Source organism: Quercus lobata, chromosome 2 (genome assembly GCF_001633185.2).
Source record: "Quercus lobata isolate SW786 chromosome 2, ValleyOak3.0 Primary Assembly, whole genome shotgun sequence".
NCBI classification, from domain to species: Eukaryota; Viridiplantae; Streptophyta; class Magnoliopsida; order Fagales; family Fagaceae; genus Quercus; species Quercus lobata.
In genome coordinates this window covers 41,710,226-41,782,314 of record NC_044905.1, presented here as the reverse complement: position 1 = coordinate 41,782,314, position 72,089 = coordinate 41,710,226, and the positions used below count along the sequence as shown (strand labels likewise).

Below are 72,089 nucleotides of genomic sequence, written 5' to 3'. Positions count from 1 at the left end.
CTAGGCCATTGCAAAAACTAGGCGGTGACTCCAAAACCCATTGTGTCCACAATAAGCTATCGGGGTGGAAGGAAAAATTACTTTCTCATGCTGGGAAAGAAATATTAATCAAGACTATGGCTCAGGCAGTACCTACCTATACTATGAGCATGTTCAAGTTCCCAAACGCGTTGTCTGATGAAATGACATCAATGGTTCAAAATTTATGGTGGGGACGAACGCATGAAAGAACTAAAATGGCTTGGCTAAGTTAGGACAAAATGTGTCTTCCAAAAGACGAAGGAGGGTTGGGTTTTCGGGATTTAAAGGCTTTCAATCTTGCACTACTGGCCAAACAGGGTTGGAGATTACATAATTGCACTAATACTTTAGTTCACAGAGTATTTAAAGCTCAGTACTTTCCAAATGGATACTTTCTTTACGCTGAATTAGGCCATCATCCTTCCTATGCTTGGAGAAGCATTATGTCTACCCAATCAATTGTGCAAAAGGATTGGAGAAGATAGGTGGGGAATGGAGAATCTAATGCTTGGAGAAGCATTATGTCTACCCAATCAATTGTGCAAAAGGATTGGAGAAGATAGGTGGGGAATGGAGAATCTATTAGGCTGTGGTTTAATAGGTGGTTGCCAACACCATCCAGATTCAGATTGACCTCACCACTGATTGGATTACCTATTGATGCCAAGGTCAATTCAATCATCAACCCCTCATCTAATACTTGGCAAGCGGATGTGGTCAAACAAGCTTTCTCCCTTGATGATGCTAATACAATTTTAGGCATTCCCTTGAGTTCTAAACGTCCCATGGATCGCTTAATCCGGGCATACACATCTAAGGGTCACTTCACAGTGAGCAGTGCCTATAAGGTGGCTCTTTCATCCATATCCAATCCTAGTCTTGAAGGTTCGAATAGGCAGAATTGTAGAAATTGGAAATCTTTGTGGGGTCTCAATGTGTCGAATAAGGTTAAAAACTTTGCATGGCAGGCCTGTCATAATATACTCCCCACTAAGGCTAACCTTTGTCACCGAAAAATTCTTGACGATCCAACTTGCGAGGCTTGTGGTTTGGACACTGAAAGCAGTGGCCATTTATTCTGGTTTTGCCCCAAAGCTCAAGAGGTTTGGAGTCTCTCGGGTCTCCCACTGGAAATGCGAGGTGTCCATTTTCCCGAGTTCATTGATCTCTTGTGGTACCTCAAGTTTGTGCAATATGTAGGCAATGAAGTGCTGGAGTTGGTTATAACCATAGCTTGGAGTATATATGGTTCAATCGAAACCAAGTCAGACACGATAAGCCACGCCAATCTGCATCCATGATTATCCACAAACCAAGAACATTGATTGAAGAATTCCAGGTTGCCTACTTTTAACCTTCAAAGCCAGCCAAAAAAGGAGTGAACAAGTGGATCAATCCGAAGCCTCCTTTGTACAAAATCAATTTTGATGGAGCTGTATTTTAGCAGCAACAAGCCTCAGGTGTGGGAGCAGTGATTCGTGATCATGCAGGCAGAGTTGTAGCCGCATTAAGCGAAAAGCTTCACTACCCTTTCGGACTGCTAGAAGCTAAAGCTTTTGAAGAAGCTGTTGATTTTGCTTGGGATGTTGGTGTTTGAGATGTCCACTTTGAATGTGACTCACTTATGCTTTCTAATGCTATTGAAGGCTTGAGTTGCCCACCTATAGCCATCTCTAACATTGTCTCTGTGATTTGCCATAGATTACACAATTTTAGATCTGTGCAAGTATCACATGTGAGGAGGGAAGGAAATAAAACGGTGCATATTTTTGCTCAATATGGTAAAGATTTAGTTAGTTATGTAATTTGAGTAGAGGAGGATCCAATTATTATTAAGTTGGTTTTGGCTCATGATGTATTTAATTTATTTTCATCTTAATAAAACTAAAAGTCTTTTCATCAAAAAAGTTGTGGATCTAGCATTTTATTTTTAAACCAAAAAAAAAAAAATTGTTATTAATTATACAAGATTTCACAAAATAACACAAGTTCTGTTAAAAAAAAAAAAAAAACGAGTTTTTATTTTTTATTTTTTTTTATTATTATTATTTGCAAGGCTAGATGAATAACCACACTAACAAGACCTAAACTTTTTAGGATAATTTTATCATTAATTTTCTAAAATCTTATCCAAATAAATGGATTAGATTTTATCACATTATTGATAATTAAGCAATGTTAACCGTTATCACTATTTTTTTCACATTCTTTTGTATAAAAAAATATCATTAATTTTTTTTTTCAATTATGAGTAATGCTACGTCCACAATTTCATGATAAATTTTATGTAGCATGTTGTTATTGGTTTTAATCTGGGCCTACCACCTAAATTATTTTTTTGCCTACCATTAATAGCTAGTAACAACTTGTCACCTACTATGGTGGGGTTTGGATACATGTGTTTTCTTGCATTTAGTTTCCTACGTTTTCCTCCTTTTTTCTTTTTCTTTTTTTGCACGCATTTTCCCCAACAAGTGACTACTGTTCATGCACTGTTCATTAACAGTAGCCGCAACTTTTGACCAATTCTTCCCTGAATAATGTATCCGTGCACTGTTCACAGACCCACAAATTTTACTTTTCAGCAATTTTTTCATTAAAAATGGGTCTCATGACACTATTCATATATTTAAAAATTATTTTGCTACAATGTTTTCAGTTTTCAGTTTTCAGTTTCAGTAAAATAAGCTCTATCCAAACAGACCCTATTTGTTGTAAAATTTTTGTGAACGATTGTTACGGTTGGGCAAGGAAATAATTTCAATTACAGATTCAAATTTAAACCAATAATAACCTGTCACCTAGAATTTATTGTAAAAATATTGTGGGAGTAGCACTTCTTGATTTTAGAATAGATGGATAAAATTTTAAGAAGTGCATGATGGACTTACCAAAAAAACTATAGAAGATCTTTAAACCTATCTAAAACTAACTTCCTAATCTCACTAGGAAGAGTTAGAGACTCATAATTCAAAACCAAATAAAATAATATTCTAGCTGAGTTACCACTTCCAACTGCAACAAATTCCTTTTCAGTCTGCTAGGCTTGCCATTACAGTACTCAAGCCCGTTTTTAGTTTATCCCTTTTTCATAAGAATGGAGAGTGATCTCTTGCGCCAACAGATTTCCAACATGAGGCAGTCCCTCTTTGCTGAGGTTTTCTCTTATTTTATGAATTTTATTTATTTATTTATTTTTGTAGTTTACACTTTATTTTCAATACTATGGCAACTCAACTTCTGTACAGGATCCTTTATTTTCTTTTATTGTCTTTTTTCTTCACTGTGACTAGCTAGATAGAATTTTAAATTTCTGCCTGTATCCATTCATAAAACTGGTCCATAAAATTTATAATCTGAAGGGTGTGATGCATGAAGTACAAGGATCATTCTTACAATACCTAGTTCTGTGGTTTTGTATTATTGCTTCTTCAAATTCTTTGAGGATCGAATTCATAAAAGTGAGAGATTTAAACCCATGAATGTGAATGGAACCTACCTTTGCCATTGTAGCCTAAAGCCAATATTTTTATGTGCGCAATTAGCTAGAACTCAGTCTTTGGGCTTGACTTTAAATTGACAAGAAAAAATAAATGGCAATATCAAACATAGGACCTAGCTAGAGTGATTTGTGATGAGTTATGTCTTCCAGTCTATATCTCTCTAAACTTATTTTTCTTTTTCCTTTTTTCCTTTTTCATTGCTTTAAGGGTAGGATGATTCGTGATGAGTTATGTCTTCCAGTTTTTTCATCTTGTATAATCATATATCATATATGTGATTTCATATGTCACACAAAAATTGGCAATTATGCTTATGTGAAATGAGACTTAATCTTATGGCAAATATCTCAATGGTAAACCCTGAATCCGATGCCTTTATTCATTTGCAACCATGGAAAAGCCATCTGAAATTATCTTCCTTTAAAAAGTAAAAGGGAAAATGTGCTCAGAATGAGAAATTGAGTGAGAAACCAAAATATAATGATGCTGTTTATTGCAGGAAATTCTTGAGTACCAATTTCTTCAATTGGAGCAACTACTTTCTTCAGGAAATTATGACCTTGTATTTCAGAGAGTCACCAAAGACGATAGCTATCATAGATCAAGCATTGTGAGTAGTATTACACAAAAATGTTTCTTTTTTATTTTGGAGAAAATATTACCATATATATCCTCGACAACAACAATTAACATAAAACAACAGTAACTAGTAAGTCAAGAACCTTGTGTGGTTCACTGTCAATGCTCTTTTCTTCACGGTTTGAATTTCTCTCTTCCAATTTTTTTTTTTTTTTTTAAACCCTTTTAATTCCATGCTCAAATTTGCAATTGGAGATAGTTTTAACTGTACTTTCGATTATTCATATATATAAGTAGGGAGGAACACTCTAATTTCCCGGGACTGTACAAGTACCTTCATCAGCTTAAAGGAAGCAGTGCGAGGTATTTCTCTATAATTGGCTTGATGAAAATTAATGAAACAGAGGTCAAATACTGACTTCTACAGCCACGGTTAGTTATCATATCTTATGCAACATCCTGCAATAGTTAATTTGTTTATATTTTTTTGAAGATCATTCTTATTATTTGCAGCATTGGCGCTAATAAGGTTACTAAAGAAATCAACCAAGCATTGGAGTGTTTCAAAGAAGGTGACATCCAAGGGTAATATTTCTGCTTGTATCAATATATTGTTCTATTTAATTATTTATCTTTTTTCTCATGTTTGTTATTTGACCAATATCATCTTCTTCTTTTTTTTCTTTCCTTTAAAAAAATATATATATTTGATGAAAGTTATAAATAAATAAATAAAAATAAAATAAACCTTTCTTTTCTTGACAATTAGACAAGTTCTTTTGAGGACCACTAATTCAGCTAACCAATATTCTTTTTTATTATTATTCTTTTTTTTTACTTTGAGCCATTGAATTTGCTCAAATTTAGATGCCAATTCAAATAGTTTGAATGTTCAAACTTAAAAATAAAAAATATATGTTATTAATTAATTTATTTTTTCAAAATTTTAGTGACCAAGGCAAAAAACATGGTTCTGCCATTGGAAGGAAGGCAAGCTCATAGGTTCTAGAACATCTTTGTGCATGTTTAACTTAACAAGTAAAAAAAAAAAAAATTATGTAATTATGTAATCTAAAGCACCAATTTTTGGGTTTTCTGTTACTTATGCTACATTCAATTATTTGTTGAGCAGATGCAAGGGTGCAGTTCAGAGATTGAAGCAAGAGCATAACATCCTAAGGAATAGACTTCAATCTTATTTTCAGGTCTCTCTCTCACACGAAAATAATTGATTGTCTTGGTTGAGCTGTGAATGAGTGAAATGTTGTTTGTGTTTTGTTAATGTTGCAGCTACTGCGACAAATTCAGATTTGCTGAGACAGCTAATCCGTCCCAAGTGAGGGAAAGCTTCCGAATGGGATTCCCAGAAAGGAAAGGGTGAGAAGTGAGAACGAGCTGGTCTTTGATAGAGCAGTTTCACCTCCCAATCTACCATTTTTATGATCTAATGAAGAAAAATCTATGGAAAACACTATTGCACCCACACTAACACACACCGTACACACACATTGGTTTTTAACTGAAGTCATAATTTCGGTATAAAACACACGTGTGTAATAACCATCTCTAAAAAATCTAGGGGTCTTCCCTCTATATTTTGGAGCAGTTGGTTTAGTTTTCCTATATGTTATATTGGAAATTAACTAGCTTTTCATGGTTGGTTTGTGGGGAACTAGATTCCTCTATGTCTGCAACTTCCATTTCATGTTTTATGACTCCTTATTTCTAGAAAGTAGAAACCCTTTTACTAATGGGTTAAATTCTAAACATAAAATGGGGAAACTGAAATTTCTAAATTTGGCTTCATTTTGCTTTTTTTGGAAACACAACTCACTAAAATATGTAACTATAATCCACTGAGAAAAAGTATGTACATGGGTCTTTGCTAACGAGATATATTAAGATATGTAAGGTTGAATTTAATCAACCATGCGTTGGCTTTATTCCATGTCAAATTTGCTTGTAATTCAGCATGTAAAAACTTTGTATTTAGGTGGGAATAATGTAAGGGTTGTGTGTGAGAAAGTGTGAAGAAACTCAAGATGTGTGCATTCAAGGGAGTCTTGCAACTGGATCTCGCAAGTGGCAAGTTACCAAAGTGGCACACGTGTTAAGCATGCAGGAAGCTGAAGGGTCACGACAGTTGGAGCACTACTAGACAAAAAGTACAGTTTGGCCTACAGTTAACTCGCAACTCATTCCAATTGCGAGGCCAAGTCGCCAGAATGCCCTATTTGGATGAAAACTGACTTTTCACATTCCTCACATACCCTACTATAAACACCCTTATTCCCACAAAATGTAAGTGTGGCTATTCAAAGAGAAAAATCCTAAGAGAGGTTTCTACAACACACCCACCTCATTAGAGAGAAAGCTACTCATTCTTAGAGAGAAATCTTTGTAGTCTCTTCTCATTCCCTCTCTCATTGTTATACCCATTGAGAGGAGATTTATACCCAAATACTACCCACACCCATTTAGAGTATTGAGTGTTTTTGGAGTTTTGGGAAGCATTGGAAGATGACAAGGATGGCAGATGCAATATGGAGCTTATTACAGGAATCGGTAAGTTAGAGAAAACAAGGTTCGGAACCCTATTGGAGCAAGAAGCTTGGAGGGCTTAAGTGCATCGGGTAGATTAGGCTTGGAGGTTCTATTGCTATTCATGTATCCCAACTGATTTTCTAGTGGATCATTTACCACTTGGAGGGCGGCGAAGAGGTTTTTTGCCTAATTCTTCAGTTTCCTCTTCGATAACATATCTCCGTGTTATCTTTGTGTTAGCATCTCTCTTCCCTTACTCTTTACCTTTTAATTACTGCTGTGTTTGTGATTAATTTTGGTTTAGAGTGTTTTACCAATTTGGGTTCAGCTTATATTCATCTTTCCACACATATATTGTTTATGTATAAGCCTGTGTTGGTAATTTTGATATTGAGGGTCTAAACATTCATTGGTATTTTATACACTAATTGAACTTTCAAGATATAACAAATATTTAATTGTTAGCTTAAATGCATTTTTTTTTATATATAAAAAACAAAAACAAAATACATACCTTTGTCAATAATTTACTTTTGCTAATTTATTTATGCAAAGTTTGATTTTATTTTTTGAAAAATATATGAAAATATCATTTAATTAAGTACTAAAAGCATCTTGACTTCTATTCTTCAGAAATTGGAAAAGTCCTATTAGGTTTGGTATTTTTTGGTTTTTGTTTTTGTTGAGTTCCCTAAATGATTTGATTGCTCTGCTCGGACCTGATTCAATCAAATTCTAGTAGTGCAAGTTTGCACACTAAACTAGTTGAGTATCTGCCCCAAAATTAGGGGTTAAACCTTCATTAATTTAATTTTTTTTAATCTAATTACTAAGTTTGGCAAATCTAAAGAAGGAATTGAAGAGAAACTTTGGGTAGGAATTTATTGTGTCTAGATTTAGGCTACAAATTCCATTTAAAATGTTTCTTTGGTCCATCAACACATTGAAACCTAGTGGTATTCTACCCACAACAATCCCATCATCAAGGAGCAAGAGGGCGCCCTTGGCTCCAACCCACCTATGTTCTCCCTCATTAAAAAGCTTGAGAAGCTCTGCTAGCCCCTCTCCCAAGAATTATTTTTTTTATAAAAAAAATGATAGTTACAATGGGGACGAGGAATTTAAAATCTAAATGTCTCAGAAACATTAAGAGGTGCCAACCAATTGAATTCCCCCCCCCCCCTGCGCCCCAACTCCCCAAGTACTTTTCCAGAAGTTTAGTTTCATTGTCCAATTTGTAATTCAATTGGTAACATGATTTGCAATCTTCCCCTCCCAACTGTATCACATCTACTTGTAAGTTTTTTTAGGATCCGTTTGGTTGGGGAGATAGAAAAGTGGAGAAGGATGGAAAATAGGGAAGGGGTGAAAAAGTGGGAGGATAGAAGAGATTTTAATTTCTCTCAATTGTGTTTGATTGGGGTGGAAAAGTAGAGGGATGGAAAAAATGAGTTTGTATGAATTCACTAATAGGCCCTTATTAAATTATAATGTCCAATTAAAAAAAAGTTACAAACAATCAACCAAAAAAAGGCAATCACCTAAAATTATTTTAAAAAAAATCATGCCCAGAAAAAAGTAAAAAAGAAGAAGAAGAAAATCATGCCCAGAGTTCAAAATTGAATTTAATACATTGTCTTCAATGTACATCACGTCTTGGAAGATGCACGTCCAGTTAAACCAAAAATAAAAAGTAAAAAACAAAAAAGAAGAAAAACAAAATGGAAGATGCAGTGAAGCTTAGCACGTACCCAGAGTTCAAAATTGAATTTAATACATTGTCTTCAATGTAGATCACGTCTAGGAAGATATCATGCCAAAAAAAAAAAAAAAAAAAAAACGGCACTAGCACATAGGAGGAGAGGGTAATTCAGCCATTTGACCGCAATTATTCTCTCCTACTACTTTCTCTCCAAGTTGGAGAGATTGAGTTTTGGTGGGTCTGAAGGGAAAATAGTCGGGCCCCACTAATTTCTCTCCCACTTCCCCTTTCAACTAAACACCACTCGCACCCATTTTCTCTCCTATTTCTACTCTCTCTTTTTTTCCCTCCATAAAATCATCCCTACCAAACATACTCTTAAATTTGTATCACAATTTTCCTTCTATTTTTTATTTTTATTTTAAGTTTTGGCAAAATCCAGATATTTAATTTTATTTTATTTATTGGATTTTGTTTCCTCAATGATTGGTGTTAATCGCATTATTTGTATTCAAACTTTTTTTATTATTTATTTTTACATAAAATTCACAATAGAAACTTTTATACAAATTGGTTGTATTTTTTTTTTTCCCGAAATGATGTGCAAATATAAATTAGTTGTTTTGACCTTAACTATTTTTGGTTAAAAATAAATGGGGAGACAAGAGAAAGAAAAGAAGTACATTTTTCCTTTACACAATGTTTGGCAAAAAGGAAGAGGGGGAGGGAGAGAAAGGGAAAAGGAGAGAAGAAAAGAAATGAAATGAAAATGGGAATTTTCTTTTAAGTAGAATAGAAAGGAAATAGGGTGCTCCATAAAAAAATCTCTCTACTTTTTCATTTCCTCCCAATTGCGAAGGAAAGAAAAATGATGGGTCACATGGAAATGCATTCCCTCCATTTTCTTTTCCTTCCCTCAATTTCTCTCTAATTAAACAAATGATTCCTTTTCTCTTTCCTCCAATTCTTTCCTTTCTTTTCATCTTCCCTCAAATGAAACATAACCTTAATTTGTTTGGTTCGCAAGGGAGGAAGAGAAGGGAAAATAACTGTAATAGTTCCCACCTTAAGAAATCTCTCTGCACTCTCTTATTTTCCTCCAAATTCGACAAGAAATTAGATGGTGGGCGGAGAGGAATACAACCCTCTTCTTATCTCCTTTCTTTCCATTCTTTTTGTCTAACCAAGTAGAGGAATTTTTTTTTTTTCCTTTGCCTCCATTGTTTTACTTCATATATATAAAAGTCATTACATCTTTTAGAAATGTAAAGTTAAAAAAAGTGTAAGTTAATATCATGTATAGTTTGAATCATATAATTGTGATTATTTTTAATTATATCTGTGCATATGCATAAACCGAAGAGCCTAAAACCAATTAAATACTATATATATATATATATATATATATATATATATATATATTTATATATATATAAATCATTACATATTTTAGAAATGTATAGTTTAAAAAAAGTGTAAACTAATATCATGTATAATTTGAATTGTATAATTGTGATTATTTTTAATTGTATCTGTGCATATGCACAGGACTACACACTAATTACTATAATAATAGACCATTCAAATCAAATTTTTGAATTCCACACTTACTGATGCAATTGGATATAGCTTTAAATTTAAATAATTATAGGGTATATTTGTTTTCTTAGGGAGAGAACACATCTTACTAAGTTGGACATGCATCTTCACAAGTTCCTAAACAGCTGTGCTAGGTATGCTTTGTTTTCTTGGCCTTTTAGGGAGAAAGGGAGGCATTTCACATTTACAACTAGAATTTAATTATTTGAGTTGACACGGTCAATTTAGAAGCTTTTAATTAATATATATCTCTAAGACTGTTTTTTTTTTTTTTTCCTTCAATTATTTTGATTTTGTAAAAAAAAAAAGAAACTTTTAATGTTACTTGCAACATTGGTGCTAGAAATTTGACTATTGAAGTCAAGAAAATAGGGAAATGTTCCAGGGAAGACACCATGGAAGTGTTATGTTTATAGTTATCCTACTTAAATCCTTATTCTCGGGTCATAATTAGTTGGAGTGTTAGATATAGTTGGAGCATATTTCTGAATTATAAGATGGAGATATACATACGTGCTCCCGAGCCTCTAGGCACGTGGAAGCAATGACTGTCCCACAAGCTCTTGTGGGAGTAAAGTGACCTTCTGCCTTTTTGGTGGTGAGGTCATGGTCGTTCGTGTTGACGGGGAAAAGAATGGCGGAAGAGCTCGAAACATTATGGTAGAAACTTAAAGTTACCAAAGAAGAGGAGGTGAGCATCTCGCTTGGAGATAAGTGTACGAGAGCAGCGAATGAGAGGGGAAAGAACTACATGGTTATGAGGGTGCTATCAAGAAGAGACATCATGTTAGAGGCATTGAGGAAAAACATAAGGATGCTATGGAAACCAAACAAAAGCCTTCAGCTCTCGGTGATTGAAGAAGTGCTATTTTTGGCGGAGTTTGAAGACGAACTAGACAAGAGGAGAGTCATGGATATGAGAGCATGGCACTATGAAAAACAACTGGTGCTTCTTCAAGAGTTTGAAGGAGAACAGGACCCGAAAGACATTGTTCTAGGTGCAAATATACAACCTTCCCCTAAAGAGCCGAACAAAAGAAACGAGGAGAGCCATTGGTGCTAGTCTAGGGAAGGTTTTTAATGTAGATGTGGCAGACACCAGAGTGCAGTGAGGAAGATGTCTTCGAGTTCGAGTTGAAATAGATGTTACATGGAAACTAATCAGAGGCTGAAAGATTAATATTGAAAGGGAGAAGCTAAGTGGGTGCACTTCAAATATGAGCACCTTCCAAATTTCTGTTATAGGTGTGGATTGTTAGAACATGACCTAAAAGAGTGCCTGGAAAGTGTGGGAAATGATAAGGGAGATGAGAAGGGCAATCTCCAATATGGAGCTTGGCTAAGAGGGGACCCAGTAAGAAGGTTAGGAGGGGAGTATAGCTTGCAAAAATGAAGAAGGGTGGCGACACAAAAAACAGAACAAAGGTTGGTACGGAAGAGGGGCGAAATGACCTAGTAAAGCCGAGGGGGGTGGTGGCAGGTGATGAACAAACGATTGAAGCACCGTTCCTCGAGGGGGGCACAATAGGGCAGTAGACGAAAAATTCTGATGGAGGAGAGTTGACCGTAGAGGTTAATCTTGAGAATGGTAAGGTCAAAAACCTCAGTGAAAACCCAAAAGAAACACTAGCTTAGTTAGGAAAGGAAAACTGGGAAAGAGGGATAGGCTTAAGCAGGAATGGGGAAAGCATGCAAAAGGTGACAGGGACACAAGGTCTCAAAGGGAGCAAAGCGTGCAGGAACTTGATGTTCCCTTACAGGATTTCTCCAAACACTTACCACAGAGGGAGCAGAAGGATCAGCATCCAGAGGAGCAGTACTCGAAGAGTCGGCAGGCATTTCTGATATGGCAGAGTCTCTTTCCCTCCGCGATAAAGTGCTTAATCTCAAAAAATGAGTTAAACAAGCGAAGTGATAAGCAGGTAACGGTGCGTGCCTTTTCATAAATGAGTTAATGAGTTCAAGCAGCCAACTTCTTGTATGCAAGGTACCCCTACGGGGCTTTTGCAGGTTTGAAGCCATCAGCCCGCTATTCCTGACCAGAGGAAGGAATAGAATAAAGGGCTGACCATATCAAAAGCTCGTTTTATCATCCGTTTTCTCTTTCGCTTCGCATTTTTCGCTCATTTCTTGCTTGTTCCCAAAGTTTGAATTCAAGTCAGCGCTACAAGCTCCAACACATTACTATTAAGCAGGCCTAGTCTTAGAGGAAAACGAGGAAGGCCCAGTGGCCATGACTTACGAAGTGGATATGGGCTGGGTTATGGATAACTTAGGCCCAAATAGTGGCTATTGGAAGAGGAGGGCTCGGGCTAGTCCGGGTAATGATAATAAAGAGGAGTTAGGCCCTATTCAGAGGAAAAGAGAGGGACCTACTCCACTAGAAGAGCTTGACCAGAATACCAGAGAAACAAAACATAAGAAAAGAGAGGTGCAAAGCAAGGAAAACACAGGGAAGGAAATAGTCAAGGATGGCGGTGTGGCGGTTGCTACAAGGCAGCACTGCCTAGCCCAATGACCATATTAGTGTGGAACTGCTGGGGAATGGGATCAGCTCCGGAGGTTCGTGCTCTCACCGATGAGGTGAAAGGATGTGATCCAATGTTGGTCTTTCTAGAGAAGACCAAAGCCAATCAGAACAGAATTAAGGGATTACAGAGAAAGCTCAATCTAACGAAAGGAATAATGGTGCCATCCGATGGTCGGAGTGGGGGTTTGGCAATGCTATGGAAGGAAGGATTCGACGTTCACTTCAAGAGCTGCTCAAACACACACATTAATGTGGTAGTGTGCAAAGGAAATGGCGCACAGCTGTGGCAAGCTACGAGGTTTTATGGACACCTCAATTCAAGTATGAGGCCAATTTCTTGGAACTTACTTGAATCTTTAAAAAAACAGTGTCATATGCCTTGGATTGTGTTTGGGGATTTTAATGAGATACTCAATTCTGATGAAAAGCTTGGATGGCTGGATAGATATGCTAGGTAGATGGAAGGGTTTAGGGAGTGTTTGTGTAACTGTGAGCTCATTGATGTGGGTTTTGTGGGGCAGCGGTTTACTTGGTGTAATGGGAAAATTGGGGAAAAATGAACGCTTGTCCGGTTAGATAGAATGGTAGCCAATGAGGAGTGGTTAAATTTGTTCCCTGAAGCAAAGGTGTTTCACAGATCGATGGCGGCTTCTGATCATTGCTTACTATCTTTGTCTCTTAGAATGAGGGGGGCAAAAAGGGTAATTAAGAAGAGATTTGTGTTTGAAGAGATGTGGACTAGGGAGGAGGGTTGTAGAGAAGTAATAGAAAAGGCATGGGATCCATTGAATTGTAATCCAGAGCTACCGATTCAGAAACGTCTAAAATGCTGCCAAGACCATCTTCAAGACTGGAATCGTAAAGTGTTTGGGAATGTTAACAGAGTTTTGAAGCAGAAACAAAGGCGCCTACAACAACTAGAAGCATTAAATTTGCTACATGAGTCAACAGAGGAGATTCAAGGCTTAAAAAAGGAAATAAACGAAATAATTCTTAGGGAGGACATGATGTGGAATCAGAGATCAAGGGCATTATGGATCAAATGTGGAGACCGGAATACAAAGTTCTTTCATGCCACGACAAACAATAGACAAAGGAGAAACAAAATTAAGGGAATAAGTGACTCGGAGGGGAGATGGAGAGAGGGCAGAGAGGAGGTTGAAGATATAATATTAAAGTATTTCACAGAAATTTGTAGCACAACCTTTCCAACAGAGTTTGAAGCTAGTCTTGGTGTAGTTGGCAGAAGAGTTTCAAAAGCTATGAATGCCGAACTCCTGAATGAATTTAAAGAAGAGGAAGTGTGGCGAGCCCTCATGTAGATGCATCCAAGTAAGTCCCTAGGCCCGGATGGTATGTCCCTTATATTTTTTCAAAAGTATTCGGATGTGGTGGGTCCTCAGGTTATTCAAAGTGTTATTCATATACTTCGAATAGGTATTATGCCTAATGGACTAAATGATACATACATCTACTTGATTCCCAAAGTAAAATCCCCCCAAAAAATTATTGAAGGAGGAAGGGCACAGAAGGTCTAACGGCAATCAAGTTGGACATGAGCAAGGCATAGGACCAAGTGGAATGGGGGTATTTGGAGGCGATGATGTGGAAAATGGGATTCCAAGAACGGTGGATATCTTTAATGATGATGTGTGTGACCACGGTCTCATATTCAGTGTTAATCAATGTGGAGCCTAAGGGTAGAATTGTCCCAACAAAAGGACTTAGGCAAGGGGACCCAATCTCCCCGTACCTATTCCTTTTATGTGCGGAGGGCCTCTCAGCCATGCTAAGAAGAGATGAGGTTGGAAAAAATTTAAGGGGTATCTCAGTGTGTATAGGGGCTCCAAGGGTTTCCCAATTACTTTTTGTGGATGATTGTATTGTCTTCTGCAAGGCATCGGCGGAAGAAGGGCTTAAAGTCATCAAAATCCTAGAGAATTATGAAAGAGAGTCTAGGCAGAAGCTAAATAAAGAGAAGACATCCCTCTTTTTTAGCAAAAATACGAAGTTGGAGGTTCAAGAAGCGGTAAAAGAAATGTTTGTGGCTCAGATCATTCTCCAACATGAAAGGTATTTGGGGCTACCCCCTTTGGTAGGGAGAGGAAAAAAGAAAGCATTCAATCACATTAAGGACCAAGTTGGGCGTAAAATAGCTAGTTGGAAGGGAAAGTTGCTGTCACCGGCAGGCCGAGAGATCCTAATAAAGGCAGTTGCCCAAGCTACTCCGACGTACACAATGAATTGCTTTAAAATTCCCGACTCCCTTTGGAGCGAGCTGAACTCTTTGATTAGCAATTTTTGGTGGGGACAACATGACAAAGAAAGGAAACTAACATGGATAGCTTAGGAGAAAATGTGCAAGCCAAAAGCTAATGGGGGAAGGGATTTAAAGATCTCAGGGCTCATCCAAGGGTGGAGGCTCATCCAAAACCCGGGATCTCTTACACACAGAGTTTTGAAAGCAAGTTTTTTCCGGAAAGAAATTTCATGGAAGCACATCTAGGCAAGAAACCATCATACACATGGAGGAGTCTGATGGCAACGAGAAATGTCCTTAACAAGAGGCTGCAATGGAGCATAGGAAATGGGAAATGCATGAGAATATGGACAGACAGATGGTTGCCAACCCCAAAATCCTTCAAGTTGACAAGTCCTCGGCCCCAAGAGTTTGAAGGTAACATGGTGGAATCTCTACTTGATCGGGAGGCAGGGGGTTGGAATAAAAACCTAGTGAGTAGCATTTTCCTCCCTTATGAAGTATAGGCCATATTAAGTATTCCTATTAGCCATACTTTCCCCGAGGATGCTCTAACCTGGGCGTGGACCCCAAATGGGAGATTTACGGTGAGCAGTGGGTATAAAGTAGCATGCAATTGGCTGATGGAACAAAGGAGTAAGGCTGATAGGGGTGAGGCGTCAAACCCGAAGAAGTGTAGTGAGTTCTAGAACTTGATTTGGAAACTAAACTGCCCAAGCAAAGTAAAGCAGTTTATATAGAGGGCGTGCAAGAACATCCTCCCCACAAACTATGGCCTCAAGCTCAAAAGAATTCCCATGGAGGATGCGTGTGGGGTGTGTGGAAAGGTAGAGTCTTCGGGGCATGCTCTCTGGGATTGTAAGGTGGCGAGGCTATTTGGAGGGAGTCAAAGCTTGCATTGCCTAAGTTTCGAAGCCCTTTATGAGATTTCATGGATGTTGTGTGGAAGATTTGGGAAGACAAAAGAGAGATCAGCTGGGAGACCTTTGCCACCACATCTTGGTGCATCTGGAAAGATAGGAATGCCACAAAGTTTAAAGGCTGTGGCAAGGCGGGGAAGGCAATTGCTAAGGAAGCTAAACTGTTGGTGGAGGATTTTAGCTCACTGAATGCAGCCTTGACACATACAACATCTTTGAGAAATGTAAAATGGACGTCTCCGTGTAAAGGGTGGTACAAAGTAAACCTGGATGGGGCGGTGTTCAAAGAATCGGGTAGCTATGAGGTTGGGGTTGTAATTAGGAACGTGCAAGGCCAGCTTATGGGAGCAATGAGTAAGAAGTTGGAAATTCCTTTAGGGGCTATGAAAGTGGAAGCTAAAGCATTTGAGGAAGGATTACTGCTTACAAGGGACCTCGGGCTCAAAATAGTGATTCTAGAAGGTGATGCTCAAGTGGTGACCAATGCGCTTTTGGGAAAATGTCTTCCTCCAACTTCAATCCAAATTATTGTAATAGGAACAAAGCTTTGGAGGCAGAAGGTCCAAGAATGGAAAATCAGTCATGTCCATAGAATAGGGAACCTTGCAGCCCACCTTATGGCTTGGAGTGCCAAACTTGTTTCTGATTGTGTGATGTGGGTGGAGGATACTCCACCCATTATTCAATGCCAAGTGCATAGTGATATAATCCTATTGAATTAGAGTTCAAATTAATGAAAGTTATTTGCGTTTGATTATCAAAAAAAAAAAAAAAAAAGATGGAGATATACTTGACAGCTTACATTTAAGCTTAAAGCCTTAAACTGTTTATATGAAAAAATGTTAGATCATTATCCTCAACCCGAAATTAAAGTTACACCTTGAGGCATATGTCATACAATTGTAGGATTGAGATATACTTTATAGCACTTTGTTTTTAGTTACAGTAATGGGAATGGAACTCAAATCATGGTTCTTGTAATAAAAGAGAGCATGTTAACGTTATACCACTAAACTAAAAGGTTTTACCACTTTTCTCAACCAAAAAAAGGGGGGCGAGGGGGTGTTTACCACTAAAATATGCTTTGTAGTTTATATATAAGCTTACACTTTTTATAATATTATATGAAATATGTTAGAGAAATTAATCCAATTCGTATTCAAAATAATTTACATTATTACAAAATAATAATAATAAACTTTGACGTCTTAAGTATTATTATTTTAGAAAATTATTAACTTTGTTAATAACTACGAGCAGGATTAGGGCTACAATCGAGAGGGTGAAACAAGAGTATAAGACTCTCAAGAACAATCTCTTTCTCTCTCTCTCTCTCTCTCAATAATAGACAATTACACATGTGATTTGTTTCTTGTTTATTACATTTGTATATATCTAAAAGCTGAAGCGTAACATTTATTTTTGCTATGCTCCAATTGAGCCACATCATCGTCATGTGACAAAGTTTTTATTTTCCTTTTTTTTTGGGGTTTCCACTTCATATATTCTCTTTAATCAATTCCATTCTCTCTCTCAACTCATCATCTTCCCATCAAACAAACGGCTAATGTTTACACTATTAATGACTTTCCCATTGAATCCAAATCCCCTTAAATTCAGCAATCAATCATTCTTTCTCTTTGACTTATCATCTCCTTATCAAAAATAACAGCTTCTTTCCCCCATCAAAACATTCAATTGCCTCCCTTTGGATTTAAAACCCATTTATTTAATTTTTTTATATATTGGTTTTGAATTGCTTTCTTTCCACCCCATCAATTACCAAATTACAACTAGAATTGGAAGGTCCATTTGAGGTTAGTTTTTCTTTTTCTTCCCTTGAACTTCTTTGCTTTTTTGCGGCAATTTTTTATGGTTTGTACTGGATTTTCTTTTTTGGGTTTGTAAATACCATGTTTCTTTTTTCTTTTTTCTAATTTTCAATTGATAGTCTATCTCTGTGTATTCATGTTTACAATTTTTCTTTACATTATTATGTTTTACCAATTAAAATTGTTAGTGTCTAAAGAATTGGAATGCATTTTATTGATTTAGTATATGATCATTCGCCTCCCATTTGTTTATTTTATTTTCTGAATGGCTTTGTAATTTTTAAATTAAATACTACATAAATTCTTGCTACTTTTCTTTTCTTTTCTTTTCTTTTTTTGAGAAATAATTACAACATGCTGCTAACCCCGCAGCTCAAACCCCTTTCTCCCTAGACCCCGAAGCACTTTGTACATGGAGGGAGGTGCCAATTCAGTTACAAGGCCTTTAGCTTGCTACTTTTCTTTTAATCTCATCTATTATGATTAATAGGTATGGACCATACGGTGTTCCTCTTTTTCTTTGTATTTGGGATTATAACTTAGTTTAATATGGTTATTTTCATTAATTTTTTGACAAATTACGATGTAAAGGTTAGTATTGGATTTTCTCATCCAGGGTTGTAAATACCATGTTTTTTTTTTCAACTGATATTCTATTTCTTTGTATTCATATTTACAATTTTTTTTTACATAATTGCATTTTACCCGTTAAAATTGTTTGTGTTTAAAGAATTGGAATGCGTTTTATTGATTTAGTACATGATCATTTGCCTCTCATTTGTTTATTTTATTTTCTGAAGAGCTTTGTAATTTTTAAAATTAAATACTACATAAATTCTTGCTAATTTTTTTTTAATCTCATCTAAGTCAATGCTAATTAATTTATAACTTCTTAGGAAATCTTGGAAGAGGAAACAAAATATTATGATTGATAGGTATTGACCGTATGGTGATCCTCTTTTTCTTTGTATTTGAGTACCATTTATCTTCTAAAAAAAAAAATTCTTACAATTTATAAATATTGCATCCATTTTATGACTGTGGACATGCATGCAATATTGCTTTATGTTTCCATGGTAATACTAATGTCCATTACTTTGAAATTAAAAAATTCACTCAATTGAAGCATATACCTTGATGTAATCTCATTCTTAGGAAATCCTACAACTTAATTCAAATCATGCTAACCAATAGATATATATAAAATAAATAGAATGATTTTGTATAGTCCAACATGAATTAAATCATATTACCTTAGTAATTAGCTTAATTAAGCTTATCTAATGAGAGAGAGAGAGAGAAAACCTTAAACTTATATCTTATATCTTATTGTTTAATTTGGCTATGATATGTTGCACTTCAATCCATCATACTCCTTAAATATTCAAAAATATAATAGAAATAACATAAGAAATATAATAGATAAATACAACAAGAAATCAACTAGACATTTCTTTTGTACTACAAATTTCACTATTATATTTCTTAAATAATATGTACTTAAATATTCACTATTAGCTCTTTTAGAAATACAATCATTTTTTTCCTTCCTATATATTTCTTCTATCTAATTGAAAAAAAAAAAATCCATAAAATTCTCATTTATGAAGGAAATTATTTTCTTTGATAAAAATTTTGGGAAAAAAAATAATGAATATGTAAAGTCATAAATTTTTCATAAACCTCTATGGTAGCCCAAAAGTCCTCTATTCAGACTTGCTATTATGTTACTACTAAGATCTTCCCCAACCTTTCCCCTCCCTCAACACTTATGTATCGTATATGTTAGAAATACTGGAAGATTGTATTGTATTTCGTAATGAGAGAATATACATCAGAGCCTTATATAGGAGGCGTAAGTGTGCGGTACAAGTAAGGTAATTGGGCCTAAAGCCCATAATATAATATAATATACATTAACAGCCCCCCTCAAACTCAAGGTGGATGTGAGACCAGCTTGAGGTTGTCAACCAAATCACGAGTGCGTCCCTTAGGAAGTGACTTGGTGAAGATATCTGCAAGTTGATCTTTGGAGGAGACGGAGAAGAGCTTGAGAGCACCATGGACAAGATGATAACGGATAAAATGACAATCAATCTCGATGTGTTTAGTCCGTTCATGGAAGACATCATTGTGAGCAATATGAATGGCACTCTGGTTGTCACAATAAAGGGGAGTAGCAAAGGATGTGGACACACCTAAATCCTTAAGAAGCCATCGTAGCCAAAGGAGCTCAGATGTGGTATCGCAAGGGCACGATATTCTGCTTCAGTACTGGAGCGGGCCACAAAGGTTTGTTTCTTACTTCGCCAAGAAATTAAAGAAGAACTAAGGAGAAAGCAATAACCTGTAGTGGACCTGCGATCAGTGGGATCCCCTGCCCAATCAGCATCAGAAAATGCACGAAGTACAAGAGGAGACTGAGCTGAGTAGAAAAGGCCATGGAAGAGAGTGCCCTTCAGGTATCGAAGAATGCACAGAACAGCAGCATAGTGAGTAGATCGTGGAGCAGACAGATACTGGCTCACCTGATGAACAGCATAGGAGATGTCTGGACGAGTAACTGTGAGATAAACTAGGCTGCCAACCAATCGTCTGTAAAGAGAAGGATTAGACAATGGTTTCCCCCCCGAGGGTGTCAAATGCGCATTAAGTTCAACCGGAGTGTCAACAGTCTTGCTGTCAGTGAGTCCAGCTCGAGATAAAAGGTCAGAAGCATACTTAGCTTGAGTAATATAAAGACCATCTGTGGAATGAGTAATTTCAAGACCCGAGAAATAACTGAGATGTCCAAGATCTTTCATCTCAAATTGCTGACTGAGAAAATCCTTGAGTTCTTGAATGCCACTGAGGTCATCACCAGTTATGATCATATCATCCACATATAGAAGAAGCAAAATGGTGCCTTTATCAGTACGACGAAGAAATAAGGCAGAATCATATGGACTGGCAGTGTAACCCAAGCGAAAGATAGTGGAGCTGAACTTGGCAAATCAAGCTCGTGGAGCTTGTTTAAGACCATAAAGTGCACGTCGAAGATGACAAACCTTGTTTGAGTCAACAGAGAGACCAGGAGGAGGTTGCATATAGACTGCTTTACTCAAATCCCCATTAAGGAAAGCATTTTTAATATCCATCTGAAAAAAATCCCATTTACTAGCAGCAGCAACAGCTAAGAGGGCACGAACAGATGAGATACAAGCAACTGGAGCAAAGGTCTCTTCATAATCAATCCCATATTCCTGTGTAAAACCTTTTGCAACAAGACGAGCCTTGTAGCGCTCAATGGACCCATCAGAGCGAGTCTTGATCTTATAGATCCACTTACAACTAACCACAGACTGTCCAGGAGGGAGAGTGACCAGATCCCAGGTATGGTTTTTGGTTAATGCATCAAGTTCCTCTTTCATTGCAAACTGCCATAAAGGGTCAGTGGAGGCCTCACGATAGGTTTGAGGCTCATGAAGTGTAGCAAGGGCAGTGTAACAATGATAGTCTAGTAAATGTGTAGGAATGGATCTTACCCGGGTTGAGTGGCGATGTGGAATGTCTTGTGGAGGATCTTCAGGCGGAGCAGGAGCAGGGGACCCAAGCTCTAGGTGGGGTAGCTCGTCATCAACCTGTTCATCTTTAACCTGTCTAGGAGTAGTATCAAAAATATCTGGAGAAGGGTCTAAAGGAGGATCAAAAGTATTTGTAGAAGGAACAAGAGACTCATCTGGAAAAATTTCTAAAACAGAGGAAGTAGTTAGGGAAGAACGAAAGTGAGAGAGTTCAACAAACAATTGATGTTCCCAAAAGACAACATTACGAGAAACACGAAGACGATGAGAGACAGGATCATAACACCTATACCCTTTTTGAGTTTCGCCATAACCAAGGAAACAACAAAGTCTAGATCGAGGCTCAAGTTTGTTGTGTTCATGAGGCTGAAGAAGAACGAAACAAGCAGATCCAAAGGATCGAAGGTGATGATAATCAGGAGGTGACCCAAAGAGACGCTCATACGGAGTCTGATTATGGATGACAGCACTTGGAATGCGATTAATCGCATGAACAGCATTAAGAGCAGCTTCACCCCAAAATGGGGCAGGAACTTTGGCAGAAAGAAGAAGAGCACGAACAATGTCAAGAATATGACGAAGTTTTCTTTTGACTCGACCATTTTGCTGAGAGGTACCTGGACAAGTTAGATGATGCACAGTGCCATAGGAATGTAACAAAGCTTGAAACGCATATTGAGTATATTCAAGAGCATTATCAGAACGAAAAGTTTTGATACATTTGGAGAATTGGGTTTCAACCATTTTTGCAAAGTTACTATATATTGGTAAAATTTCAGAACGAGATTTCATATGAAATATCCAACTATAACAAGAATAATCATCAATAAAGACAACAAAATATCGAGATCCACCAATACTAGCAACAGGAGAAGGTCCCCAAACATTAGAATGAATTAACTCAAAAATACTATTAGAAATGGATTCACTGTTATTAAAAGACAAAACTAGTTGTTTTCCTAACTGACATGAAGTACAATCAAAATTGTCTTTGGACACAGAACCCAACAGACCCCTAGAAGCTAACTGTTGTACCCGAGAAGATGATGCATGACCAAGACGAGAATGCCAAAGTGCAAGAGATGGTAAGGAAGAAACTGCAGCAGCTGCAGCAGCAACAGAAACAGGAGCAACAGGTGGAAGATGAAGATTGTCCACAGGAAACATACGCCCAACTCTAGGGCCGGTCCCAAGCTCTTGTCCCGTCCTCAGATCCTGTACAATACACCCAGAATAGTAAAAAATAAGGCGATAACCTAGTTCAGCTAATTTTCCTACAGAGCACAAATTATAGGATAGGTCAGGTACATGGAAGACTCCAGGAACAAAGAGGTTGGAGGTCGAAACAAAACCTAGACTATTCCCATGCATGGTGGAACCATCAGCTATATGAATATTTAGAGGGTGTGGTGCAGGGTCAAGTTTGGAGAATAAGGAGGAGTGAGGTGTCATGTGATTGCAACAGGCAGAGTCAAAGAGCCAAGTTTGAGACTTACAGGGTAGAACTGAGAGAGCAGTGGAAAGAGATGCATTACCAGCCATACGAACAGCCTGAGCTATGATCTCCTGTAGTTCAGTGGGAGAGAGGTTGATAGTGATCCAGAAGACTGAGACTCAGCTGAAATGGAAGTCATCGGCAGAGTAGGCTCAGTGTTAGCAACGGCAGCAGTAGATTTGTTGCGACGATAACAAGTCTCAATGGTGTGGCCAGGACGCTTGCAATAGTTGCAGAACTTTTTGTTGGTCTGCTTGCAACGATTGCTAGAGCCAGAGGAATCACCTGATTGTTGAGGTTGCTCTATTGGTGGAGCAGAAGGTGTAATAGCCAAAACATTGAGCTTATTCTGAGCTTGAAGGGTTGCAAGACGAGTTTCTTCTCTAACCAACTCATTCACAGCAGTATCAAGAGAGGGAGCAGGACTGCGATTTAGCAGCTGGCCTCGAATGGGCTCAAAATCCTTGTGAAGGGACATCAGGAATTCATAGAGGCGAAATTCATCTCTGATGGAAGCATATTGTTGAGCATCCTTTGAGCATGCCCAAGTTGGATCAGAAAGGTCAATTTGGTCCCAAATGAAGCGAAGCTGATCATAATAGTCATTGATGGATTGCCCTGGTTCTTGTCTGAGTTGATGCAATTCAACCACTAACTGATATTTCATGGAGCCATGAGTAGTGGAGTACCTTTTGGCCAACATATCCCACGCTGACTTGGTATTATCATAGCTGCCTAACAGGTTGGAAATGGAGGGAATGGAAGTGTTCCGAATCCACGTGAGGATCATGTGGTTGTGACTATCCCATTTAATCATACGACCAAGAAAGGCAGTATCTTCTTCACTTGCTCCTTTGACAGGAATGGCGACTGCACCAGTACAGTAATGCCAGAGCATGCGACCCTTAAGAAAGCTGCGCATAGCTTGAGACCAAGATAAGTAATTCTTGTTCTCCTCCAATACAGTATTGATGGGGCGAGGAAGAAAAACATCCTTTTTATCCATTTAGACACACAATATGCAAAAACAGAATGCAAAAATGAAATCTACGCGAAAAACTGGGAAGGAGAACCTGGACTGCAAAAGTCAACCCCTGGAGAAAAGTCAACAGTCAAAGTCAACGACCGGTCAAAGTCAACGGTCAACGGTAGGTCAAAGGTCAACGGTCAACAAATGACGTCACAGGATGACGTGGCGCTGACGTCAGTAGATGAGTGGATGCTGACGCAGCTAGGGCTGACGTGGCACTGATGACGTCACAGGTGACGTCAGCTGGAACTGATGACGGCGCGTGGATCTCTAACGCAGAAAATTCAAGCCGCGCGTGACGGCGCGTGCAGTCTCTAATGACTGCGAGGCTTTCACCGTCGGGTAGATCGGTTCAAGACGAACACAGTGATATCTCCAGAAATTTGATCGGAGCAATATTCATGGCGGCGATGACACGTGCAGTGTTCTGTGTGGTGTTGGACTACTCAACGACAGCGGCTGCAGGTCCGGAACCCAAGGACGACGGTTGGAAGACGTCAGAGTTTCAACGGCGAGAGGCTGCGGCAACTATTGTGATAGCGGAAGCGATGTTGAGAGTGGAGTAACACCAATACAGAAAAGACTGCTAAGAAAAGGTCAGAGCAGTGGCTCTGATACCATGTTAGAAATACTGGAAGATTGTATTGTATTTCGTAATGAGAGAATATACATCAGAGCCTTATATAGGAGGCGTAAGTGTGCGGTACAAGTAAGGTAATTGGGCCTAAAGCCCATAATATAATATAATATACATTAACAGTATATACATTTTTCCCTTCCCCTACATATATATATATATATATATATATATATATATTCTCTTTTAATCTCTCTTAAAACCAATAAGTATAGTATATGTGATGGAAATTTTTTTAATTATCACTACATATTTGTGATATCTTTTAGTCTCTCTATTAATTATCACTAAAATTTAGAAATTGTGTTTGGCTTCATTTTACTGGGTTCTTTTTTCATGATCATTGGTTTATATGCTATGAGTTGGGTTAAAGCTGTAGAAATAGGAGAGATCAAACAAGATACAGTTGCTACATGAATATTTTAGAAAGCAAGAGTATTATTATACAAAAACAAATATGGACATATATAAATAATTATACAGTGAATACATTTGCTTTCCCTTACCCCTTTTATGCTTTTTATTGATTGACTTAGATCAACTACACATTTAGCTTCTTTAGTTTTTCACATTTTTTGCTTCTCAAAAAAAAAAAAAAAAAAAAGTTTTTCACATTTTTTAAATTGTATGGAAAGGAATAATAGAAATCAATATATGTTTTGGGGAGAAAATTTTTTGTAATAGTTGATTCTCATATATGACTTTAGTGATTATCAAAATAGAAACTATTATAATTTTGTTTAATAGTTCTTATGTGATAAAATGGAAACAAAGTTTGGATAAATTGCTCAATAACTTCTCCAAAAATGCAAAATAATGTTAGCTTTCATATGAAACCAACAAGATTCATTTTCATGTTCTAATAAAAATTATACATTTTCCATTTTTTAATTGTGTTGTGTTTTGATACATATCTCACACTATTATAACATATTACAAAATATTTTGTCATATATAATAATTGAAAGTAAAATGCAACATATTTGCTCGCCAAAATACACACACACACACACACACACACAAAATCAAGATAAAGACTTCTTTACTTACATAAAATTTATTATATATATTACAATGTAATCACATTATTGTGAGATGAGTTTGGGACTATTACTTATAAATCTCAACTATTATTCTCATTCTTTACTTAACAAAAAATAATATGACATCAAAATTATCATGTGCATTGCATGGGTCTACGACTAGTTTCTCATAAAAGTTAAATCTAACAATAAAAAAAAAAAAAAAAATACTAGTTTGGTCATATCATTAATATTCTAAAAATGGCAAAACTTAGGTGCAAGTGAATAAAAGTCAAGTGATATTACCTGCATGCTTTGTCAAGTTTGTTGGTAATAAAGGTTACCTATGTTTTAGAAAAACTAAATACATGCTATTATGTTGCTAGTATGTGTGAATAAGATATTCATATTATTATAGGTTCCAGTTAGTTCAATTGGTAAAATTTCTTATGAATGAATAAGAGATCTGGGGTTCAATCCCCCCAACACCAAAAACTGATTGGTGTCTTGATTTGATTTGATGATAAAAAGTTATCATTAGGAACAAACGTCATAAATTGAAACTCTCTCCAAAATATATATATATATATATATATATATATATATATATTCATATTATTTATTTCTTATTTTTGTCTGTTACTCCTTATATGGGATTTACATCACTAGACGGTTGGCTGTGTATATGTTGGGGCTGGCCCAGTCTGAGACAACTTAATGGCCACAGGACATAATAAGATCGATTCCGAAAATGAAAATGGGCTAGAGCCCATCATAGGAACATCGACAGTTTGGATTTTTCCGGATTACTTGTCCCTTAAATCTATCATACAATATTCATATGCTAAGGGTGTTCAAACATACAAACGAAACACACCCCATACAAAGATTATGGCAAATGTGCACGAAATTAGAGTGAGTTCAAGTAATTACGATTTTTTTTTTTTTTAAAAGGCCTTTTAACCAACTACAATACAGATATTTTAAAGAACAAGCTAATGCAAACTCCAGCTTAAGTTGGAATGCTTGATTATTAGGTGTGTACTTCGGCTGTTGAGTAGCATTTAAGTTTGCAGTATCCAGGCCAATGAAATATTGGCAAGTTGACCCAAAAAGGAAAAGATATTGAGCATCAAGGTAGCGACAGACACTGTTCTACATTACGAGGCCATTCTTTCTAAACACTACTGATTTGTTGCATGGCTTGTACTTAGTAGGCCCAAACCTTTGCCAACCCCATCATAACTATATAGATTTTTTCAAGTAGTTGACCTAACCTAAGTTTGAAGGCAAGCAAGAGTAAAGAAGGCACCCCGCTTGCTCTTGAGTTGAGCATAGGTTCCTTGCTCCACCACCTTCCCATCTGCCACAAATGCAATTGAATCGAGCTCTTTTATGGTGTTGAGCCTATGTGCTATCACAATTGTACTCCTCCCAATCATGATTCTATCTAATGCTTCTTGAACAACTAGCTCAGATTGCACATCCAGAGCGCTTGTTGCCTCGTCTAGTAGTAATATTGTTGGATTCCGAATTATGGCCCTTGCTATTGCCATTCTTTGCTTTTGCCCTCCTGACAATTGCACTCCTCTTTCGCCACATTCAGTTTCATACCCTTCTTTAAGGGATCTACACGAAGTAATAATAATAAAGTCAATAATTGGACTAACCTTATCATATAAAAATCACCAATGTTAATATTCCATTTTATTAATCCAATTCAAATCCCAAATTTTATTGCCCTTATTTAATAACCTATTATTGATAAAAAATGTTGGGTCTGATTGTCCTAAGAAAAATTGCCGTTGTTCTAGTTTGCCAATTTAACTTTCAAAAATATTATAGACTTACCCAATTTTATAATATGTTTGTAAGTGTGACTGTGAGTGGGAGACCAAAAGTGACGGGTCAATGTAAACAAGAGCGAATAGAAAGCATCCATCACTCACAATCACACAAATCAATATGTTCTCAAATTTGATATGTCCCTAGAATTATTGTTTAACTTTTTTCATCACATGCTAAATTGTTGGCGATGATGAACAGAGAATACTTACGAGATAAACTCATGGGCATTGGCAGCTCTGGCAGCCTCCACCACCTCATTCTCTGAGGCATCAAGCTTCCCAATCACAATGTTGTGACGGATGCTACCTGAATATATAACTGGCTCTTGGCTAACAAGTGCCGTGTGCCTCCTATACCATTGAATATCCAATTGCCTTATGTCCACCCCATCTACTTTCACTGACCCATTCTCAACATCATAAAACCTTTGGATTAATCCAATCACCGTTGATTTCCCACACCCACTTTTCCCAACAAGTCCAATACTCATGCCCGGTTTCACCTCCAGGCAAAATTGGCGCAACACTAAGGTCTCAGGACGGCTTGGGTATGCAAAATCAACCTTCTTCATCTCTATCCTTCCACTTATTTTTTCCAACTTAGTTCCCCCATTGTCACCACCATCCTATTTCAAAATGCAAACGAATCTATCAAATAACATAAACTTTGTGCAATACTTTAAGCCAAAAAGAATGTGACAAGCTTCAAGTTAATTAGCTAGTCGTTACTTACATTATTATAAGACCCTGGAATCAATGATTGCCGGTCAAGAATTTTGAACACAGATGCAACTGCAGTGGCACCCTTGGCTAAATCTGAAGTCATGCTACCAGCTTCAGCTATGACCTTCCCGGTGCTGACCAATATGAAAAATGTCTTGAACACGTCCCCGGCCGATATCTCTCCCTTTTCCACTAATGTACCTCCATACCAGAAATCCAAAGCCCATGACATAAATGTTAGGCACTGAGCTGAACCCATGCCAATCCCGGCTAGCCATGCCTTCTTCCTTGCTTCTTTCCTTGGTGCCTCCTGAGCTTGATCAAATAGTTGAAGAACCTTCTCTACACTTCCAAATGAAGTCACAATTCTATGATTATAGACAGCTTCCACGGCAATTTGAGTACTTTGATTTTGTGCCTTAACACAATTGGTGGACATGGTAGAAAGTAATACTTTACGCGTGTAGAAACATAGAATTGTGAGAGGTTGAACCGCGATCATGACTAGTGCTAGTTTCCAAGCCACAACTAGCCCCATGATCATTGCAATAGTCACAGCCGAAGCTGTTTGGAGCAGTAAAGAAAGTCTGTCAGCTACAAGGGACTTAACCATGGAAGCCTCATTGCTCAATCTTGAACATAAGGCTCCACTAGAGTTTTGCTCATCATCAAACCAAGCTGTTTCAAAAGACAATATCTTCACCAACATTCTCAACCGGACTCTCTTCGTGAGCCTCTCTCCCATATATGCGAAACTGTAGTGCTGCAAGAGGTTCATTATGATTGAAACCAAAGTAAGTGAACAGAAAATTAGTGAATATGTGCGGATTCTAGCACGCATTTCTTCATGACTTGGAGCAAAAAAAGCAGCTATCATGCCTCCTATGGTCAAGGCATAGACAGGTTGGACCGCCCCAAAAGCTATAGCTGAGAGACTTCCAACAAGACCTTGTTTCCATTCTGGAGCATTTAGAGAGAGAAGCCGGGAAAAGGTAGGTCGGGGATGAGACACTGGAGCTGGGCTATCTGCGGTTATTATTGGTGATTTTGGAAAAAATGCTGGGCTTGATCTCGCAGTGCTAGGCCGGCCAGCACTGCTTCTTGCGACTGAAGAAACACGCAATTCAGAGCTTTGTTCTTGGTCATCGCTGCTGAATTGTCTCTGTAGTTTTGCCAGTTTGGCATAATGACCGTTTTTTCGGTTGATAAGGTCATTATGTGAACCTATTTCAATTATGCAACCACCAATTACGACTGCAATGAGGTCTGCATTTCGAACTGTGGAAAGCTTGTGGGCAATCACCTGAATATATACAACATTGTCAACATTAGTTACTAATGTAGGGTGAGGTATGTTTTGATAGTCTAATATTGGACAAACTGAGGTATAGCTTTGCAGTTTTTTTGGAAAAACAAAAATATTTTTTGTCCCATCATTCATCAAGTAATGTGCACAATTGATACATATCATAGGGCATGCCATTTTTCTTTTCGTTTGTCTTTCATCACCTAATTACTAGTATGCTAATATAATGCATGAATTATGAAAGACTATCTCGGTTCAATAGACATAAACACCAACTTCCTTAGCTCCTTTCATCCAAAACTAAGAAAATAGAAGAATTTTTTATATGTTGGTTGTGATGATCTCTTAATCCATTGACTTCAGGTGTCATCTAGTTAGAAATCAAAAAGAGGTAGAGTGAATTCAAGGGTAAATTTAGCAATATTGAAAGTGGGTAAATACCAAGGTAGTTCTCCCCATGGAGGCTTGATCAAGGGCATTTTGGACTAGTGCTTCTGATTCGGAGTCAAGAGCACTTGTTGCTTCATCAAGTAGGAGAATCAAAGGGTTTTTTATAATGGCTCTGGCAATCGCAATTCGTTGTTTCTGTCCACCTGATAATAGTGCTCCTCTTTCACCAATCTGTTACATAAGAAATAATATCAATACTATTCTTGATCTAGCTATTTTAAGATTCAAGCTAGAACTTGAACAACAATTATACAATGTACTCTCTCCCAAATGGACCATCAACAAGTGAAAATTAGGGAATGTCATTCACCCTGGTCTAACTTCCCTTAATCACTCCAAATTTCCATTTAACTTCAATAGGGGAAAACTTGGGTATAGTTCCTTGATTGCAGCATCTTAGATTCCTAATATTGTTCAATAATATGACTAAATTGACAAATGCAGCATTAAAGATGTCTTCTCATATCAACAATTAACTTCAATCAAGTGCCTCATTGGATAATGTAGCCACATGGTTGAATTTAATTAATTAGGAAACCTAAAATACAACATGTAAGAAACTTCACCCAAGTTTTGTACGTACTATAATCAATGCTTTCATTATGTAACCCACCTTGGTCTCATATCCTGCAGGAAGCTGCCTGATGAAGTTATGAGCATTGGCAGCCATGGCTGCAGCGGTGACTTCATCCATGGTGGCATCAAGCTTCCCAAATAGTATATTTTCCTTTATTGATGTCCCAAACAATGCATGTTCTTGACTAACAAGTCCCATTTTCCCTCTTATCCATTTCATCTGTAAAGATTTTATATCGACACCATCAATTCTCACAAATCCATCATCAGCATCATAAAACCGTTGCACTAATGCAATTGCTGTGGATTTGCCACTTCCACTGGCACCAACAAGAGCAACAGTTTTCCCAGCTTCAACTTTAAGACTAAAATCTTTGAGGACAATGGAATCCGGACGAGAAGGGTATGTGAATTTGACATGCTCGAATTCTAGTTCGCCTCTAATTTTGTCCAATACAAGTCCTTTTGTATTTTCACAATCAATTAAGGGTATCCGGTTGATCCTATCAAATATTCGTGTAGCTGCAACCGAAGCTTCCGTGAAGTACTTGACATCAGGAACTGCCATGCCAAGGGATCTGCATTATAGTCATCATTTTTTTAAAAGATCATTATATTAACTCTATTGTAAAAGAAAACCTTAATAAAGTAAGGAAAGTGCTTAGTGCAAATAAGTAGATGTCTATCTAAATTATGTGAAAGTGCCATTTGTTTGGTACAGCTTATTTTCATAGGTATATTTTGTTCAAAAAAAAAAAAAAGTTATACATAAGCAACATTAGACAAAAATAAGTCTAACCAAACAGGCAAAGATGAACTCAGTTCTTTATTCCTATAATTTAATTTTACAAATTAAATTTGATAAGTAACTATTGACATGGTGGCCGTACTTGAATATCTAGATAAAAATGAATGCACTTGCAATATGATGTTTCAAGTTCAATTAATAAAAGAAACTTTGCTGAGTACTATTCATCGAAATTCCTGAGTACGAAATTATGTATTTTATTTAAAACGTAATATAAATATATTAAGCATATAACTGTAGGCGATGGAATTGAAAATAGTCAATGGGCAATATGATGTGCCGACGAAAGATAATCTCTTTTCCACTTTACTTTTATTCTTTTGGATTTCTAGTTTCTTTGCCTCATGATTTGACATTTTTACTTGAGCTATATTGTTGGCCTACCTATATCCGACCATCTGTTATAATCTTTGGCCTGCTTATATCTGTTATAATCTTGCAATGATTTTTTTTTCCCCATTAAACAAGACGCTGATCATATTTGTAAGCAATCAATTCAAAATAGCATTCAAGATTATTCAAGTAACTACCTATTGCTAAGGTCAGGAATGACTAACAATGCAACATGAATATAAACATGCTTCTAAGATAGAATCGCCAAATGTTGATGACCAAGTAATGACTCCAATTGCAATCAGCCCCTTGCAGTTGAATTGGTGAATTTAATTAAGTTTGGCGTATATCATTAAGTTCCTCCTATTCAAATTTCTGCACTAATTTCCCTTCAGAAATGGTGCATTTCCCCAATGTGAGATAAGGTTCAAGAGATTACTTTTGTAAAGAAAACTCAACTTTCTCAACTAATGGTGAATATGAATAAACATTGACTGGACTTATTTTCGACTTTACAACCCTAATAAGATAAAGATGATGTCTTCCTCCAAGAAAAAAATAAATAAATAAAAATAAAGATAAAGATAAAGATGATGTCTTTTCTGATAACAAAAAAAAAATTAGATAAACACTGTGCATGTACTCATAAAGAATAACTATTAAGTCTTTATTTAACTTGAAAGATGTCATTTGATCTAAAGATTGTTTGAAAACAGAGATCATATGTATTACTCAAAAGCTAAGATCTAATCTTGGGTATACACCTCATGCAATATGGTCTAATCAATAATTCTATAATTTTCGTATCAAAAAAATAATAATTCTATAATTTAGTACTCTTAATTTTATGTTTTAATGATGGAATGAGAGGAAATGGAGGAAAATGTGATCAGAATATACCTCTCTCCTCATCTTTTTTTCGTTCCAAAAATACGAATTAAGTTTTTCCATAATGTGTCAAAAATTTATACAATATCTCAACACAACCGAAAATTAATATGCTTTAAGAAACGTGTACTGAAAAATTGAAGCAAAAAGCCACATACAGTCCACTTAATATGAAGGAGATTCCAGCCGCATAGATCCTTCCTCCACTTTCACCTTTGTACATAACCAAATGGCTTCCATACCAAGATAGAAAAGCCCATATTGCAAAAGAAAGCCCTGTGCTTCCAACGGCTAGACCTTTCGCAATACCTTGCTTGATTCCCAGTCTCGTGGTTCTATCCAATATTGCTGAATATTTCCCAACTATTACCCTCTCAGCAGTGAATGAATAAACTGTTTTAATGGAGCTCAGAGCCTGCTCAATAATGGTGTTTGCTTTACTGTACTCCATGTAGGACTTCTTCGACAAATAGAGAAGATATTTTCCATAAACCATTCCAGGTATAATTAATAAAAGTAGTGTTGGGAAGGCTACTAATGACAGCCTCCATGAAAAGTAAGTGGAAAATGCAAGCCCTGAAATGAACACTGAGGAGTGCATCAAAAATATTGGCACCTGTAATTTAAAAGGAAACAAAAAGAGAGAGAGAGTTAAAAAAAAAATGTTTCTCCCTATTGATTTTCATTGAGAAAACTACATATTGATAGATAGATCTTGGATACACACATATTAAGAGACACATTAAGAAACAGAAAATGAAGAAAAAAGAAAAACCTGCACATCAGTCATCTAATCCATTACTTTTCTTCTAAAGTTGGATTTCATATTTGAAAATAACAAAAAGAAAGGAAGGTTCACAGATCCTGAGACTACTGCTTAAAAGAAAAATTCATATCTGTGTTTTTTTTTTTTTTTACCTTTTCACTAAGAACTTCTTGTATGAGAGAAGCATCTTTTGAAATGCTATTGATGATTTCCGAAGTTGTTGTTTCTTGAGAATCAAAAAACCCAACCTCTTGCCTGAGAATAGCTTCCAAATACTTGTAACGAATTTTCAGCACTTGACGCTCACTGGTTTTACTCCAACAGTAACCTTCTGCAACCATTCACTATTGATTTAGTCCAAAGCCATCTTATATCTCTTCAATCATGCAAGGGGTTTTCTGAATGATGCCGCCAAAGAAAATTCAATTGATACTTTTGTTTTAGACGGCATTCAAACAAGTATACTAGTTTTTTTTTTTTTTTACTTATTTCAAGACTAGGGCATTCTAGGGTTTCATAAAACCACCACATTTCTCTTTTCATTTTGGTAATTATGGTGATGTCTCCTTATTCCACTACATATGTTTACTTGCGAGACACTATTTGAGACACAGTGGATTGGTTTAATTTGCATTAAACATCCCAAACAGTCAAACACCACATCGTAGTCAGAAAGCAAAGTAAATGAAGAAAGAAAAAAGGTATTTTGAAATTACCCATAAAGGCCAGCACCATTACTGCTAATCCCAAGTAAACGAAGTATAAGCTGCACTGTTAACAAAACCCAAAAAGATGAAATGAGAGAGAAGGAGAGAGAAATGCCAATAGGAATGAGAATGTTAACTACTAACCTTTTCAACCCCATCCATGAAATTCCCATGATTTTGTTGGGTCTTACTATAACCCAAGCTATTCATAAGACGGCTAGCGAAGACTAGCAAGCAGTTTGTAGACATGCCATCTCCAATAGCACCAATAGTACCCAACAACATAAGCATAATATCAACCCAGTCAGCATATGTGAAAATTATGGCTATTGAAGATTTGTCCTTCCTTCTCATCCCTCCTTTCTCTAAGTCATTCTTCTCTGGAGAACCCATTATATATACTTCTTAATTAGTACCTCAGTCTTTGCAAGAATGGCTTGAGTTGAGTGAATTTGCAAGAGCTAGTAAAAAAAAGAAGCAAGCAAGACTTAAGTTAAGGCTTGTGCATACAAGACTTAATTTGCTCAAAGAAATGGTACTCTATATATAACTGTGATGTGACTGGTGATTTCCATGAAGCAACCTTTATATCATAACCTTTTTTTTTTTTTTGGTAATATATATCATAACCATTATGCATGTGATGTGGGGTTGTTAAATACAGTCTTTGATGTTTTGGTGGTTGTTACTTTCAATATTATGAGAGCAAAAATAACCCAATTGTAGAGTGTTCAAGAAAGACGACTGTGACCAGTATTCCATTGGCGATTTTGGTTTTTAATGCTCCCCTTTCTTTTTCTTTTCCTTTTGGTTAGTTTAGTTGTTGTGATGTGAGATTACTTTGAAATCATGCTGTTTCATGTCGGCTTTTTAATTAATTAATGAACTTATGCTATTATAAAAAGTTTTATTCCGTATGCTAGATTTGGCTACCATTGGCTGCATTTCTTTTTCATCCTGCGCAAGCCTAGCATAAAACTCATATTCTACTAACCAAAGGTCCGAGAGAAAGAGTACAAAAATGGAAAAAAGAATGGACCAAATATGACAATAATGGCTATATTTTCCTCAAACTTACCCTTTTTTTGTCCTTACAATAAGTGGGGGAAGAGTATTGGAATGGGGGAAGAGTATTGGAACACAAGGAATTGGATAACAGCACTAAGCTACTAATCTTTTTAACACAAATTTATCCATTCTTCCATCTATAATCATAGTGTTTCTTCTCTGAAGGAAAAATTATGTCAAGAGCTAGCATATATTATTAAAAAGGGTAGTGTGGCCGGTGACCTATTAAAGGACAAGGCAGCTATATTATTTTCTGAATTGTGTTAAATTTTATTTTGAGAGAGAGAGAGAGAGATTATCATGGAAATAGTTGGGATAATTCCATAGAGCATATTCCTCTATATTGCTGTATATTAAGGTGAGCTGCATGCACAGATTCTGTTGTCATCCCACTACAGCTGGCCATATACCGAGCTGGATTTGTTGGACCTCAATAACTTTCTCCCCCTCTAAATATTAATCATCAACATATTAAGATCTCTTCCCCCTGATTTCCTTTCCATTCTTTTTTCTCTTTCATTGTCTTAAAAAAAATAAATAAATAAATAATTATTTTCCAACAGGTCTCTCTTGTTAGATCGATCTCAATCTGTATCCATAGATCTTTTGGCTTTTCCTTTCGTGTTTTCTAGGATGAATGATAATTGAGCTAACTAAAAAACTAATAAAAGAACATATCTCTCTCTTTTCTTGCATAAAATAAGAAGGTTTCAAGCATTATAGGGTACCTTTGCTCTTGTATTTATATGACCTAACTAGATCATCAAATATTTCCCTGTTTGATATTTTAAGAATACTATTACCAATGAAGTTCTTTTCCGGAGATTTGAGATGATTTCAATAAGATACGAGATTCCCATGAGATATGAGATCTTTCCTGAAAGAATCCATCATATATATAAAATATACATATATGATCTATGCCATATTAGCTATCCAATTGCTTTAATCATTCTTCTTTCCTCTTTTGGCATATTGGAGATAGTGGCATAAAGAAGCATTTATCCCATCAAAATGACAATGTTCTTAACTATAGCCCCCCAGATCTCCATATCCACAGATTTTATGTTAAAATCTAAAAAGAAAACATTGTAGAGAATGATGTAGAAGTGGAAGAGAAAGAGAGGCGGGTACATTGAGGGTTATATAGTTTGGTCACACGGCCTAAATCCACAAGATAGAACTCTCAATAATTACATTTTTATTATGTATTAAGATATATAATTCAAAGAACCTTAGAGCTTTAGCATTTGGTGTGCTAAAACACCTCAAATGCTATTTTAACACCCCCAAACAACAAACCAAACATACTACATTTGGGATGCTAAATCTAAAAAAAGTACTACATTTGTGTGTAGAACGGGATGTTTTAGCTATTGTTCATCTTTTAAAAAATTCCAATGCCAATTACTCATTAGAGCCTTTACTCACTGATTGCAAGGACCTGTTGAAGTCATTCCCCAACCTTCAAATTAAGCACGCTTATAGGGAAGCAAACTGGTGTGCAGATGTTTTAACTAGACTAGGCAATGCTAGCGATGAAGCTTTTATTTTATTTTCATAGCCCACCATCGGTGCTGGGGTAGTTATGCTCCCTTGATAGAAAGGGAACCTTTTGTAACAGATTTATTTCTAGTTAATTGCTTATTATCCTCTTTCACCATAAAAAAATACAAAATAAAAAAAAATAGAAAAAAATCTTAAAAAATTTGGCAACTTGCTACAATAATTTTCTACTAGTAGTAATTATTGTAGCAAGCTGCTACTCTCTTTTTTATATATATAATTATTTCTCTCTTTGTCTCTCAATCTCTCTCTCTCTCTCTTAAATCAGAGATGGCATTGATGATGAAGATGATAAACAACAATGTAACGTTGATGACGAAGGCATTGAGATCAAGGATGTCAATACCGTACCGGAGGTCGTACCGGTTTGGTCACCGGTACGATATATTTCGGATACCAGTCAATACCGGTGTACCGTTTCGGATTTACCGCTATTTTTTATATTTATAAATATATATATATATATATATATATTATAATAAATATAAAAGTTTACTATAAAACATTTCCTCAATTCAGAACTAATTATTCATGGTTTTAAACTTTAGTATCAATTAAAAGGGAAAAAAAATAATAAAATAAAATAGAAAGCTTAAAAGTTACCATTGCATACTAAGAAAACAAATAATACTAATAAGTTAATGCAAATAAGTTACCATTCTTTCCTAACAAAAATTCAAAAATTACAAAACTTAAAATAAAAAAAAAAAAAAAAAAAAAAAAAAAAACTTTTTCTGTACCGGCCAGTACGCCCGGTACCAGCCGGTATTGCCCGAAATTGGCCGATACGGTCGGTATTTTTTCCGGTACGAAACAGGGGGGTCGAGCGTACCGGATTACTGGCCGATACGGTATATTCCGGCTGTACCAGCCGGTACAGTACGGAATTGACAACATTGATTGAGATCGATGATGGTGACCACGTTGGGTGGTGGTGGCAATGGTTTGTTGTGGGTTTTAGCGGTGGTTAGGTTTTTGTTGGTCGTTGTGGCAGCGGTTTTTGTGGTGGTTGTGAGTTGGGTGTTTGATGGGATTAGTTTTTATATTTGGGTTAGACGGATTTGCTAAGTTTTAAGGGGATTGGATTGGATTTTCATGGGATGTTGGGTGATTAGTGGTGGGTGTGAGATTTTGGGTTGGATGTGTTTTGACTTATTTATATTTTTTTTAATTGGTTGAATGAAAAAAAAAAAAAAAAAAAGAGGTAAGATATAAGATGCAGGGTGGATTGGGAAATGATGTGTCAAAAACTTAAAAAAGTAGCATTTCCGTATATTAAAACACTCTTTTTTTTTACCACACCAAATACTGTTAATACACCATACATAGATGGGCTTTACACTAAATTTGAACTATTTGAACCGTCACAAATATTAATTGCATTCTACTTTCCCATGACAAGAAATCAACAGATTCTTTTAATCTTATATGCATCAAGCAACCGCTTGTTTATTACTAAAATACAAGTTCTTGGGTGAATAAACGAATTACTTTATTACGTATAGTATGTTATAATTAATCCGATATATCATAATGGCATATGGCATGGCCTTGACCCATGCATATGGAATATTTTCATGCTTCATATTGATATAAATAATAATTTATCATAATATCAAAATAGAAAATTTATCCTCTTTATTAATTATTATACTTTTTTATTTTCTTACATATAAAAACATAAAGCATTTGAGAAAGAATTAAGATGTTAGACCATACTCTAATCAATTCAATATATATATATATATATATATATATATATATATATATATATTTATATAAAAGCAAAGATCTTATACAAAAGAGTATGAGGTTCTGCCATGTGACACTTGTATAAGTAATATTTCATTTAGTCTTTTATCTCACCCCATCTTCTTATCAATTACCATTTTAAGTCATAAATGCATAAGATTAAGAGATTTGTTTCCACCCTTTTTCCAACTTCTTGAACTCTTCCACTTTTAATTTCATTAATTTCAAAAATAAAAGGTTTTTTCCATTCAATATTAGTTTTCCATGTTATAATACATGTTATTTTATAGATCCTAGTTTCACAAAATATTTAGAGAGAGAGAGAGAGAGAGAGAGAATTAGTATCAAGAAAAGTATGAAATTGGCTTTGGTTTTAGGTGCATATGATCTAAACTTCTTAACGACACTGTCAAAGCTTAATACAATGCATTGGTGATCTTTTGGATTTCTAAAAGGTATGTTTAGGGAAGACATAGAGTCTTTATATGTATTATTTGTTTTTATTTATATTTTTCGGAAGTGCTTAATTTTTGTAAGTGATTATTGAGGTACTTAGATGTATGTAAAATTATTGTTATATTTTAAATTTTTTGACATGTATATTTAGTTTTGCAAATTAAAAATTATAAACCTTAAATCTTAGATGTTCAGCCTTCAAAAGTTCATGTGTTTTTTTTTTAAATACTTCTAAAAAATAAATAAATAATATGAATTTTTATATTGAAAACATCAAATGTAAGAACCAAATATACATCTACACTTGATAAAAAAAATATCAATAGGCATGTAGTGGGATTTTTAGGGTCTAATTAATTATGGTTACTTATGGATACATTGTATTACCATTTTTTTTTTCCTTCATTATTTTAGTGACATAATACATAATTGAAATTAATTTTCCAAGCATTATAACAAATATGAGTATTATAAAATAACTAATAACAAACACGCATCACGCGGGACATCCACTAGTATTAATAATAATCAATCAATCAATATATCTATAAAGGCATAGGCTTAATAACATAGTGGCCTCTTCAATAATAATAATAATAATAATCAATATATTACTAAAAGCTAAAACGTAGGATTTAATGTTGCTACGCTTCCATTGAGTCACGTCAGCAACTATGTCATTTTCAATTTTTTTATACAATTTTTTAACATTTAAAGTGAATTAAAAACTCTATTATATTACAATTATATTACAATCAAAATATCATATTTAATTTATCTTATTTTTAATTATTCTTATTTATTATTAAATTTTCAATTCCATTTTAACTTTTCATATCCCCACTACTCTCTACCTTAACTTTCTTCAACCTTTCTCATTCCATTTCAACTTTTCATATCCCCACTACTCTCAATATTAATATTATTCTATCTTTTTATCTTCCTTTATTTTTGACTCTTCTTATTCTTATCCTCATACTATAAAATTGTCATTCTCCCTCTTATTCCATGCATAATTTCTATTTTTCCACACATAAAAGCCCCCCCTCTCTCTCTCTCTCTCTCTCTCTCTCTCTCTCTCTCTCTCTCTCTCTCTCTCTCTCTCTCTCTCTCTCTCTCTCTCTCTCTCTCTATATATATATATATATATATTTTTTTTTTTTTAGTGTAACAGGTTGGCCATCAAAACATACTGATGCAGTATTGAAAACTCCACCAAATGCATCACAGAAATTAGTTTTAGACTACTAGAAGTCAGTTAGTTTGCTAAAATTGGAATTGACAGGTAATCCAGCTTGATACGATTTAGTTTTATATTTTATATTGTTATCTTGTTTATTCACATTGGTTGTTAAATGTTATATTATTGCATTATAAAGATAGTATATAAAAATATAATATTATTTTATTACATAGCATAACTAAAATAATATGGTGTTTATTGCTATACATTTCATTTTTATTATTTTATTCTCATCTTATTTTATTCAACATTTAAATTTAGCAACATCCTCCATATCATAATTATTTATATTTTGTCTCATTTTTAAAAAAAATTAAACGTATAATATTTTATTCAATAAATAAAAATTATTCTTATAAAGTCTTCCCATGAAATGTTACAATGCATCAATGGAAAAATGAAATACAAAAAAAAAAAAATATATCAATTTAGAAACACTCAATTTAAATAAAAAAATAAAAATAAAAATAAAGAATAAACAATTTTCTTATAAAGTATTCCCATAAAAAGTTACAATGCATTAATAGAAAAAGAGAATACAAAAAAATGCTATTTTAGAAACACTAAATTTATAATAATAATAATAATAATAATAATATCAAACCAAACATATCATAAAATAATAAACTAATAGTTGTGGATGTACTAACTTCATGGTAGCAAAATGGAGTAAAATAAAAATAAAAATAAACGTTACAATATGCATATTTAGTACATTAGAATTATCATCAAATTTGGGAAAACAATAGGATGTTAACAAAGAGGGAGAGAAAGAGATTAGTAAAAGAAATCAAATGTCAATTAAATAAATTAATTAGTAACCGTTGATTGGAAAACAAAGAGACCGACGGCTAAAGGAGTTAAAAATTAATTAAAGATGACCCTACGAATGTTATTATAAACTTTACAATGCAAATAAATAAATCGTTAAATTCACTTAATTAAATCATATAATCAACAATTAAATAAAATCATACAAAATTTAAACTTGAAACTAATCAAACTCTAATCTAGAAAATCATATTTATTATCAAAACTAAAAGGAAAACGTTCTTCAGTAATAATAAAAATATATAAGAAACAAAGATGAAAATTTTCAAAATATTTTTTTTTTTTGACATTTCATTTAACATTTTTTATAAATAATAAAATATATAAAAAAAAAAGTCCTTAAATGCTTATATTCTTCACATACCATGACTTTTAAAATCTAATGAAAAGTTCGAAGAATTTAACTCTCATTTAATGCCTCTATTATGAAAATCAATAGCTAGTAAAATATGATAATAGTAAGAAACATTATAAATGAGAACATGAAAAAACTAATTAGCCACTATTATTATGGAATAGATGTCTTTTTTTTATGCATCTAAGAAAATGAACTGTATAGGGTTTACTTATTAAGGTATATATAAAGATTCAAGTTAAAAAAATATGTAAAGGTTTTTTGAAAAAAAAAAAAGTAGATGTAAGATTTTTATTAACTTAAAAGACAATGAAAAACCAATTTTTAATTACTACTGTGGGGGTAAAATTCATCAGTCAACAGTGGGCCTTGGTACCCGTGCGGAGCCCAGCCATAACAGGAAGTGAAGACACGACCAGAAGACTCCCAGCCCAATCCTGTTGGGCCAGGCTTGTTTAAGGGGCGTCCGAGGAGGAGTGTCTCCTCGGACGCACCAAATGGGAGTCCAATTCACACCCTTTACATGGTGAGAAATCATCCCAAATCAAAGGGAAATGCTAGACGTTCAGGGGACAACCACAACTGCCGCATTAAATGCAAGGGAGTTACTTTTCCAGCCGCATTAATGTAGAAAGGATAGGAGAACAGTATTATCTTGGCCAGTGCAACTCACAGAAAAGAAGGAAGATGTCCTATGGGACAGACACTCAAGTAGAGGCCCAGATGGTTAATAAGTGTAGGGCCCTAACCAATTGAAAGATGCTATATAAGAGAAGAAAATCCCCATGAGAGAAAAAAACGGTAGAGGAAAGAGCAAGAAAAAGAGAGAGAGAGAGAGAGAGAAGTTTTGTAAACAAAGCATAAGATACAGTCCCATGAACTGTTATCCCAAGAAACTTAATGAAACATTCCCACGTTCAAATGGTTGCATGGCTTACTAACAATTACGTTTACTCTGTCAAGACCTAGTTCTACGACCCACTCTCTACAAATTCATTGTTGAGGGTCTTTTGGGCCAGAATCGCCCGCTTGCTGGGCCTGGGCCCCAAACTCCGCCCTTACAATTGGCGTCGTCTGTGGGGAGAACTTGTGTCTCGACAAGTGAAACAATAAGGGATGGAAGGATCAGGTCCGTGCCAAACTAGACGTGCAGAGTCTCAACGACAGGACAACTTTCTAAATCTCGAACGAGCGAAGGACCAAGGTAATCAACAAGAGGGCAGCGTGAGCACCTCTCACACGAGTAGAAGCCGCTCAAAATGGAAGGATCATGCATCCCCTAAGCAAAACGATCGAAAGGCTCTACAACAAGAGGTTGATGATTTGAAGAAAAAGCTGCGCCGACCACAGCGAAAACGTCCTTCACCCGGCTCGAACACTAGCAGTGGTGAGGATGGAGAATACAGACGAAGGTCAAGAACCCCTCCGAGCGAGACTTTTTCCTATAAGGAAGAACGGCCTCGCAAACGCGGCCACAAAAGCCCGTCTTACCAAGGCCTGGCCAATGACGCCATGAGCAAGGCCCTGGATCGCATCTCCCAGTCGCCATTCACACGTAGAATAGAGAGGGCAGTGCTTCCTCGGCGGTTCAATCAGTCAACGTTTGCCATATACAATGGTCGAACTGACCCAGTGGAGCATGTAAGCCAATTCAACCAGAGGATGGCCATCCACTCCAGGGACGAGGCGTTGATGTGTAAGGTGTTTCCATCTAGCTTGGAACCCCTGGCAATGAGATGGTTTGATGCCCTTCCGCCGAATTCCATAGATTCCTTTAAACAGCTGACGCAGGCTTTTGGTTCCCGCTTCATCACCAGCACTAGAGTCCCTCTGCCCCTCGACTCCCTCTTATCCTTGTCCATGCAGGAAGGAGAAACACTGAAGGCCTACTCGGACAGATATTGGGAAATGTACAACGAGATAGAAGGAAACTACGATGACGTCGCCATTAGTACATTCAAAAGGGGCCTGCCGACAGAGCATGGCTTAAGAAAGTCCCTCACTAGGAAGCCAGTCACCAGCGTGCGACAACTCATAGACAGAATAGACAAGTACAAAAAGGTCGAGGAGGACCAGCAGATTGGGAAGGGTAAAGCGAAGGTTGTCCCTCAGGAGAGGAGGGACTTCAGGTCAGACCGCTTTGGCAGTGGTAACAGGCCGAGAAGAGATTACATGGAACAGTCTGGACCTACTGGGGCTCAGGTAGTCCATGCCGTGTTCCGAGAACCATTGCACAAGATCCTGGAGAAGGTGAAGTGCGAACCTTTCTTTCAGTGGCCGAACAGGATGGCAGGCGACCCTTCAAAACGCAATCAGAATCTATACTGCGCGTACCATCAAGAGCCCGGTCACACCACCGACGATTGCAGGAATCTGAAAAACTATTTGGATCGGCTTGTCCGAGAAGGAAAGCTGAGGCATCTATTGCACCGCCCCAAACAGTCAAATGTCGAAACCAGACAAGACGCATTGAGGCCACCCCTAGGCACGATAAATGTCATTCTTGCCGCACCTGGGAGAACCGGCTCCGGCCCGTTTAGAGTAATGTCAGTGGGCAGATTCCCGACGGAACCAAACGAAAGGGAATCCAAGAGAGCCAGACTGAGTGCCACGCCATTAATCAGGTTCACGGAGGAGGATAAGCGAGGAACTATTCAACCCCATGAAGATGCCCTAGTCGTGACGCTTAGAATAGGAGGTTATGACGTGAAAAGGGTGTTAGTCGATCAAGGCAGCGCCGTGGAGGTAATGTACCCGGATTTGTATAAGGGGCTGAACTTGAAGCAGGAATACCTGTCGCCATACGATTCCCCCCTGGTTAGCTTTGAAGGAAAGATCGTCATCCCGAGAGGCATGATTAGGTTGCCTGTGCAAACAGACTCAGATGTGGTAGAAGTGAACTTCATTGTCGTAGATGCATACTCCCCTTACACAGCTATCGTGGCCCGGCCATGGCTTCATGCACTAGGGGCTGTGTCGTCAACCTTGCACCAAAAAGTGAAATATCCGTCAGGGGGTTAGATCAAAGAGATAATAGGGAACCAGGGAATGGCTAGGCAATGCATGGTGTCGGCAATCTCACGACGGCCGAATAGCGAACCTTCCACTTCAGCCGAGAACGGCTTATAGCAATTAATGACTACGGTCCCAACTGTGGGCAATGGAAGACCGACCATGGAGGTGAACTGTGAGGAGTTGGAGAAAGTACTTGTCGGATCTGACCCTGAGAGGTTTTTTCAGATTGGTTCGGAATTACCGCCCCAAGTGAAGTCAGTGCTGACTGCTTTCCTCTAACAGAATGTAGATGTGTTTGCTTGGGACCCCTATAAGGCCCCCGGGGTCGACCCAGATTTCATCTGCCACCGCCTTAATGTGAATCCGGCTATAACACCCAAGAGGCAGGCTCCTCGACGACCGTCGAAAGAACATACCGACGCCGTGAGGGAAGAGGTCGTAAGATTGAAGAAAGCAGGGGCTATCAAAGAGGTCTTTTATCTCGAGTGGTTAGCCAACACAGTAGTGGTAAGGAAGAAGAGTGGTAAATGGCGGGTCTGCGTAGACTTCACAGACCTAAACAAGGCGTGCCCAAAGGATCCTTTCCCTATGGCCCGGATAGACCGGTTGGTAGATTCAACTGTTGAACATCCTAGAATGAGTTTTCTAGATGCTTTTCAGGGCTACCACCAGATATCCTTGGCAGCCGAAGACCAGGAGAAGACTGCTTTTGTCACCCCAGTTGGGAATTATCATTATAAGGTGATGCCTTTTGGCCTGAAAAATGCCGGGTCAACCTATCAGAGGATGATGACCAGGATATTTGAACAGCAGATGGATAAAAGCGTTGAAGTGTACATAGACGACATGGTGGTTAAAAGTAAGTTGGTTCCCGACCATATTGAAGATCTCGGCAACGTTTTTCAAATACTGAGAAAGTATAAACTACGGCTGAACGCAACCAAATGTTCATTTGGAGTGGGATCAGGAAAATTCTTAGGTTATATGGTGACTCACAGAGACATTGAGGTTAACCCTGACCAAATAAGAGCCATCCATAGCTTGCAGCCTCCTCGGAATCCTAAAGAGGTCCAAAAGCTAACTGGTATGATAGCTGCTTTAAACCGTTTCATCTCGCGCTCAGCAGATAGATGCAGGCCATTTTTTCTCCTATTATACAAGTGGAAAGGATTTGAGTGGAATGAGGAGTGCACTATAGCTTTCCAACAGCTAAAGGAATACCTCGCCCAACCACCGATCATGTCCAGTCGCGATGCCGACGAGGTTTTGAATGCCTACATCGCAGTAGCCCCACATGCAGTAAGCTTGGTGCTAATCCGAGAAGACAACGACACACAGCGACCGGTCTACTACATTAGCAAATCACTGCAGGACGTAGAAACCCGTTACCTTCCCCTCGAAAAGGCTATCTTGGCCATCGTACAGGCCACACGAAAGCTTCCTCACTACTTTCAAGCACACACTGTTGTAGTGTTAACTCAACTCCCCTTAAAGTCCATCCTGCGCAGCGCCGATTACACAAACAGAATTGCGAAATAGGGAACGATTCTGGGTGCCTTTGACATTAGATACATGTCTCGCACCGCTGTAAAAGGCCAGGTCCTCGCCGACCTAGTGGCAGAATTTGCGGAGCCCACATTAGAAGGAAAGGAAGTATCGGTATTACTAGGGGCTGATGAAAGGGTGATCAGCATAGTTTCTCCGCATGGACACACTTGGTGGAAAGCATACATTGATGGCACAGCGAATCAAAGGGGCTCAGGGTTAGGGCTTGTCCTGCTCTCACCTGAAGGGATAACCATAGAGAAGTCATTGAGACTCGGATTTTCATCCATGAACAACGAGGCCAAATATGAGGCGTTATTGGAGGGAATGCGGATGATCCGGAAAATGGGGGGGAAAGCCGTGGACATGTTCTCGGATTCGAGACTCATTGTGAGACAGGTAAATGGAGACATGGAGGCAAAGGATGAAAGAATGAAGAAGTATCTAGTTCGGGTTAAGTACCTACAGACCCATTTTCATCACTTCTGCTTGACGCACGTACCCAGAAGTGGGAACACTCATGCTGATTCTCTTGCGACGTTGGCTACCTCCTCGGCTCAGCCCCTTCCTCGAGTCATTTTGGTAGAAGAGCTCATCCATCCTTTAACAGAGAAAGCCAATGGGATTGGAGTACATAACATCAGGACTGGACCGAGCTGGATGGACCCTATAGTGCTGTACTTAAAGCACGACACCTTGCCGGATGACAAGGTTGAGGCTAACAAAATCAGGAGAAAAGCTACTCGATTCTGGTTGTCGGAGGACTCCAAGCTTTACCGACACTCGTTCTCGGGGCCGTATTTGCTGTGTGTGCACCCAGAGGCTACTGAACTCATCCTAGAAGAGTTACACGAAGAAATTTGCGGAAGTCACACGGGGGGTAGGTCTTTGTCTCACAGAGCCTTAACGCTGGGTTATTGGTGGCGAGCATGCATAAAGAAGCCCTGGAGTATGTGAAGAAGTGTGACCAATGCCAGAGATTCGCTCCGAACATACACCAGCCTGGTGGAGAGCTGAACCCATTGTCCAGTCCTTGGCCATTTGCGCAATGGGGCCTAGATATACTTGGTCCCTTCCCCAAGGTAACAGGGAATAGAAAATTTCTTCTCGTCGGCACCGACTACTTCACCAAATGGGTAGAGGCTGAGGCGCTGGCAAACATTAGGGACATCGATGTCAAGAAGTTTTTTTGGAAAAATATTGTCACCAGGTTCGGCACCCCACACACCCTGGTGTCGGACAACGGGCTCCAGTTTGACAGCAAAGCCTTCAAAAGGTACTGCAGTGAGCTAAGGATTGTTAACTGGAACTCCACGCCAGCTTACCCCCAGAGTAATGGACAAGCAGAAGCCGTCAATAAAACCATAATGAACGGACTGAAAAAGAGACTAGATGACGTGAAAGGAAGATGGGTCGAGGAGCTAACCCATGTCTTGTGGACATACCGTACCACGCCTCGTAGGTCCACAGGGAAAACCCCTTTTTCAATGACCTATGGGGCCGAGGCTGTCATCCCATTGGAGGTGAACTTCCCAACCTAAAGGACTACCACCTTCTGCCCCGCTACCAATGACAAACTTCTGGAGAAGAGCTTAGACCTCATCGACAAAAGAAGGGAAGGCGCGATGGTCCACCTAGCTAACTATCAGCAGAAGCTCAAGCAAGGTTACGATGCCAAGGTGAAGTCCAGACCATTGGCGCCTGGGGATCTAGTACTGAGGAAGGTCTTGGGCACTGCGAGAAACCCCGCATGGGGAAAGCTCGGACCAAACTGGGAGGGACCGTACCGTATCACTTCCGTAGCCGGCATAGGAGCCTACTTTTTGGAAGACTTGGATGAACGTATAGTGCCACGCCCTTGGAATGTAAACAACCTGAAAAGGTACTGTTATTAATGAAAGATATAATCTTTGATGCCGTATAACTGTGCAGTTACTCGATCTAAGCGTTAAACAGAACCCAAGTCTTGCATGGTTCCTCCGCCACAGACTTGGGGGAAATTAACCGCGATACGATTCTCCCTAAGTGTTAAACAGAACCCAAGTCCTGCATGGCTCCTCGGCCACAGGCTTGGGGGAAATTAACCGCGATACGACTCTCACTAAGCGTTAAACAGAACCCAAGTCCTGCATGGCTCCACCGCCACAGACTTGGGGGAAATTAACTGCGATACGATTCTCACTAAGCGTTAAACAGAACCCAAGTCCTGCATGGCTCCTCCGCCACAGACTTGGGGGAAATTAACCACGATACGACTCTCACTAAGCGTTAAACAGAACCCAAGTCCTGCATGGCTCCTCCGCTACAGACTTGGGGGAAATTAACCGCGATACGACTCTCACTAAGCGTTAAACAGAACCCAAGATCTGCATGGCTTCTCGGCCATAGACTTGGGGGAAATTAACCACGGTACGATTCTCACGAAGTGTTAAATAGAACCCAAGTCCTGTCTAGCTCTTCGAACCGAGGACTTGGGGAAAATTAGGTTCACAACCGTCTCGCCTAATTATTAACTATCGTTCTTTTCACGTATTCATTCGCTTACGCTTGTTTCTCAACAGTTAGTGACGGAATAGACATCCATTCATGATGAAAACGAAAGAGAAGAAAACAATGATATTTGAAGGGAAATAACCTTTATCATTAAAATCCAAAAGCAGTTCTGTTTACAAACACTGACAAGGCAAAACAAAACGAAATACAAAAGATAAGACAAATAAAATGCTACACTACTTTCCTAAGAGCCCTGAGCAGGAGCGGCTGATCATCTGCTGCTTAGGTCCCCGAGGCAACCTCCTTGGCCTGTGCAACGATCTCGTTAATACAAAGGCTATCCTCGGGTAACTTGCCCTGCGCGGCCTGCACCGTACCCCCAGCCTCGGGAATGGAGGAGTCCGCTGGAGGAGGCTCTGTGGAGGTAACTTCGTCAGGAATCTCACGAATGTCCTCCGGGAAAAAGATGTTCTCAGCCTTCCTGAGATCGGAGTCTGCCGGGACAGCTGCGGGATCCAGGGCTACACCCCAGGACGTGGTGATGTATTCCCTGCAAACGGTGGCCACTTCCTCAGCCAGCCTGACCTCAGTATCATGGACTCCACGATCATATGAGGCCGCCACAGCCTTCTCGGCAGCCTCCCTGGCCAAGCGGGCCTCCTCCTTGGTTCTTGCAAGCTCAGCCTTGAGCATTGAAACCGCCTGCTGCTCTGCCGTGAGTTTCTCCTCAGATTGGCGGAGCTGTATGCGCATATCGTCAGCCTGCTTTGTGGCATTCTTAAGGCCGGCTTCCGCGCTCGCATAAGCCTTCTTCACCTCCTTCATTTCATTATTCAGGCGATCAAAATCCTGTTTGAGATCGCCAGCGGTCTTCTCGGCAGCAGAACGGGACTGAGCCTCCCTGTGCAAGTCCTCACGAGCCTTCTTGGCCCATTCCTCAGCGACAAAAATTTGTTGGGTGACCTGCGCCGAGAAGGAAATAAAGACCCTGTTAGAACCTGATGATAAGAGGGTACATACTATGAGAACGAGATAGAAGATTCCATTTACCATGGCCATGTCCCTCTTCAATGACATGAAAAGTTCTGGCTGCCGAGTCTTTCTGAGACCCTCCATGTCACGAGGCAAGAGCAGTGGCTGCTGCAGGGCCTCAGCCAGGAAGGATGCCTGCCCCTGTTGGGATTCCCACAGGGTCGCGTCCCAGGGGATCGGAGCGCCGTCTAATTCGATCCGTGGCGACCATGTTCGTTGTTCCCTCCGAATGGCCGCCTCATCTCGACTATCGACGGACCTAGTCCTCTTCTCTCGGGGCTCTTTCGTCTCCTTGCCCTTCTTCTGAGGCCGAGTCTTTTCACGGCCAATCTCTCCCTCCTCCGGCTCTTCTACAGGCCTTTTTCGCCTTAAATTGGCCATAGGCTGTAGCGCCGCATCCGACGTAGGAGGAAGCGGAGGAGTAGGAGCCTTAGGGGCAGTTTGTTCCTTCTGGACATCCTTAGAGTATTGCCCTTTGTTCCTGTTGGATAGAAGGCTCCTAAGGCCAACCCTTGGTTTCAAGTCCATTCATGTTTCCTCAGTCTCTTCGCTGGTGTCGACTTGTGCAACGGCTAAACTAGGGTTAGCAGCTGTTGAGGCACGGTCTAAATCTTTGTCGAAGTCCGAGAGCTCTACTACCCTGGCCGACACCTCTCCCTCCTCGGTAAATCGAAACTGGTCTATTTGTTCTTCTAAGGATGAACGCGAAGAACCAGCCTCCTCCTCCGGGATAATCACTGCGGGAAAGGCGCGTTGGGCAGGCAACTGAACGGGAAGTAAGTCTATTGAAGCAAGAAACCCTGGTATGGATACGTCAATGCGTGCCAACCGTGGGCTGCCAGCCCTTATAGCTTGACCGGCGTCTACCAAGGAGTGAGTGAGGGGAACAAAATCCAAAATCAAAGGAGCCGACCGTAATTGCCCGTCCTCACTTACGAAAATCTCAGATCTCAGGAGGTAATTTAGAGCCAGGACGTTGACCAAGCTCAGCCGAGGGGATGTTCGCTCCTTATCTGCAAAGACCGGTAAAGGGGTTTCGTTAGTCCGAGGAGGCATACAATCAAACCAATAATTTTAAAAGAAAAAGAAAAGGTGGGGGAGAGCCCAAAACTAAGGTCCTCTCCACGGAATCTAGTTCTATGATACCCCACCTGGCGTTCCTGCCCTAGTCGGACAATGAATGCCGTCGTGCCATGGCCCAGAGACGATCAAATAGTCATCCTTTAAGTCTTTGCTGGACTTGGGAAGGCAGGATATCAACCTCACTTCGTCGGTCCTGGACTTTAAGTAGTATGAGTCGCCGAGCTTATGGCATTCACAGAGATGAACCACATCGTGCCATGAAAGGCCGAGGTTCATCTGGTCGTTTAAGACGTCTGTGCACCCCAAGATCCGAAACAGGTTCGCCGTGCACTGGTGGGGGGCCAATCTATGACCACGTAGGTAGTCCCTAGTTATTCTCCCCATTGGAATCGTCATTCCTCCTTCCACGAAGGCTATCATCGGAATTGCGACTTCCCCTGTTCTCCTCTTGAACAAAATTTCCTCCTGGTGGCAATACTCTAAACCTACCTCCGGTGGAATACGATACTTCGCTCTAAAGCCCGTCATACCGGCCGGAGAGTCTACCATTTTTTCAAGCCTACCCATCCCTTCTAATCCTAGACAACGTGAAGGTAGCTTGTCTAAAGAAGAGTAACGAAGAAGAAGCGCGCACTTACAGGTAAGAAACTTGACGGAATCTTCAAGAGAATGACTGCGAAGGTAAGAGCGTGCTGAAGAAGAAGGCACCGGGATGTTCTGAGTACTGGAGAGTTCGTCAAAAGTGAGGAATGAACGCCTTCAAAACCTTATATACTCAAAGGGAGTTGGACAGACACACTCCCGCCTAAAGCAAATAAAACGTTGTCCACCGTTGATTTGGTCTCCAATCGTTGGATTGAAAGAGCGTAAAGCTCCAAAAGCTGCAATTAATTCCCCCCGGGTCATTAAATGCCTTTAGCATTAATGAGGCACGTGAGGGCACACCCCCGCACGTGTAAAGTAGGAATCCACAACGAATTGTCCAGTAGGTATCAAAATCCCGCCTTTCTTCCTTGGACCAAGAAGAAAGAGCCGGAATTTTGAGGGGCTATTGTGGGGGTAAAATTCATCAGTCAACAGTGGGCTTTGGTACCCGTGCGGAGCCCAGCCATAACAGGAAGTGAAGACACGGCCAAAAGACTCCCAACCCAATCCTGTTGGGCCGAGCTTGTTTAAGGGGCGTCCGAGGAGGAGTGTCTCCTCGGACGCACCAAATGGGAGTCCAATTCACACCCTTTACATGGTGAGAAATCGTCCCAAATCAAAGGGAAATGCTAGACGTTCAGGGGACAACCACAACTGCCGCATTAAATGCAAGGGAGCTACTTTTCCAGCCGCATTAATGTAGAAAGGACAGGAGAACAGTATTATCTTGGCCAGTGCAACTCACAGAAAAGAAGGAAGATGTCCTATGGGACAGACACTCAAGTAGAGGCCCAGATGGTTAACAAGTGTAGGGCCTTAACCAATTGAAGGATGCTATATAAGAGAAGAAAATCCCCATGAGAGAAAAAAAGGGAGAGGAAAGAGCAAGAAAAAGAGAGAGAGAGAGAGAGAAGTTCTGTAAACAAAGCATAAGATACAGCCCCATGAACTGTTATCCCAGGAAACTTAATGAAACGTTCCCACGTTCAAATGGTTGCATGGCTTACTAATAATTACGTTTATTCTGTCAAGACCTAGTTCTACGACCCACTCTCTACAAATTCATTGTTGAGGGTCTTTTGGGCCAGAATCGCCCGCTTGCTGGGCCTGGGCCCCAAACTCCGCCCTTACAACTACAATCGTCGTTACTCTATAAATCACACACAACACTATATTCAATATCCTAAACAACATAGTTATACCCTTTTGGATATACACCACCATATTCAACTTATAAATTACAACCCAAATAAATCATACAATTACACAATCAAAGCATGAACATGTAACATGTATTACCTTCTGAATTATTGCTTGGAATTTTACAATTATTGAAAGAGAATCTCCAAATTTAATTTTTAGAAAACATCAAGACAAGGTGAATTTTATTCTTTTTAACTTCCATAGAAAAAAAAAATATTACGCACATTATTTCAACCCTTATGGAAAAGAAAGTTTACATGTAGCATGCAAAACGTGTTTAATTGACTTAGAGATGTAAAAATTAGTCAACCAACTATGGTAGAATTAAGATTTCAAATTTTAAATAAAACAATTCTACAATAATAAAAAATTATTTTGTGATAAATGAGATTATGAAATGCATTACTTTTCATTAAATTAGTTCAAATTACAAAATAATAATAATAATGAGATCACCATAAAAAATAATCATGTGCAACGCGCGGGTCTGTGACTACTAATAATAATAAAAATAACAACAACAACATAACAACAACAACATAGTAGCTTGAGGTTTTACCATGTGGCATATTCTATAACATTCTTTTTATTTAAGTTTCCACCTCATCAAAGTTTAGCATTTATGTAAGTATTATTCAAATTATTGATGCATTTATTTCAATGCATTAGTAAGGTTCAAAGAATTTATATGCTTTTGTGTGTGTGTGTGTAGAGACACACGTACATACATACATATATATATATATATATATATATATATGCAAAAATACAATTTACATCCTATAAGTTTGGTAAATTGTCATTTTAGTGTACTAAGCTTAAAGTTTGTCATTTTAATCGCTTAACACCTTAGTTTAACACCTTAGTAGGTTATATATATAAATGTAAACAAAATACATTTTTAGAGAATGAAATAAATGTAAACAAAGTCCAACAAAAACAATTTAACACAAAATTAAGAATATAAAAAGAATAATTATATTCTTAAGTTGGAAAAGTAAAATAATTAAATATTTGCCAATTTATGCAAACAATATTATAATAAGTTCATATTCTAAATTATGTTAATCTTAAAAATAATTACATTTTCCCCTTTTCTAATGACATACAAATAATTGAAGCATATTTCTCAAACATTATAATACTATAAATATTATAAATTGGTCATAAAAATAATTTCTTATCAAATATTTCAAAATAAACTTATAATATACAAGCACGTCACACAAGACATCAACTAGTATAAATAATTTAATTTAACCAAAACCGTATATATCCTCATCCATTTCTCATATCACATATACATCAATATGTGTATCAATTGTAACCAGTGGCAAAAGGAGGGGATCATGTAATATACAATACATAAAACTCTCATTTCTATATGATTTATGAGAGATGATTAACAGACTGTCTTGCCTCATTTAAAATAAATACACACAAATTTCATACCTCTACACATTATATTATCAAATCCCTCTTTAAAATTAATAATAATAATAATAATAATAATAGAAAGAAAAAAAAAAATTCCACTCTTCTCCTATAATAAAAAGTCATTGACATGTATCAAAAAAAAAAAGTCATTGACAACCTTGGTCTCCTCTCACAAAAGCACTTTCCTTTTTCGTATTTCACTGAACATCAGGAACTCTGTCACGAAAGCGTCATAGCTTTAGTTTTTGGCCTAGAAGTTGCTTGTGGCAACACGAATAACACAAATGGTTCCCCTTTCTATTCCCTTTTTACAGTCTTGATTGATTAACCCGTTTTGTTTTCTTTTTAGAATGTATTATTAGGTGTTATGGTTTCTTTGAAATGTGTGATTTTATTTTTGTATTATTTGTTAATTTAAGTGGTTATGTTTTACCTTTTTCTATGAGCTAGGCTGTTTTATATATATATATATATATATATATATATGAGCAAGACTTAAGTACAATACTTAAATAATGTTCTTTAAATTTCCTTTTTAAGATTCTTCCATATATATTTTTTTCTCATAAAATGGAAGTGTATATTTTAGTTAAGTAACCACATGGCTAAATCTTAAAATGTAAACCTAAGAAACAACACTTAATTAAGGTATTGTACTTAAATTTTATCATATATATATATATATATATATATATAACATTAATAGTACCACTATTGTTAGAACCAGATTTGAGTCCCTAGTTCAAAAAATAGATGGACTCAGGCTCGAAAAGCCCAAAACAATAAATTTGTAGAGAGTGGGTCGGAAAACTAGGCTAAAATGAGTTGAATGACAAATAAAGTAGATTTAAATGATAAGAACAAAAAGATAGATTGATTTCATCTAAAGAAAATCGTCATTGGCACGATCCGAAGAGATCAGTTCTTGTATATTTCTCTTAAGTTTGATTATAAGTTTGTTTTCTGATTGCTACAGTGATTCTCTCTAGATTTCTCAATCTCCCTCTCTCATTGCTTTCTTCTTCTTTTATACTCCTTTCCCTTTTCATCTCTGCCCTCCACATGCAGGTTAGATGGTTGGTCTTGATACTTGTCCCATCAGCACATTCCTAAAGTCTTTATATAGTAGTTGTAAGGCTGAAAGCCACTGTTCAAGTATCACCTCCACATTAATGCGACCAGAGAGTTAGCTGCAGAGCATTTAATGCAATGGTAGCAATTTTCTCCTTATATATTTTAAGACTCCCCCCCCCCCCCTTGTCCTACGTTTCTGCGATACTTATCTGTACCAGCAGAACTCCCCAGAACGTTCCTCTGGACGGCAGACCACCTATCCAAATCTCGGCTCGATTAACCGAGAAGGCATTCATCCTCAACCCACCCTTCTGGGCTATTAAGACCAAAATTAACTTCTCCATCTACTAACATGGACTCTCGTGACTAAGGGAGTCGATTCTGTACCGTACCGGCTAGTATGCCCGGTATATACCGTACCGGCAAGCAAATCGGTACATATAACCCCTTTATTTTATACCGGAAAAAATACCGGCCGTACCGGCCAATTTCAGGCAATACCGACCGGTACCAAAAAAAAAAAAAAGTTTTTTTTTTTTTTAAGTTTTGTAATTTTTGAATTTTTGTTAGGGCAAAATGGTAACTTATTTGTATTAACTTATTAGTATTATTTGTTTTCTTAGTATGCAATAGTAACTTTTAGGCTTTCTATTTTTTATATTGTTTTTTTTTTTTTTCTTTTAATTGATACTAAAATCTAAAACCATGAATAATTAGTTTTGAATTGAGGAAATGTTTTATAGTAAACTTTTATATTTATTATAATACACACACACACACACGCATACATACATACATACATACATACATACATATATTTATTTATAAATATAAAAAATAGCGGTAAACCCGAAACGATACACTGATATTGACCGGTATCCGAAATATATTGTACCGTTGGCAAAACCGGTACAGCCTCCAGTATGGTATTGACTCCCTTGCTCTTGACAATGTTTACTCCTCCTCGGACGTCCTCTAGTCCTCGGCTTGGGCTTTAGGCCCAATATATACATAGATAATGAGCTCTTGGGCCCAATACCCCTACAACTATAATTGAACATGGCTGTGTATAAACACGAATTACAAACTAGTTTACTATTAATGTGACTCTTTTATTGATTTTTTTCACTTTATTTTGTTTTAGAATTTGGTTCTAATTATGATTATGAAAACAACAAGCTTGATTTTTTTTTTGGTAAGATTACATTCTTTGATAGATATCCGTGTTCCTCAATTTATAGTTCATTAAAATTAATTATGATCAATACAATTTAATAAAGTTCAGGGCTCGATGAATAAAAAAATTATAAGCAAGTGATCATCTACCATTAAAGATATTTTAAGAGGAAAAACGTTCAATTTTCAGAAGTTATTGTCCAATCATCCATCCCAATGAACTTTTATATAGGTTTTTAAGTCATGAAAATATTACCTTAATGTAAATTTTACTAAATATGAAACAATAACATATGTTATATAGTTTCTATATTATTAAACACTTTTTCACTTACAAATTTTTGTTGCATTTAGCTTGGGTCCCTTGAAAACAGTTTCTGATTCTGCCACTTATGGTTACTTCTAGTTGTCTAAGATCAATTTTTCTTTTTCATTTTTAATAAATTGATAGATTTTTTATCCATTTTCCTTTTACATAAATATGATAAAATGATACATCAGTAATAGTGATTACACTAGATCCACTAAGCTTTTTGTCACATTGATAGAATTTTGTTCTTTTGATTTTTGTCTTTCTAGTAGTAATAATAGATTGCACGATAAAGATAGTCCACCTTTAAACCTTTTCTTTCAATTAAAAACCTTACGTCTTAAGAGTTTTTTATTTTTGAAGGAAAATTTCTCCTAAGAGTAAAGACTAATGTAACATTATTTCTAGCTAGCTAGAAGTTCTAGACTCTCTTAAAATATTCTGACACCAGTTGTAAACTTCACAGACTAAGCTTCCTAGCCACTATTGTTTATTGGAAACTTTTGTCTGTGGTTGGACACAAGTACACTATTTTATAAAAAATACAAAGATAAAATAAAATGGGCACGAAACAAGGAGATTATATGCTGAAGAAAAGAAAAAGAACCTGAAAATCACTGAAGGTTTCTAAAATAGCACACGTTTTTTTAAAATAAAATAAAATAAATTATAAGGGTAAACACGGGAGAAGCGGGTTTGTGGGACTCAAATACCAATACCCTAACACTTCAAAAGGCGCTAGAACCACTTGTATCCTTCAAACCCTTACATAAGCACAAACGATCTCTACAATGATATAAATATGAATAAAGTTTTTTCTAAACTAATTTAAAAAAAACCCTTCAAACTTCTCATATGTCTATGTCTTTATATTGAGTGTAAATTTTGAAAATTTAATTGTTGGATTACTTGTTCTTATTATATCATTCATACTTGCAAAATTTTAAGAAAATCAAATATCAATTGCTATGTCATCAAACAAATGTTAAAATTTTAAGTTTTTGTGATCTAAAACTGTGTATAAAAAATAAGTTTATTAATCGAATAGTAAATCACATCTATTTTAAATGAAATTTGATGTGTATGTTAATAACATAAAAAACATGAAATTCAATAGTTAGAATTTTAAAATTCACATCCAAAAAAGAAATATATAAGAAGTTAGGAGAGAAACTTTGCTTTATAAATATCTAACTTGGATTCGCTACCATTTCAAAGCTAAATTGTTCAATTGCACCCATGTAACTAATTATCAGGCCAAACTTTTTACAAACTAAAATTCAAAAGAAAGATTATAGACATTAGAGAAACCCGATAATTATATAAAAAATTATGGAGGCACATTTTTTATTTACTACTAAATTCGTATCCAATGTACAAAGTTGTAATTATAGTGTGGTCTGAGAAAGATGATTGATAAGTTGTCTTACCCCTAATTCTTTTTATGGAGATGCTGATTTTCAGACTTGACCTTGTAACCTATTTTAATTTTTCTTGATATATATATATATATATATATATAAATGTGATATATAGGTTAATTAATATAAAATTAATTTTTTTTCTAGAAGTGTGAATCTATATTGGTATTAAAAATTTTAAAAAAAATTTAAAAATAGAAAAACTCTTTTATTAAAAGAAGGTAGAAATATATGTCGTTTTTTTTATTATTACAAAATAGAAATTTTTTTTGATTTATAAAGGCAAATCTTCAAGCCAGACAACAATATCAACACACTCCTTTACATCTTTTTCTAAAATAATAATAAAATAAAATAAAATAAAATAAATAAAAACCTTTACATAATTACCAAAAGCACAAAAGCAAAAGTTGATTCCCTTCCTTAATCACGTGGAGACTTGAAGCAAGTGTCTGAATTCGTGGAGCCTATGTTGAGAGTGAACGATACGGCAAAAAATAAAGGTGGCAGGAGTTTGTCATCTTTTAAATGAAACAATTTATAATTACAAGTGCCGTGGAAAGGAAATTAACAAAACTTTTAAGGACTCAATTTGGATTGGGCCAGTATAAGATTGGGTTTAAACCTAACAAGCTCAAACAATGAATTTATAAAACGTGGGTGAAAGAACTAGTTCTACTCCAGAAGATAGACAATAAAAGTTGCTGAATTAAGATTATTAAGTACAAATAAAATAAGAAAATATGTTCTCGGCACGGCCTGAGGAGCTTATGTTATAATATCTTGTTGATGAACACAGTTTCAAGAGTTCACAATGTTATTACAAAGATTTCTTGATTTTTTCTCATCCCCTCTTTTAGGCCACCTTCTCATGCTATATACTATAATTTTGGTATCATCCCCACCAGACACGTGTAGGTTGGATTTTAGGAACTTCTTCTTGTCACATCCAACACCTCTCAGAAACATCAATTAGTAGCTATAAGGCTGCTTGGCCACTGTTCAGGTTTCACCTCCACATTAATGTGGCCAGAGAGTTAGTTGAGAGGCATTTAATGTGAAGGTAGCAGCTTTTGAAGATATTTGTCGCCTCCTTTTACTCATCCCTTATCCAATGTCCGACTCTTAGTTGTGATGCAACTTTGAAGGATGTCTGGGGTGATAAGGCATTCTTACTGACCTCGGATCTCCGTTTCCGAGATGATTTTTCTCCTCGGACGTATTTTGGGCTATCACATACAATCTTTATTTCTTCTTCTTACACCATTCCCATTATAACTTTGTTTGACCATCCTCGGATTGATTGATATTCTCGGATGGGGCCATAGGCCCAACTCAGACAGTTTCAATAGTTCCTTCTAGATGATTGGCCCCCATAATAGCCCATCAAAATCTTACTTTTCAACTCCTCAGGAGGAAAGGAGAATTTAAATATCCTTAATCCTTCCCGTCTATGGCTATGCCCTCCCAAGCTCCCAAATGCCTTTTTACCTGCTCAAGGCACACTCCTGACGCTTTGACGTCCAGAGCATGCCATCATTAAATTTTGGCGGCTCCCTTGTCCCCCACGTTCAACGACTGGATGTAAATCCAACGGTGGAGGATTGTTCTAGGTTTACGAGTGGGAATTTTCCCGCTGGTAACTTCTGCACCACTATAAATAGCTTTTCAAATCAATTCTTTTCCCCACTTTCAATAATCATACAGTCTTAGAGCTCATACACTGAACCTGTCATTCTCTCTTATCTCCCTGTGCATCTACAAATACTAAAAATTTGTCCGAGGACCTTTTTTTCAAACCTGTAAGTTTCCTTGAATCTTCTTTGTTTTCGTTTCAAACTTCTTAATTTTTCTTCAAAACTTCATAGAAAAATGGGTAAGTTCAAGCGTTTAGTTGAATCTGAGGAGGGTATGGAAAGTTTTAGGGCTAAGTATAGAATTCCACCAACAGTGGGCATGAGATACACTGCCCAGGGGGAATGGGTAGATAATAGGAAAACAGAAGAGATGGTCATTCCCATGATTGCCTTCATAGAAGGAGGGATGACCATTCCCATAAGCACTATCACTAGGAACTATCTTAGATTCTTTAAACTATCTCCCACACAGTGTGCCCCAAATATGTTTAGGGTATTAGGGAGTATAGAAGCTCTAAACCAGAGGATGAACCTAAATTTGACCCACCACAATATGAATTAGGTATACAACTTACACCATCTGACGGGACAAGGAAATTACCTTAAGTCGAGGTATCCCGCAGTAAGGTTGATCCAGTGCCTCCCTACATCAAATAAAAACTTAAAGGAACACTTCTTAATCTTTTCTGGGGAATGGCATGATGGCCTACCCTATCCGACTAAGGAGGGAAAACCAAGTGGGAGTATAACCGTAGATTTATGTGTTTTGTTTTGTATTTCTCTTTTATTTCCCAATATCCCTGCTTCTGACAGAATTTTCTTCTATTTTAATGATTTTGCAGATAAGAGTTCTACTAAACTCCAACTCAGCTTAGTCAACAAAGAGAGTTTAGATAGGATTTTGAGGGCCGAGGTGTACGTAAAAGAAGCTGACGGTCAACTGCGAGCGGCCCACTTAATTCTTGGGTACACACCTATTTCCCTCGCATTTCAAGCCCCCAAGTACGTTATAAAAGCCAACGATCCTCGGCTTCACCATATTAATGTTGCCTACGAAGGGTTCGTTGTTCTAGAGGGCATTCCCATTCCTGAAGGTACACCCATTACTCAGCCACACTTTGTAGCCACCCCCTCAGTAGGAGCATCCTCGTCCCAACCCATCCTTGAAGAAAAGGAAGAGGAAGAAGAAAAAGGAGAAGAAGAAGAAGAGAAAAATCCAGAGGGTAGATTTGTCAGATTCCTCAGAGGACTTTGAAGTGTTCAACCAAGCTTCATCTCCCGAGGGTACACCAGGTGATGTTAACTTCCAGCATCCAGCAGAAGTTATCACTTCGGACGAGATGGGTATCCAGAGGAAGTCCCAAAGGAGTTTGATGGAGTTAATAGAATCCCAGCCGGGAAAAGGTGCACCGGGGAAGTTTACACAGCCAAAACTTCCTCCTCCTCCTCAAAAGTCTCCTCTTCCTCCTCCTCAGCCGTCTCTGCCACCCAGACCCGATCCTGCAAATAAGAAGAGGAAAAGAGAGCAGAAAGGAAAAGATGTGGTAGATGTTGGGAGGTCTCATCCTGCTCATGAGGACGAGACCCAGAGAGCTGCGAAACAACAAAGGACCATCCAGACCTCGCAAAGAGGTGTGGAAAGGGGGGATAATCAGCCCCCAGAGCCTCGTGCTTGGCTTCCAACACCCTTGCTAAATGGTGAACCCCTGAGGGAAGATGAATCACTTAGGGATTTCAATAGGGGTGTTGGATGTCATGATGCCTTAACTTTGGAGGGGGCACTGTTACTCCCAAATGACATGGCCGAGCTGAGGAATATCAGAAAGCACGAGGTTTTCCTCAATGTCAAAAGATATTTGGGTATGGTATGACGCTATCTTTCTTCTTCTTCTTTTTTTGTGTTATTTGTTATGTTACTAACCCTTTTCTTTTAGGCTGTCCAAGGCACTTTCAAGCTTGAGGAGATTACCAACTCCTGCTACCAGCAACTGGATGATAAGAGAAAAAGGCGAGTAGCAGCTGTGCAGTTGTTCAACATTGCTGATCAAAGCAATGCATACTTGAGGAAAAAGCTAGCTGATGAGGAACATGCCCGGAAGAGTGCTGACTCTGCTTTGGAAAGCGTTGAGAGGCAGGCCGAAGATTAGAGGCAGCACCTTCAAGAGGCCAATTACCGGCTAGCTTCTTCCAAGGAGCAAATAGCATCCCTCAAGAAGAAATTGGAAGAACCCCAGAGGCTCAAGGATCATGCTGAAAAATTGAGAGCTGAGGCCGACAAGGCAAAAGTAGAGGCCCAAAAGGCAAGGGACAAGGCTAAACAGCATGGTTACAACATCGGAGTTGCCGAGACCGAAGATACCCTTCGGGCAGAGGTCCCTGCCGTATGTCGAGCCTACTATGCTCAAACTTAGGAAGAAGCTCTCAACCAAGTTGGGGTTGAGGCTTCTTCTGAGCTGAGAAAGTCAGAAAATGTCTACTTCCCTCCGGGCATACGAGCCTCGGACCTTCCTTCCAATCAAGGGAAGGTGGCCTCTATAGTTGCTGATCTGGTCGAGGAAGCACAACTTCAGGATCCTCTTCCTCCCAATCAATAAGAGCAGTCTAAGGAACTTGAAGTTTTAAAGGAAACATCCTCGGACAAGGCCGCAAAGGTTCCACAAGACGAGGCAGCTTCCCAAGGTTTTGAACAGGCGTTAGCTTTAACTATTATGCCTGTCGAGGGAGCCCCAAAAGAGAAGGAGAAAACAATTCCAACTAAAGCAGATAAACCTGCTAATAAGAACTCTAAGGACAAGCTTCAGATAAAATTAAAACATTGAATCTTCCTTTTGTAATGTAATTATGACTTCTGCAATGTAATATGTTTTCTTCCAAGACATGTTTTAATGGCATATGCATTTTAACTTTCTCAAATTTGTATGAGTTGTTATTCACTTTATTTTTACGTTATTTGTTTTATTACTATTTTTTTAGTAATTTTCATTTTGACTGTCCTTTGTTTAAACATAATCATGTGCCAAGAAAGTACAAATTTACTTACACAAGAGAAAAACAAAGTTTACACATATTTTTAATTGGTAATCAGAGTGGATTATAACCATTGAATCTGTAGTAATATTAAGACATATTTTGAATCTACCAATTCTAACAAGCTTAACTTCAAGAAAATGTTCTAATATTTTATCAAATAAAGCTAAGTCCACGGCACCCCAAAATACTTTAAGTGATGCTCATGAGCTTATTACGGTCTATATCTTTATTAGGTGATAGCAAATCTTATGATCCGAAAAAGGAAGGATTAGGGGTTTATTTCCTTTAAATGCTTAAGTTCATGTTGAAATAGCATTCCAGTAAAGACCATAGTGCATTCATTTCCATTTCCAAGGAACCTAACATGACTTAATTTCTGTTTAATACTTCAATAGACGTCAAAGGGTATTGATTTCCACTAAGTTTGTAGTCCGAGGAACCTGACATGACTTAGTTTCTGTTCAATATTTCAATAGATGTTAAAGGGTATTGATTTCCACTAAGTCTGTGGTCCGAGGAACCTGACATGACTTAATTTCTGTTCAATACTTCAATAGATGTCAAAGGGTATTGATTTCCACTAAGTCTGTGATCCGAGGAATCTAACATGACTTAGTCTCTGTTCAATACTTCAATAGATGTCAAAGGGTATTGATTTCCACTAAGTTTGTGGTCCGAGGAACCTGACATGACTTAGTCTCTGTTCAATACTTCAATAAATGTCAAAGGGTATTGATTCCCACTAAGTCTGTGGTCCGAGGAATCTGACATGACTTAATCTCTATTCAATACTTCAATAGATGTCAAAGGGTATTGATTTCCACTAAGTCTATGGTCTGAGGAACCTGACATGACTTAGTTTTGTTCAATACTTCAATAGATGTCAAAGGGTATTGATTCCCACTAAGTCTGTGGTCGGAGGAACCTGACATGACTTAGTTTCTGTTCAATACTTTAATAGATGTCAAAGGGTATTGATTTCCACTAAGTCTATGGTCCGAGGAACCTGACATGACTTAGTTTCTGTTCAATACTTCAATAGATGTCAAAGGGTATTGATTTCCACTAAGTCTGTGGTCCGAGGAACCTGACATGACTTAGTTTCTGTTCAATACTTCAATAGATAGGGAAACACACGATACATGATTGGAAGGAATTAAAGAACTAAACAGAGCTATTTTTATTAATAATAATACCTCTTTAGGTTGTTTACATTCCAATGATGGAGTACAGTTTTTTCATCTAGATCCTCCAAATAGTATGCACCTATTCCTGCTACTGAGGTGATTCGATACGGCCCTTTCTAGTTGGGCCCTAATTTTCCCCAGGTTGGATTCTTGGTAGTCCCTAAAACTTTTCTCAACACCAAGTCTCCTAGGGCCAACGGTCTTAGCTTTACATTGGTATCGTAACCTTGCTTGAGCTTATGCTGGTAGTAGGCTAGTTGGACCATTGCATTCTCTCTTCGCTCTTCAATCAAGTCTAGACTTTTTTCCAACAACCCATCATTGCCGTCCGAGGTAAATGCATTTGTTCTCAACATTGGAAAACCTGTTTCCAGAGGGATTACAACCTCGACCCCATATGTCATTGAGAAAGGGGTCTCTCTTGTTGACCGTCGAAGCGTTGTTCGATACATCCAAAGGACATGTGGTAGTTCCTCCACCCATTTTCCCTTTGCATCGTCCAACCTCTTTTTAAGTCTATTCACTATAACCTTATTGACAGTTTTAGCTTGCCCATTTCCTTACGGATAGGCTAGAGTGGAATACCTATTCTTTATCCCCATATTAGAACAGTACTGCCTAAAGGTTTTACTATCAAATTGAAGGTCATTATCAAAGATGAGGGTAAGGGGAACCCCAAATCGAGTAACGATATTCTTCCAGATAAACCTTTTGACATCCACGTCTTTGATATTAGCCAAAGGTTCAGTTTTAACCCACTTGGTAAAATAATCTGTGCCGACTAGCAAGTACTTTTTATTTCCTAGTGCTTTAGGGAAAGGACCTACAATATCCAAACCCCATTGAGCAAGAGGCCAAGGGCTGGAAAGAGGATTAAGGACTCCTCCAGGCTGGTGAATGTTTGGCACAAATCTCTTACACTAATCACATTTTCTAACATATTCTTGTGCTTCTTTTTGCATTTCTGGCCACCAGTATCCTTGAGTAATGGCCCGATGAGATAAGGATCTTCCCCCTGTGTGACTTTCGCAGATTCCTTCATGTAATTCTTCTAGGAGTGACTCTGATGTCTCGGGATATACACAAAGCAGATATGGTCCAGAAAAAGAACATTATACAACTTTTTTTCCTCAGACAACTAAAACCGAGGAGCTTTCCTTCATATTTTCTTAGCTTCTGATTTTTCTTCAGGTAATATATCCCTTTCAAGGAATAGCAGTATAGGATCCATCTAGCTCGGCCCTAACTTGATTTGATGGACTTGGAACAAGCCTTTCCTGGTAGGGGTAGGGATGCATAAGTCTTCGACAAGCATCACTCGGGGGAAATCCTGTGCCGAGGAAGTGGCAAGGGTAGCCAAGGAGTCTGAATGGGTATTTCCACTTCTAGGGATATGCGATAAGTCGAAGAATTCAAATTTTGTTTGTATACACCTAACTTGACCCAAATATTCCTGCATTCTTGTATCCCGAGCTTCCAGTTCCCCTTTTACTTGGCCTACGACCAGTCTTGAATCTGAGAACATTTGCACTGTCTTTCCACCCATTTTCTAGACCATCGTCATTCCCATCAAAAAAATTTCATATTCTGCTACGTTCTTTGTAGCTGAGAACCCCAACCTCAAGGACTTTTCAATGGTGATCTTTTCAGGAGATACCAGGACCATTCCCACTCCTAATCCTCGTTGGTTGGCTGCTCCATCCACATATACTTTCCAGGGTGAGGGATATTGTCCAGAGATTAGGCCAATTGATTTTTCATCCATGGCATGCTGTATCACATCTATTTCTTCAGCAAACTTAACTACTAGATCGACGAGGACCTAACCTTTTACAGAGGTACGAGGTATATACTTGATGGCAAAAGCCCCTAGAATCGTGCCCTATTTAGCAATCCTCCCGGTATAATCTGCGCTCCGAAGTACTGACTTGAGCGGTAATTGAGTTAGAACAATCACAGTGTGCACCTGGAAATAGTGGGGGAGTTTTTGTGTAGCATGCACTACTGCCAAGATGGCCTTCTCCACTGACAAATACCGCACCTCGGTTTTATGAAGTGACTTGTTTACATAATAGACTGGTCTCTGGATGCCACTGTTTACTCGTATCAAAACAAAGCTTACCACATGAGAGGCTACCGCTAGGCAGGCAAACAAAACCTCGTCCACCTCAAGACTAGACATGATGGGCGGCCGAGATAGGTACTCTTTAAGCTGTTGAAATGCTACAGCACACTCCTCAGTCCATTCAAATCCTTTCCATTTATGCAACAAAAGGAAGAAGGGTCTACACCTATCTGCTGACCTGGAAATAAATCGATTCAAAGCAATAGTCATCCCTGTCAATTTCTGGACCTCCTTAGGGTTCCAAGGTGCTTGCAAGCCGTTAATGGCTTTAATCTTATCTGGGTTCACCTCAATTCCCCTGTGAGTCACCATGTAGCCCAAGAACTTTCTCGAGCTTACACTAAACGAACACTTGAAGCATTCAGGCATAACTTGTGCTTTCTCAAAATTCCAAAAATGTTCGCAAGATCTCCCACATGCTCAGACACCACCTTGCTCTTTACAACCATATCATCGATATAGACTTCAATGCTCCTGCACAATCATGGTTCGAACATTTTAGTCATCATCCATTGATAAGTAGACCCTGCATTTTTCAAACCAAAGGGCATTACTTTGTAGTGATAGTTTCCAATGGGAGTGACAAAAGCTTTCTTTTCCTGATTGTCTAATGCTAATGGTATTTGGTGATATCCTTGAAAGGCGTCCAAAAAACTCATCCAAGGATGACCTACCGTTGCATGCATCAACTGATCTATCCGAGGCATAGGGAAAGGATCCTTGGGACAGGCCTTATTGAGGTCCGTGAAGTCCACACATATATGCCATTTCCTAGTTTTCTTTTTCACCACCACTATGTTAACTAACCATTGAGGATAGAAAACTTCCTTGATAGCCCCTACCTGTTTGAGTTTGGTTACTTCATTTTTGACAATCTCGGCGTGCTCTTTTGATGGACGTCGAGGTGGCTGTCTCTTCAGGGTGATGGAAGGGTTAACATTTAGATGATGACAAATGAAACTTAGATCTACACCTGGGGCTCATACGCACTCCATGCAAACACATCAACATTTTTTCTGAGGAATTCAACCAATTGCTCCCTTTCCTGCAAAGGCAGTTTAGCTCCTACCTGAAAGAACTTCTCCGGATCATCGCCAACAATTACCCTCTCCAAATCTTCACATTTCGCCTCGTCGGCTGGTTCATTGAAGGGCGATGCTAGAGTTTCTGATTGCTATAAGCCATTATCTGTGGTGGCCGAGATTTCAGCCTCAGGCCGATGTTGGATGGCCACTACCAAGCATTGTCTTGCTGTAGACTGATTTCCTACTATCTCCAAAACCTAGTCTCTGGATGGATACTTCATCTTCTGGTAAAGAGTAGAGGAGACGGTCCCTAGGGTATGAAGCTAGGGTCTGCCCATAATGGCCGTGTAGGGAGAGAAAGCATCCATGACAATGAAGTCCACTTCCACCACATCCGTGCCAGTCTGTACAGGTAATCTGATCTAACCTTTCGGAACGACCATCTTACCCTCAAAACTCACCAAAGGAGAACTGTAGGCTGTCAAGTTTTTGGGTTTCAAATTTAGCCCTTTATACAAGTCAGGGTACATTATCTCAGCTCCACTGCCTTGGTCAATCATCACCTTTTTCACATTGTATCCACCAATTCTAAGTGTAACCACTAAAGCATCATTATAGGGCTGTATGGTTCCAATTTTGTCCTCATCTGAAAAACCTAACACCAGTGGGATGCCTATCTTGACTCTCTTAGGCATTGAGTTGGATTCCTTAGCTGGATAACGAGATACTGACATTACTTTAGAAGGACAAGATCCGGTCCTCCCCGGGGCAACAAAAATAATGTTTATTGTGCCAATCAGGAGTCTTGAAGAAACATCTCCCTGACGCTCCGAAACCGTTTGGCTTCCCCGACCATTGGAGTGATGCAAGAGTTGTTTCAACTTTCCTTCTCGGACTAATTGGTCCAGATGGTCCCACAAGTTTCTGCAATCCTCGGTAATGTGTCCATGATCTTGATGATATTGGCAGTAAAGGTTTTGGTTGCACCTCATAGGATCTCTTGCCATCTTGTTCGATCATTTAAAGAACGGCTCGTTTTTTATTTTCTCTAGAACCTGTTGTACTGGTTCTCGAAATATGGCATTAACCGCCTGGGTGTTGGTAGATCCTGGCTGCCTAACAAAATCTTTCCAAGGTCGGTTATTGTTGTACCGATCCAACTTGAAATTCCTCCTCTCTTGAGAGATCACCTTAGCCTTTCCTTTTCCCTGTATTTGGTCTTTCTCTACCCTTCTATACTTATCAATCCATTCCATAAGTTGACGCACACTGGTAACAGGTTTACCAGTCAAAGACTTCCTTAGGTCATGCTCGGCCGAGAGGCCAGCCTTGAAAGTGCTAATGGCCACATTGTCGTAGTCTCCGTCTATTTCTTTAAACATCTCCCAGTATCTATCAAAGTAGGCCTTCAGAGTTTCCCCCTCCAGCATGGACATAGATAACAAGGACCCCAAAGGTCGAGGAATTCTACTACAAGTAATGAATCGAGCACCAAAGGCTCAAGTGAGTTTCTTAAAGGAATCAATAGAATTCGCCTTTAACCCATTGAACCACCTCATCACCACTGGGCCTAAGCTAGATGGAAAGACCTTACACATCAAAGTCTCATCTTTAGAATGAACAGCCATCCTTTGATTGAAATGACTGACATGTTCCACTGGATCTGTTCGACCATTATAAATGGTGAATGTAGGCTAATGGAATCGCCGAGGAAGACTCGCACCTTCTATATTTGGCGTGAAGGTCGATTTAGAAACCTGACTCAACGCCTTGTTCATGGCATCGTTCCCTAGGCCTCTACGAGTCAGGCTCTTATATCTACATCTATGGTGATATTCCTCGTCGTAGGAGAAAGTCTCGCTAGGCGGAGTTTTAGATCTTCGTCTATAACTAGAACCATCTGTCTCCTCAGAGGATAGCTCGGAGTTAGGCGACGAATGTCTTCACCATGCGTGGCGCAATTCGCTCTTCAATTCATCGATTTCATGATGCATTTCTCTATCATTCTTTGCATGGAAAACACGACTCTTCCCTCGAGACTGGCTTTTACTAGTATGAACTGTGTGCACACTTCCCTCACAATCTCCTCTCAGTTCGAGGCTCCTACGTGGATTGTTATGTTGAGAACCCCATGATTCTGCTTGGTGTAGATTAGCATCCACCTGATGTGGTCCTGTTGCTGCCTGGTGTGGACCTGTTTCTTCCATCTTAAACGTTGTACCCGAATCTCTTTCAGAATAGATCAAACTTTTCCCACAGACGACGCCAATTGTAAGGACTGAACTTGGATTGGACCCAGTATAAGATTAGGTTTAAGCCCAACAAGTCCAAACAATGAATTTATAGAGCGTGGGTGAAAGAACTAGTTCTACTCCAGAAGATAAACAATAAAAGTTGCTGAATTAAGATTGTTAAGCACAAATAAAATAAGAAAATCTGTCCTCGGCAATGCCTGAGGAGCTTATGTTATAATATCTTATTGATGAACACAGTTTCAAGAGTTCATAATGTTATTACAAAGATTTCTTGATTTTTTTCTCATCCCCTCTTTTAAGACACTTTCCTATGCTATATACTACAATTTTGGTATCATCCCTACCATACACGTGTGGTTAGATTCTAGGAACTCCTTCTTGTCCCATCCAACACCTCCCAGAACCATCAACTAGTAGCTGTAAAGCTGCTTGGCCACTGTTCAGGTATCACCTCCACATTAATGCGGTCAGAGAGTTAGTTGGGAGGCATTTAATGTGAAGGTAGCAGCTTTTGAAGATATTTGTCGCCTCCTTTTGCTCATCTCTTATCCAATATCCGACTCTTAGTTGTGATGTAACTTTGAAGGATGTCTAGGTTGATAAGGCATTCTTACTGACCTCGAATCTCCATTTCTGAGATGATTTTTCTCCTCGGACGTATTTTGAGCTATCACATACAATTTTTAATTTCTTCTTCTTATACCATTCCCATTATAACTTTGTTTGACCATCCTCGGATTGGGCCATAGGCCCAACTCAGACAGTTTCTATAGTTCCTTCTAGATGATTGGCCCCCACATATAAATATATATATATTATACGGTTCTCAGCCACTCATTTATTTTATTGGAAATGGATTACTAGATTATCACTTGCTTTGAATTATACATGTGAACCACATAATTTTTTATTTATTTTTTTTTTTTTTTGAGAAACGGTGAAACACATAATTGGTAGTGAGTGAATGATTAATCAAACCACCTTAAAAATGACAGTCTACCATCAGCTTACCCTACCGAAATCATTTTATGTGTGTTTTATGGTGAGAAACATATGGATGACAATTGAGGTCCTTCTTTCTCGCCGTAAACTAAGATATTGGTTTTAATCAAGTTGCCCCTTCAGGCATTTGATTGGACAGAGTCTATGGTTGTGACTTTTTGAGTCCGAAGTGCCTCTTCTAGGCTAGCTCTTTTTTTTTCTTTTTTTTTTTTGGAGTAAAAGTGGGTAGAATCTTCTAGGGTAGGTTAGGCTAAAGTAAGGCGTGCTAATTTCAGTTTAGTGGCTTAATAAACAATTATAATTGGAAGACAATGTGGAGGCATGCCATTTGATTGTCCAACTTTGGACAAGGCTAATAAATCAAAAGCTTTAACATTTCACAAATTAGTCAAAGCCATCAACCTCACCCCAAAAAAAAAAAATTTGACCCGCATCTCAAGATTCTCAACACTCATTATTCTTTAAAATGTTTTCTTACGCATATGTATCATGTGCAGTATCTCTGCCTAATCACATGTAATTAAAGGTTCTAAGGTTTTTTTTTTTTTATAAGCCAAATTTGAAACAGTGGCAATCCCAAAAAAAAAAAAAAAAAAAAAAATTTAAGCGGAAACGACTTTGAGATACACGCATTGTGATCCTAGGTTGGTTTGTTAAATGTTCATTATAAACTGCAAGCCTAACCAAATTAAAAATGTTCTTTTATGCCTCTAATAACACGTGATTTTTCCATTAACTTTATTGTTTTCAAATAAAGAAATTAAGGCACATGATCCTTTAATTTTGAAGTTGGCTTAGTAAAAATCTAGAATCTGATTCTACAAGGTGGTATTTGTGGTTGACCAATACCATGCATTATCTATACTTTATTTTCAGATCTAAATCGTATACTCACTTGACTAGGGAACGCCTTCTCAAAATAAAAATAAAAATAAAAATCTCAAATATATTTAGTTGGAATGGCATTTCTTCGTCCATTAAAATTTTAATGAAGATTCTATCCAAAAATAATAATAATGAAGGCCAAATATTGAGTTCATGACATATCAGGCATATGTGTAATTTTTAGAGTCGGGGGAAATCGGATCATATTCATACCCTCAGAATCATTCATTATCAAAAATAAAATAAAACCAAAGGTATAAGAATATAGAAACTTTTAAACATGTTTATATTAAATTAAGAAGTGAAATTTATTAACTTTACCTTCAAGTTTAGAAAGTGGGATTTGGACATGAGGTGGCCCTATTCTCTTTAAACTCAAGCCGCTAGTTTTCCTTGTTTGATTGTTCACTACGTGTACAAGTACAAAGTTAATGGAGTTGGTTGGTTAAATCTTATTTATCTTTTCATTTGTTTATTCATTTATTTATTTATTGCTGGTGTGTGTCAAACAAGAGCAATTCCAAACTATAAAAGTTGGAACACTAAACTTTAATTTTGAATTTGTAGAATAGATTATTTAATTACTAAACTTTTAGTTAAATAATTTGTTAGTCTTGATGTTATGTGTTTCGCATACACACACACATATATATATTGTACACGCATGTCAACCAAGAACAATTTTAAGTTATAGATGGTTAAACAGTAAACTTTAACTTTAAAAAAAAAGGGAATTAAAAAAATACTATTAAATTACCAAAAGTTTAATTAAATAATTTGTTAACTTTGAATTTGTGCTCACGCGTACATATTTAAATGATAGGCAAAGGCTTGAATATTCCTTGGTGATACCTCCATGAAAATGCAAACACAATTAAATCCGTTCTCTATTACATTATATGCAAGATTAAAAAAGAAATGTCAAGAATTGCATTTTAAAGGAAAAAAATTGCAAGATTAACATCATATTACACGATTACGATTAAAGAAGTGATTTTGCACTTTCTTTTTCTTTTTTTTATTCTTCTTTTGGGTGATGTATTCTTCTTCGTCTTGAGCAGCATAGATAATATTGCTTTATGTGGAAAAGACGTTTAGTTGCTTATCAATGGTTTTATAAAGCAGAATTAAATGGGCTAAGAAGCACTGCCATTATTTTATGTACATTCTTCTTTACATTATGTCATCCATCTCATCAATAATCATGGCCAAGCAAAATGAGTCCAAATCTTCTGTCTCACTTTTCCTATTTCACTCTATACTCCATCAATAAAAACTTGTCACGTGTTCACCTAATTAATTAAATAAATACTACTATTAATTAATAACAGTAGTATTAATAAATCAATAATAATAGTATTTAATTAATTAGGTGAACACATGACAAGTTTTTTTTGGTGGAGTATAGAGTGGAGCAGAAAAGGTGAAACAGATGATTTGGACTCAAGCAAAATGTTAATAAAATCCTGCTCTTACCCCCCTCTAAAACCCTACAATGGGGCCAGCTGCAGGCTATGATTATTGACATTCCTCTTTCTTTAGGGGTCCAATTCCAACAATTAAGAGAAAGATATTACTTCCTCCAGCTATATGCAAT

At 37.7% G+C, this 72,089-nt stretch overlaps 2 protein-coding genes and 1 pseudogene across 2 annotated transcripts; 2 read left to right on the top strand and 1 right to left on the bottom strand.

The window, feature by feature from the left end:
• The first annotated feature begins 3,118 nt into the window (after window positions 1–3,118).
• On the top strand, window positions 3,119–5,679 carry LOC115964590 (annotated as a pseudogene).
• A 20,589-nt stretch (window positions 5,680–26,268) lies between these two features.
• LOC115956805 (putative ABC transporter B family member 8) lies at window positions 26,269–34,034 on the bottom strand. Its single transcript, XM_031075093.1, has 9 exons — window positions 33,786–34,034; window positions 33,651–33,705; window positions 33,087–33,265; window positions 32,327–32,784; window positions 30,177–30,717; window positions 29,555–29,734; window positions 27,818–29,110; window positions 27,295–27,710; window positions 26,269–26,866 (listed from the first exon to the last, which is right to left on the bottom strand). The coding sequence occupies exons 1-9, from the start codon at window positions 34,032–34,034 to the stop codon at window positions 26,515–26,517; spliced, it is 3,723 nt and encodes a 1,240-aa protein (XP_030930953.1). The 3' UTR covers window positions 26,269–26,514.
• Window positions 34,035–42,028: 7,994 nt separating this feature from the next.
• LOC115964577 lies at window positions 42,029–43,933 on the top strand. The gene has a single exon (XM_031083861.1). The coding sequence runs from the start codon at window positions 42,029–42,031 to the stop codon at window positions 43,931–43,933; it is 1,905 nt and encodes a 634-aa protein (XP_030939721.1).
• The last annotated feature ends 28,156 nt before the right edge of the window (window positions 43,934–72,089 follow it).

What these genes read in the sequence shown, in the direction of transcription:
- LOC115956805 (XM_031075093.1), bottom strand. Translation starts at nt 34,034, where the DNA reads ATGGGTTCTCCAGAGAAGAATGACTTAGAGAAAGGAGGGATGAGAAGG. An exon ending in AAGAAGTTCTTAGTGAAAAG is followed by an intron (nt 32,785 to 33,086) that starts GTAAAAAAAAAA and finishes TTTAAATTACAG; the next exon opens with GTGCCAATATTTTTGATGCA. An exon ending in CTGCAGGATATGAGACCAAG is followed by an intron (nt 29,735 to 30,176) that starts GTGGGTTACATA and finishes CTTATGTAACAG; the next exon opens with ATTGGTGAAAGAGGAGCACT.
- LOC115964577 (XM_031083861.1), top strand. Translation starts at nt 42,029, where the DNA reads ATGGAAGGATCAGGTCCGTGCCAAACTAGACGTGCAGAGTCTCAACGA.